General features: G+C 37.9%; 1 protein-coding gene across 2 annotated transcripts; it reads right to left on the reverse strand.

Annotated features, from left to right (window-relative positions):
* Window positions 1-8027: 8027 nt before the first annotated feature.
* Window positions 8028-39953, reverse strand: RLIM (ring finger protein, LIM domain interacting). Of its 2 annotated transcripts, XM_057538147.1 has the most exons (5): window positions 39717-39953; window positions 37820-37883; window positions 17301-17493; window positions 16303-16386; window positions 8028-14991 (listed from the first exon to the last, which is right to left on the reverse strand). In XM_057538147.1, exons 3-5 carry the CDS (start codon window positions 17467-17469, stop codon window positions 13373-13375), a joined length of 1872 nt encoding a protein of 623 aa, XP_057394130.1. In that variant the 5' UTR covers window positions 17470-17493; window positions 37820-37883; window positions 39717-39953; the 3' UTR covers window positions 8028-13372. The 2 variants fall into 2 exon arrangements, with proteins under 2 accessions (XP_057394130.1, XP_007188517.2); XM_007188455.2 differs by lacking the exon at window positions 37820-37883.
* Window positions 39954-53936: the final 13983 nt, after the last annotated feature.

A 53936-nucleotide genomic window follows, 5' to 3' on the forward strand; every position in this document is an offset into this window, starting at 1 on the left:
GGGACCCCTTTTCCCATGGTTAGGTTAGGGCCCTATATCCAATCAGTAAGTGGAATCTTTCAATCCAGAGTCTCCAGTCTTTCAGCTCTTGGGATGGTTTGAATGTAGACCTGCCTAGATGAAGGCAGCTGAACTGGGTGACTGTCAATCATAAAATACCAGGGCATAATAGCTAATCCATAAATGTATGTTAACTTTCTTAGATTCATCTGAGTTTGCTGAATTTAGCCTACACATCAGTAAAATCACTGACAAGTAAAGAAGTCACCAAGAGGCATCCGATGAAAAGGATCTGAACAGTCAGCTCTTTAAAAAATTAACCCTGTTGTCTCTTTGGTTCATTTTATGGACAACACTGCCCCCTACAGGTATTAGCAACGAAAAACAGAGCAATGCTGGCAGTTTTCAGTGAGAAGAGGTTGTTCCACTTCATTTGTGGCATTGGGTTCCATTACCTGAGGATTTCTCAGTGATGGCAGAAAAGGGTCATTCGAATCAGATTAGAATAAAATAACACAAAGAGCCAACTTGTTAGGAAAACAAGGAAAGATAAGTGAAAAGATTAGAGCACTGCAGAGCCATCTCCAGGGTACTGTGGACTCAGCTTCCCAGCACTTACACTTGGAAGGAGAGGGGCAGGGAAGAGTCTTCTGTGGTATCATGGAACTTGCAGCAGCCACCCTAGAGTCAGGTCTGTCTTCGATTTTGCCACTTAGGAGTTAAAGTCAGAGCACTTCACTCCCATGATCAAGACCCCAACAGCTTCTCATCTCGGAATAAAATCCTATCTCCCTTCCCTGGGCTATAAAACCCTCATGAACTGGCCCTTACTTATCTCTTACAGCTTCCCCCCTCCAACATTGCTCCTTTTCCTCCCTCTAAATAATGAGCAGAGCTCATTTTCTGGGACTGGAGTGTTCTGCTTCCTCTTCATTCAGTTCTCAGCTTGTGTCACCTCCTCTGAAAGGTCTTCTACAACCACCCTATTCCATCTCAGTCACAATCACATCACACCATTTTATTTTTTTTCCCCAGCATTTAGTCACTGTCTTCATTTATATTTACAAATGTATCTGCCTCTCCCTACTAGAATGTAAGCTCCATGAAGGCAAGGGCCTTTGTCTTGTTCACCATTGTATCCTCTACACCTGGAATGGTACTTGGGACATAGATTCCAATAAAAAAAATTTTTGATGACCAGTACTAGCAGTGGGACCTGGAGCATATCATTTAACCTCTGATTTTATTTCAGGGATAAAATGCAAATATCCAGTTGCCCCCCAATTGTTATGAGTATCAAATAAGAGGAAAAACGTGGGGAAAAAAAAGCCTAGTCCAGTGACCCATAAACAGATAGATATTCAAGACACCTATTGGTCTATTCATCAATCCATAGCCATCTCTCCTTCCCTCTTCCTTTCAGGGCCATGCTGACAGTTCACATTAACCTTTCAGTGCAATGAAAGTGTGTATACAGTACTGGTGATTGGAGGGTGGATGCTGTAAATCACAGCGTGCTTTCAAGTGGGTCCCACAGTACCTCCCTGAAACAGTTGTAAGTAGATATTTCAGTCATCTACAAAGATGTCAGGGTTAGGAATCTTGCCCACACGAGTTTCTAGGCTGATTTATAAACTGGCATTTAAACAGAAAATAAGGCCTAAGCCAGGCATAGTTAATATATACTGGACAGTTAACTTATAAGGAATTCAAAATCAAATGTACCAATAGCGTGAACTGAAGGGAACACTTTGGGGTGGGGTGGGGGAAAGAACAAGAATGGCTTCTGCAAATGACAGCCTCTTCAGTAAGTGGTGCTGGGAAAACTGGACAGCTACATGTAAAAGAATGAAATTAGAACACTCCCTAACACCATACACAAAAATAAACTCAAAATGGGTTAAAGACCTAAATGTAAGGCCAGACACTATAAAACTCTTAGAGGAAAACATAGGCACAACACTCTATGACATAAATCACAGCGAGATCCTTTTTGATCCATCTCCTAGAGAAATGGAAATAAAAACAAAAATAAACAAATGGGACCTAATGAAATGTAAAAGCTTTTGCACAGCAAAGGAAACCATAAACAAGATGAAAAGACAACCCTCAGAATGGGAGAAAATATTTGCAAATGAAGCAACTGACAAAGAATTAATCTCCAAAATACACAAGCAGCTCATGTAGCTCAATATCAGAAAAACAAACAACCCAATCCAAAAATGGGCAGAAGACCTAAATAGACATTTCTCCAAAGAAGATATACAGATTGCCAACAAACACATGAAAGGATGCTCAACATCACTTATCATTAGAGAAATGCAAATCAAAACAATGTGATACAATGTCGTATCACCTCACACTGGTCAGAATGGCCATCATCAAAAAATCTACAAACAATAAATGCTGGAGAGGGTGTGGAGAAAAGGGAACCCTCTTGCACTGCTGGTGGGAATGTAAATTGATACAGCCACTATGGAGAACAGTATGGAGGTTCCTTAAAAAACTAAAAATAGAACTACCATACGACCCAGCAATCCCACTACTGGGCATATACCCTGAGAAAATCATACTCCAAAAAGAGACAAAAAAAAAAAGAGAGAGACATAGGGACTTCCCTGGTGGCGCAGTGGTTAAGAATCTGCCTGCCAATGCAGGGGACCCAGGTTCGAGCCCTGGTCCAGGAAGATCCCACATGCCACAGAGCAACTAAGCCCATGTGCCACAACTACTGAGTCTGTGCTCTAGAGCCCGCGAGCCACAACTACTGAAGCCCACATGCCTAGAGCCCGTGCTCCGTAACAAGAGAAGCCACCACAAAAAGAGAAGCCACCGCAACAAGAGAAGCCTGCGCACCGCAGCGAAGAGTAGCGCCCACTCGCCACAACTAGAGAAAGCCACGCGCAGCAACGAAGACCCAATGAAGCCAAAAATAAATAATAAAATAAATTTAAAAAAAAAGAGACGTACCACAATGTTCATTGCAGCTCTATTTACAATAGCCAGGACATGGAAGCAACCTAAGTGTCCACTGACAGATGAATGGATAAAGAAGATGTGGCACATATATACAATGGAATATTACTCAGCCATAAAAAGGAACGAAATTGAGTTATTTGTAGTGTGGTGGATGGACCTAGAGTCTGTCACACAGAGTGAAGTAAGTCAGAAAGAGAAAAACAAATACCGTATGCTAACACATATATATGGAATGTAAAACAAAGAAAAAAGGTTCTGATGTACCTAGGGGCAGGACAGGAATAAAGGCGCAGACATAGAGAATGGACTTGAGGACATGGGGAGGGGGAAGGGTAAGCTGGGACAAAGAGAGTGGTAGTGTATATATGGACATATATACACTACCAAATGTAAAATAGATAGCTAGTGGGAAGCAGTCGCATAGCACAGGGAGATCAGCTCGGTGCTTTGTGACCACCTGGAGGGGTGGGATGGGGAGGGTGGGAGGGAGGGAGATGCAAGAGGGAAGATATATGGGAACATATGTATATGTATAACTGATTCACTTTGTTATAAAGCAGAAACTAACACACCATTGTAAAGCAATTATACTCCAGCAAAGATGTTATAAAAAAATACCGTATGCTAACACATATATATGGAATCTTAAAAAAAAAATGGTTGTGAAGAACCTAGGGGCAGGACAGGAATAAAGACACAGATGTAGAGAATGGACTTGAGGACACGGGGAGGGGGAAGAGTAAGCTGGGACGAAGTGAGAGAGTGGCATGGACATATATACACTACCAAATGTAAAATAGCTAGCTAGTGGGAAGCAGATACGTAGCACAGGCAGATCAGCTCTGTGCTTTGTGTCCACCTAGAGGGGTGGGATAGGGAGGGTGGGAGGGAGACACAAGAGGGAGGGAATATGGGGATATATGTATACGTATAGCTGATTCACTTTGTTATAAAGCAGAAACTAACACACCATTGTAAAGCAATTATACTCCAATAAAGATGTTAAAAAAAAAAAGAATGGCTTCTCCAGCTTTTTTTTTTTCCAAGTGATTTTGACTTCAGACTTAAAAAAATAAATAACGGAGAAAGGGCCCAGTCAGTGCCCATATCTGTACAAGGGCTGTTAGATAACATCACTAAAATGAAGTTTGGAATATATTTCTATTTAGTAGATTAGGCTGAATGATTTTCCTATTTAAAAATGTAGATGTTACTGGTCCGCACATGTGGAGAAAAGGGATTACCTTGGATGCCAGAGAACATAGTATTATTAAGGAAGTGTTCTTTTTAATTTGAGCAATAGGGCAGAATTTGGGCTTAGCTGCCAAGTTGGTCTCTCCTTAGGAACAATCCTGTATCTTCGTGTTAACAGAGCCTCAGACACTGTTCCATTCTTTTCCTTCTCCCAGGAAAGGGCAGGGCCAAGACAAAACAGAATGACTCTTCTGTAAGTTTCACCTTTAATCTAGAGGGGCTACACCCAAGATTCTGAAAGAAGCTGGGTGATGTGCTCCTCTGGCTTCTTCCAAGTAAGCAGTCTGATTCACATGCTAGAGATAGGTTTGTCACCCATGCTAGAAACCAACATCCATCCTGTACTACTAAGTGGGTTTTCAGATTCTTAAATAAAAAGGCCACAGAAAATATTACATTATATTCACACAGAAAATATAAGTAAAGCCAAGCCAAATGAATCAGCTTTTTCTAAAACCTCAACTCCAAAAGCTCTTTCTTCACAGGAGTTAATATTTCACTTCATGTTGCCAAACAAAACAAAACAAACTTTCAGCAATGGCATCAGAGAGACTTGGTGTTGGGAAATACTTTCACTGAGGCTGAAGTTTGATCTGGTAGCCTCTATTCTCATGTTAACTTCCCCCTTCCATTCCAAGAAACTCATTTAAACATATATATTATCGCTACAAAGTAGAAACAGATTGTAAATCCAGGTTAGCAGTTTCTAACCTATGCCAGGAGTATTCAAACGCAGCAATTTCAGATTATATAGCAACTGCTTGGAAATTATTTGTATTATTTTAACATAACTGAACTAAGAGAATCCACATTAAACTTTGGGTGCTTGTTCCTGCAATAAGTAAATGTAACAACTGCTATTTATTAGCTGCTACATAATGGTGGAGTTGTGATGGGCTTCCCTAACCTTTAATCCTAAGAGCCCTCAACCAGCTAAGTAAGGTTTTTTGCTATTGTTAATGGTTAGACTTCAAGCTTTGGTAGGGAGTGTATTCTTTTAACCTCAAAAGGGGAGGAGAAAGATGGTAGTTTTGTAAGCTTGGATAGACACTCTAAGCCACAGCTTTGACACGCAAGTAAAAGCATGATGCCTATTTAGTTCTAGGGCAGTGTGAGCAGATAAGGTATGCATATCTACAGGTGAAATTTTAAAACATATCACCATTTGCATCCCACCCACTTTAATCACTCTCTCCCATATTGTTCTAGAACTGTACTGTTCAATATGGTAGCCACTAGCCACTTGTTGCTACTGAGCATTTGGTGTCCAAAATGAGACATAGTATACGCGTAAAATAGATTTTGAAGACTCAATATGAAAAAAAAAACCAATGTAAATATCTAATAATTTTTATATTGATCACGTTAAAAGATTTTTACTTTATTGGGTTAAATAAACATGAATTGCAACTCTTATCTTTATTCCTTTTGTAATGTAGCTGCTAGAGATTTTTAAATTACACGTGACTTGCATTATATTCCCACTGGACAGCACTATTCTAGAACATCTGGTACAGATAGGGGAAATTGTGAATTTTTTTAAAAGTAGGTACATCACAGTCAGCAACACTGTCCACTGAGAAATTCAGCAATATTTTCAGAGGCTTCGGGTCCCCATCCTGCCAAATACAAGGGGAAGAGAAACCTCGGACCACCACAATGCCTAGTACATAGTGCAAGCACAATACGTATTTACCTCTTATTAGCTGAGGAAACAAACTCTAAATTCAAATGAGCCCTTGTTCATTCCGTTCCTCCTCGCTACTCCCATCAAATATCATTTGCATGGGGATGGATAATTACGCTATGTGTATCTTCTAAGGTTTTTGTAATACTTTACATGTCTCCCCACTGAAACGCCTGCTCCTTGTGAGTAGGGGTTCTATTTCTCCCTGTGTTTAAATGTTGAATGAGGCGTGATAATCTTTTTAAAGCACTCACCTAGGCAGCCATTTACTTTTCCTAAATCTATTACTTGAACTGCCTTGTTTGCGATTGCTTTCAGAACACACAGTATTTTTCTGAATATGCTTAAGGGTGGCAATCTCCATCCACTGAGAAAAAGATAATTCTTTGAAACAGTCAAGACTCATCTCAAGGATGACAACATGAACAAACTGAAGAGGGCTGCTTCTCTCAGTTGCTCACAAGTTCCAAGTATCTTCTGAGCAAGCATGACATTCTTGGAATGCCTATGGTTGCCCAAGGCAACTTTAAAGGGCATTAACTTGGATGCCAATAAAACTGGCTGGCATTCTAAGAAAAAAAGCTACTATTTTTTTCTAGTCATTTCATATTTCAAATCAAGTCATAACTGGGGCCAAGAGCACATTTAATGAGGCTGAGATGACCATTAACATTAAAGATTTCTACAACACATTCCAGCTTCCTTCCAAATTTTTGGAAGTGAAACACCTTGATACACATAACGCTAAGGTGTATTTAGTAATGCCCAAAGTGACTTACAGAATTTACAATATGATCTTTCATCCTTCTCAGACTTGCCCTTTGAGTTTTCCTTGGCAAACTACCCAAAACCAATGTTTATTCTAAGAAATCATACCTCATAAGTAATTAATTACTCTAGGACTTGAGATAAATATTTAAAAAAACAAATTAGGGCCCATATTATGGCAGCAGGATTAAGAGCACAATGAAAATAAGCTCTGGAATCAGAGATCAGACTTGGAAATACTCTGCCACTCATTACGTGACCTTGGGCAAATTACCAAATGCCAGTATCTCAGTCACAACATTTATAAAACAGGGTGGTAATAATAAACCTCAGAATAACTGAGGATTAACTTATAATACTTAATAAAACACCTGACCGCAACCAGAAAAAAAATTAGCTGTTTTTAATATAGCCATTAGTAATCCATTTGCAAGGTCTTAAATTTAAATATTGCCTGAATTCAAAGAAACTGGACCCTAGCTTTCATTTCCTGTTTTTTAAACGACCATTAAGAGTATAGCTATAATCCACTCTGATTTACCAAATTGTTCTAGGTAATGGTCCTTTTCTAAATTTCCCTCAACATGATGCCTGTGTATTGGCTTACTTTGTTGTCTAGAATGTGAACTATTCAGTGGTGTTGGTGTTCTTGAGTTTCAAAGAATAGAATCATGAATGACACTAAAAGTAAAAAACCCTGGGAAGGTCATGGGGAAAAGAAGAGCTGACCACGCCAAAAATCCCGAGGAACTGTGTTCCTATGCCAATGATAGGGCTCTGTAGGCACTAGAGGAAATGAAATGGTAATAAAATTCACCATCAGCTAAATGAATACCAGTACCAAAGGGAAGTCACATCCAGGTATCAGAATGTGATGACCTACTTAGAAACAAAGACTCTTAGTGGTTTAGGCAACATGTTTGAGACTGGAAGTAGGGATGGAAGACAAAAGCTGTGTGAGCACACATGCACACCTAGACAAGTTTTTGTATTTACAGAGATCAAGCAAGGGAGTGGGCAGGGCAATGGGGAGAATACAAGAAACAGCAAAGATGCACCTACTTAAAATGTCGTTTACATAAATCTTTCCCGGATTCTTATATAGGAATAGAGTTTAATCTTTTATTTTACCACTGAAAGATTAAGCCATTAAATTACATGATACGGAAGTTATATTCCATAAACCAGTACCTGCCCACACTGAGGGGAATCAAAATCAAGGTTGCACTGTAATTCTACTCGATTCTAAAAACCACATCTGACATTGGTGTGAGCAACAGAACCTTTATCAGATTCCCCTTTTAAAAGAAAAACCCAAGGAGAGATGATCAAGCACAAATGATCACTTCATGCATTTTATTGATAGTCTATATTTTAAATCTGCAGTATGACATCTTACATAGGGAAAAAGCTTCTTCCTAAAAGATAACTATTAATAATCAAACCAGCTTTAGTATGACTGACCCTTCAAGGTCTTGTTTTGCATTAAACAAGTTAACTTTTAGCAGATGTAAAGCACTGTACAAAAAAAAAAAAAAAAAGGAAACTGGGTACATTCTCAAAATTTAACACAGGGCTTCCCAACCAGGAGTCTGCTGGATAGATATTGGAGAAGGGTGTTGTGTTCAGGTTTAAATTGAAAGAAAATGAGAAACCAGATAAAGCAAACCAACCAAATTCACTTCACTTTGTGCTCCTTTCTGCTTTTTTGAAAGTCTCTCCCAGAGGTCAGGAAGCCCTGGTATAACAATCACTTTAGTCTTTACAGAACATACATTTATGTGCTTCATGTTCAAAGACATAAAGGCAGCCTTTGTTACTGTTCCCCCTCCAAATCCCCTCAGGTTCTTATAGGCTTCAGAAAGCTTTCCAAAATCGCTGCCCAGTTCTTTATCTGAATCTAAGTAAACATCTATACCAAAGCAGCTCTTCCTGGGAGAAGATAAAACAGGCACAGATACATAACCAGGCCAACTGCGTACCTACTCAACTTGATACCTGATCACATGGCCCTACACCTTTAAAAGCAGCACCAGGGACAAATGGAGCCATCAAGAGGTAAAATCCAAACATTGGACGGTTAAAACACAGATCACTCTCAGTTAAAAGAACGTTAGCAAAGGGGCACTCAAAAGAGTTAAGGCTGGACAGCTGGTTCAGCCATACCTTGGAATTAGGATAAATCTGCAAGATGAGGAACTGATAGAGGAACCCTGAAATAACTAGGCACAGTGGTATGATGGGGTTCACTTTCACTGCATGTCTTTAAGATATCACTCAATCTAAGTAACTATAAAGCAGCTTGGGGGTCTTTAGTAAACAAATCCTAATCAAAAATAAGTATCTCTGAGTGTTGAAGGGTGTGCCTATTTTCTTCAAATTTGAATTAAAATACCTATGTAGACATGAAAATAATTGTAAAACTGATACAAACTTGTTATTCCTTGAGAGTCCAACAGCTCAGTAACAGCTCAATTCTATACTGTATTTTAGATACAAAATGGAGTTACTTAAATCAAGTGAGATTGCTTACTTGTTGGGAATATTAGTATTTTAGAAATGTTCCAGTTAAGAACTCATTTCAGAATGCTAAAAATTGTAAAGGGCAGGTACGTAACTCACAGCTATTTCTTAGTTGCTTATTAAAAATCTGATTTAAAAATAACTGAAATACTAGTTACTTGGACCTTGCACTTTAATTTTCCAAATGAAGCATGTTATAAGTTGACTTACATTTTCAAATGTTTTTTCAAAAGCGCACAATTTACTCGTTAACTCAATGAATTACAACACTGTTACTGAATATTACACATACTGAAGAATTATACTAAGGGGGAAAAAACGCCTGACACTTTAACATGTGCCTTATCAGTCTCTTGCATTACTAAGGTACAGAATACTTTAGAAAGTAGCAATCAGCATAGTCTTATAAGACAATAAAAGTGCCCTGCAAACGTGGCTTCTATGTATTTAATATTGGTAATACATTTGACAGGGAAGCCAGTAAGGTAAAACTTAAAAACTCAAATAAGGCAGATTACAAGTATTTTTCATTCACAAAACAACAAAGAAATGGGGTGGAGTAAAGGGAGGAATAAAAATATCCTCCATCTTTAAAAGTATCAACAACCACCACAAGGTGCCACTGTATTCTAGCAAGCTGTAAAAATGGCCATTCACCTCCTTATCACACGGGTATTTTGCAAACTGCCAAAAGTTATGGCTGATGCTTGACCCATTTTATGTCGTGGACATCTGGGAAGCAGGTGATTAAATACAAAGTATATTAAGTGATAACCCTTCATAAATATAATTTGAGACACGGACACTAGGAGAGAATACTTGGCACGGAATGAACATGTTTTCCCAGGGAAAAAAAATTACTTGAGGTAACACTTATAGATAATAGTTTCCTAATCTTAAAGTTTGGATGAACTCCAACAATCATGTTTTTAGAGATTTTATACATATATATATATACACACACATACATATATATATAAAATCCTGGTGCTAAACGTTTTTTGTCATTGTTAACTGTACAACTGATTACCTATACTCCAACACTAATGTGAACACTTTTCTCAATCCCCACCTCCATCAACACCACTGAGGTATAACTAATGTGTTCTTTTTAGAGCAAATATTCCAAATTAAGAATATGGCTCATCTTCTAGTGTTGCTACAGATAAAAGTCTGCAAACTTTAAAGCTAACTTGTTCAATTTTGTTTTTAGTACTAATCTCAATCATGTCAACTGCTTGGAGTTAAACATAACACCTCAAATGTTTCAGACTAGTAAGTGAATTTTAAAAAATAATCTGAAATATTCAAGGAAATTCCATTTTTAGTACTTTTCCCTATGCCTTGAACAATGTAATCCCAACATTGATTTTCTTGTTCCTATTACTGCATGAAGTTCAAACTAGGTCCTCAAGACAGAACCTTCCTGTAATAAAGAAAAAGTGCAAAGATACAAAATGAAATGTAAAGTCTTTTGCAAGAAAATGCTTCCTCAAGAGAACAGGTGTTTGGATGCTGGTGGGAAAAAAGATTTTTGTTCTCCAATGTACATCTGACACCTACAAATGACCTTGTCTTCAATGTCCATACTAGTAAGTACATATTGGTCATGGACCTTGCAAAAAAAAAATCAAGTAGCAAATTCCACTAAAATATTTGCATCCATTCTACACAATCCAATGGAAATTAATGAGTGCTACTGAAAAAGGTTTCCACATGCACATGTCCAATATGTGCATCCTACTGAAGGCTAAAAACTTAAAATTCTATTTCCAGTGTTTATGAATAGCTTCAATATCTACATTCATAACCAGCATTCTGCATGAGTTACCTCTTTAATACTTCACAAATGAGTAAAATACATCTTGGGAGGTTAGGAAGGTACCTGTTAATAACTTTCTTTTATGCTTAGAATGTGATGCAGTTGTTTTTAAACTATTTAAAATGAACACCCCTATATAAGAATGGGACATTTTATACCAAGAGGAAACTGGGTTTGTTTTTAGCCAATCAGAAATACCCTGCAGATCTGAAAACCAAAGAATACACCCTTAGGAAAGGAGACATGGCTCACAAATATAAAGGAATCCTGACTTTTACATGGACAATTTTTTTAAAAAGATAAAATGTATTACATAAGCGCCATAAACAGTGAAATCTGCTTATATTAAAAAAAAAATAAGTGAAGCTTTGTTTGGACATTATTTCCTTGCAAGAGCAGTACATATCCTTAGTAAACAACTACCATATTTACAATTTCCTTGATACTTAGGTAGGATTGAAAGCCAGAGGAAAATATGAAAGAATGAGCTTTGAAATAATCTTTACAGCTGAGTTGATAACAGTTAAGGTGGCCAGATAATTTCTAAAGCAGACTTGTTTATTTTGTAGAGTATCTGACTAGGCCTGGGTAATTAGCTCACTTTGTTAAAGGCCAAGGATGTGTTCAATCCCTCTTTGGGCCCATTAGCTTTTCCCAGAAAAACAAAGACAGTCCTCCACAGTCAGACTAATCCTAACCCCAACGAGCCTCAAGAGAAAGCTGGCAAGAGTACTGGGGTTCTTCACAAAGCTTACTAAGGAAACAACATAAAGTGCATATCCCATAGATTTGTGAGTCAGCATTCTCAACTTCAAATATGGGCAGCACATTTAAAATTTCAATTTCAAATAACCCAACACGACTCACTTTCCACAAAGAATAAAAATCCCTTAATTCTTCACCTTGTCTTTAAATGTGAGATGTTAGGTCTGTGTTAGAGAGATAGTAACAAAACATTAAACAAGTGGGCACCGGTACCTTGAATGACAAATCTCGAAAACAATGCAAATTTGAGACTTTCCTATTAGTACATACATCTGCACCAACTTCAATTCCTATGCTAAAGTGGTTTGTAGTCTCTTTCCTCCATCTTTTGCTTTTTGGGTTTTTTTTTTTTTTTGAGGAGCAGTCTTGTAAAAAACATCAGTGTAACTTGTGCTAAGGGCTAGTGGTTTGTTTTCCTTAAACCAAAGCTCTGCCAAATTTGCGTCATCTGCTCAAGTAGAATACTGTGTCCAGGATCTCACCATATGAAACCAGTTCACTCACATCTGTATGACTACTGTCTTCATGAAAAGTTTAAGTTCTTCCAAGCAGTTTTCTTTACTCCTCCTGTCTTTCATTTCCTGCCTAAATCCAAGTTAAAATAAACAATTTCCACTGATCTTCAATGCAGTTCAATTCTGCACTCTGTCCTTTCCTTTGCATGTCACAGTAGCTGTTCACATACATTAAATATCATAGATATGTTCTGCTCTTACATCTACACACTTACAAAAGCAGCTTTGTACTTTGTTTGGTGTGTTTTTTACTATGTTGGCTCACAAAAAGCAGTTTTTTCATTTCTAAGCATGGTACTTTACAATTTTTAACGCATTAATACAACAGTGCATTGGAAAAGTACTGAGCCTCTACAAAATAGCTTTACATTTTTAAACAAATGAATGTGATTTTTTTTCACTTACACAAGCATAGGCTTTTTTTTAATATTTCCACAAGATAAATATCTCAATTAAACTATAAGCTCACTCTACAGTGTGCCACAGTGATGGGCTTAGGAGACAGTTATACACTTAGAAGATCCTAACCTTAGTGTTATTTACACTGACATGTCCAATATCACCTTGTCTGAAAGGTGAACAAATGATATTCAGAATGTAGGTGAATTTGTGCCAACTAATAACTGGGAACAGTATAGCTTTAAGCAATCACTTAGGAAACATGTACTGTAACTTAGTCTAAACTGGGAATTTCCTTCGCCCCTCTTTCCTATGGCATAGGAAACTTTAAAGATCAACATGAAACAGATAAAAGCCATTGCTAAGGCAGATCTTTTAAGATAACAAAGGAGAAACTGACAACTATATATGATAAATCATCAGTAATAACAATTACTGATACTGAAATCAGATTTTTATGTCCTAAAACGTTGCTTTTTAAATATTTCCTTTTATTCTGGAACAGAAATTAGAGAAAGGACAATAATTCATTCAGAAAGCAATGACTCAATTCAGGTTGCTACTTTACATTTAAGCACCACTCAAAAAGTGGACATAAAGCAAGTGATTCCTGTTTGCCCATCACTATACCAGCTACATAGCTGAGAGTTCAGACCTTAATCACACAACGCTTTCTCTGTTGCCTGAAGCTAAGACTGCTCTGCGACATATAGGACAAGTAGAATTCTCAGATAACCAGCGATCGATGCAGTGGACATGGTACTCATGGGAACAAGGTAGTTTACGAAGTTTGTTGCCTTCTGTGTATTCTGTAATGCAAACACTACAGGTTTTTAATGCATCGTTTTCACCAAAACTTCTCATTGCCAAGTTGTCAATCTGTTCTTTGGTGAGTCCTCTAGGTTGGTCATCATCATCCTCATTTAAGAGGAAAAACTGAGCCAGACTAAGGAAGGGCAAAGAGCCACTTTCATCAAATGTTACTGGGGCCCTGTGTCGACCCTCTCGCCTGGCACCTGATGAGCCTGATGATGAGCTTCCTTCATTACTGCCTTCAAATACCTCTGAGCTAGTCTCTGAACTTTCACCACTGGAACTGGAACTAGGACTGGAACTGGAACTAGAACTGGAACTAGAACTGGAACTTGAACTGGAACTCGAACCAGAACTGCTACTACCACCAGAACCCCCTCTTCCATTCCGTGACTCTGACCTTTCCATATTTCGACTCGAGACTGAGCCACTAGGCTCTGAATCACTATCACTGTACATAAAGTAGCTTAACTCACCAAAACCTGTCATTATCTGCCTTAACATGGTCTGAATTGCAACAGATGTAGTCTCACTTAAACCAGTATTTAAGATTCTACGAATTGGAATTCTGATGGTACTGACATAGGTTCTCACACCTGCTCGCTCAGAACGTGAAAACGTACGCCTAAAACCTCCTCGTTCACTTTCGTAAGTGACGGTGTTGTTTGGCGTCTGAGACCTTGACCGAGTTCTGCTAGCTATGCTATCTCTCTGCCGATATTCTCCAGGACGAACTCTTCTTACTTGAAGATCAAGGACTATGGTTGGAGGTCTCTGGCCTGATCCTGTAGATTCACCATTGCCAGTTGTATCTGAAGACCCTGCTCCTTGTGAGGCATTTCTGGTTCCAGAAGCTGCAAAGAGACCTCTACTTAGCAAGTCAGGTCCACTTATTTGCTGTCTCAATGTCACGTGGTGCCGGGTTCTAGAACTTCCCTCAGTCTCATTTACCAAAGGATGCTCAAAAGTCTGAGATGAGATACTATGATGAGATCTTCGTGGAATTTCACTCATTGGATGCAGAGGTGATCTACTTCTTTCAGCTCTTGCTCGGGTTCTCCGATGGTCTGGGCTCCTACTTCTTGCCCTTCTCTGACCTCTGGTAGGTGGGGCTTCTCCTGTTAATGATTCAGTTGAATTTCGTTCTGATCTGGGTGGCCTTGCAGATGTTGATTCAGATCGTGGATTTTCCACTTGCCTTTGGCTGTTGTTGTCCATACTTTCTCCACTAGAACGTCTTGCAGATAGCTCATTTTCATTCTCTGGATTTTGGCTCCCATTATTACGGTTAACATTGATCTCTAAACTGAATCTGAAATCACCGCTGTTTGGATTAGTCCGGCTCACTGCTCTCCAAGATTGGTTTCCTCTTTGCCCACTTCTTGTCGTATTTCCAGTTTGTCTGACGGAGTTAAGCCAGTCTATTATAGAGTCACCATTAGACACATCATCTGAAGAGTCTCCACCTGTTTTTAAAAAAGGGAGGGAAGAGAGGAAGAAAAAGGAACTATTAAAATTAGGAAATCATGTAAGAGTACTCAGAAACTTCGTATTAGAAAAAAAGAACAAAGATTCTGAACAGATTTCACATTTACAGATTTTTGTAAACCATACTGCATTGATTTGCAGTAAAAGCAGGAAAGTTTCAATTCCATTTTAAAAGAGCAAGCTAATCGTAGAGAAATTTAGGGATTTTTTTTTTAAAAAAGGGAATTGGGAAGAACTCTATTTTTAGCACTTCATCATATACAGAGCCTAACATACCACTGTGGACTGTCAGATGACAACATTTTTTCAGTCCACTGTCAACACTAATGTAATCAACCAAGTTAAACACCAGTTAAGGTACAGGGCTAATATTTTAGTTCAAATTACATTTTTTTGTCAAATTTTCATTAGTCTACATTTCTTTAGGCTCTTGACTTAAGTGCCTTTGATAATATGGGACATTTAAAAATACAAGACTGCTTTAGTCACTGCAAAAATATAAACAAGATTTACAGGTTTAAAAGTATTTGAATACTTCTTCACGTTACCAAGATTTTAAATTAACATGAAATTGGAGATCAGACCAAGTAAATAGTCTGAAGTTAGCACAGTACATATAATGGCACATTCGAGAACCTAACTGTTATCATGGCTTCTTATGTTAGTCAAATTCCCTATTTCACATTGAGGGAGAAACACCAGACCTGAGGTAAGAGCAAGATTTCTCAACAGTGGGACTATTTATATTTTGAGCCAGATAATTCTTTGTTGTGGGGGCTGTGCTGTGCATTTTAGGATGTTTAGCAGCATCCCTGACCTCCACCCACTAGATACCAATAGCAAACCCCCAGTCATGACAACCAAAAATGTCTCCAGGCATTGCCAATGTCCCCTAGGGGGCAAAATTATACCCCACTGAGAACCATCAGATTAGAGAATGCAACATGTCTTTCTGCTGGTGAGGAACTCATGTTTATAAGGAAGGAATAATACAGTAGGTAGGGGGAAATTTCAATGGAGGTGGAAAATCAAGAAAAAAAAATCACATTTAAAATAGGCCATTCCTCACTATGTTCCAATTAACACAAAAAACCCAAAGGTGAAGCAGAAAAAAAAGAGTTAACATTCTCACCAAATATCAAGAAAATGCCAGTTGTTTTTATGAGCAGTTACTTAGCACCAAATTAATTTGTGCCATTGCTAGATTATCTTTGGCTGACATTTATCATTAGGAAGCTCCTTATCCATTCCATCCTCCACCCCTCCCCCCATCCCCAAGCAAAATTTACCTCTATTTTCATCTGAGTTTTGTGGTGGTGGGCCCTCTTTAATTTGTTGTAGTCTTCTCAGCAACTCTTCCTCAGTACTTTCACCTAAAATAGTTTAAAATGTTTGCCAAATTATGAATAAAAAACAATGACTTATCCATCTGAGATGACAACCAGAGAGTGAGTAGGAAACCTGGGTAAAATTCAACTATTTGAGAGCATGATATTACAACTTATATTTATTCACATTTCTTTCCAGTTTACAAAATGCTTTTGCATACAGTATCTCATCGCTTAAAACTGCAACTCTGGGAGGCAGATATTATCTGCATTTTAAAACAATGAAACTCAGACTGAGTGAGAGACTGACGTGTTAATTAATATATGGCAGGGCGAGAATGCCAACTTTGGCATTCTGACTCAAATCTGGTACTGTTGCCTCAAAATGCACTCCCTCTTATAAGAGCCATGCTAACTAACACCTTACCTTTTAAAATGTAAGGAATCACTCAAAGGTTAATAGAATTAAAGAGAAACAAGGAGGAAGGGAGATAATGAATTTTAACTAGAATCAAATGGGACCTAATCAAGCAAAGGAGAATAACCAAGCACAAAGTTCTGAATAATTGACTATTTTACCCAAGGCTAGCTCTGGTTGATTATGACAGAGTATGTCTGTCCTAAGAACTGAAGTTCCCATTAGCTCCTCAAGACTACTAATGTCTAGTAAGTTATATAAAGAGAAGTAACAAAAAGATTGTTCAGGTCCACTCTCTTGAATTTAGCTCATTATAAATTCATAATATAATTCCTAACTAAAGAACCTGACATAGGATAATTCCAAATATGAGTGAACAAAATCATGTAATAAGTACAGCAGTTAATGTCACTCTACATCCCTTGTATTAAAATCATACTTCATAATGGCTAAAGAAACATTTTTTTAAAATACAGGTTTCCTTTTTTTTTTTAAGACCAGCAATTTACATATATAAATCCTTAAACTACACATTGCATACCTGGGGTGCCTAGCAAATTGTTATCCCTCATAAGCCTATAATCTTCTTCACTGAGGTTATTTACAAATTGATAGAAAGCTTCTTCCCGATCCAATCGGTCCATCTGACTTCTGCGCTGTGCTGCAGACTGATCACCGCTTCCTTTATCGTTAGAATCTGAGCTTTCCATCTTGATGAACAAGTGGAAAATTATCTAAAAGGAGAAAGGAGATCAATCTTGAAAACAGAAGTCAGTATGTATTCTATAGAACAGTTTTAGTTATGCGAAAATCCAGAATGCAGGTCCAGACGTGGATTTTAAGACCTCATATGAATGAAATTTCATAACAGAAAAACTCCTGAAAAGCACTGTTATACTACGAAAAGACTAGGTCAGGGGTTGGCAAACTATGGCCCATGGGCCAAATTTAGCCCTGGTGCCTATTTTTTTCTCCTTGAGATCTAAGAATGATTTTTACACCTTTAAATGTTTTTTTAAGAGAATATTCTGTGATGTGTGAAAATCATATGAAATCCAAATTTCAGTGTTCAAGTTTTATTGGAATACAGCCATACACATTCACTTACATATTTTCTATGGCTGCTTCATGCTATAATGGCAGAGCTGAATAGTTGTGACCAAGACTGTATGTGGCACTCTCACTACTTTGCACTGGCGATCTGTGCACTGTAAGTTGCAGCGATGCAATTATAACTTGACAGCATTTCAAGTGCCATGCTTATCACCACACTGTGACATTTTTTAAATTACCAATGCATACTCATCATATTAAATGAAGAGAAAATGGACTTCAAATGCCTAAAGGTGCAGTGGCATATGGATTATTTTGTTATTAGATGGCAAAGGTAATATTTATAATGCAACAGCGCTAAAACTGTGCTAAAATAAAATATACATTAATATTATCAGACTAAGCACTCATCACAATATTCCCAATTCACAGGAAAGCTACAGTCTGAAAAATTAAAAAATTTAAAACAAAGTATCTCATCACAAAATATTTCCTCACAAACATAAAAAATGAGGCTTCAACCAAAGTTAAGTTTCCAAGTGGCTCATTTGTTGGCTAAGCAAGCAAAGCCATTTGTCGATGATGTGTTAGTTAAACTGTGTTTGACTGCAGAAGCTAAAGAAACGTGTCCACAGAAAATAAACTTGTTTAAGATTATTAGCCTTTTGATGAGAACAGTTGCTCAGAAAGTTGAGAATACTGGGATATGTCAATAATCAAGTGAAAAACAAGGGAGCAAATGATTTCCAGTGGTTTTCCTTGGTTCTTGATGAGCTGACAAATATAACTGATACTATTCAGCTGTTTATTCAAGGAGTCAAGCATTGATTATTTGAGGAGTTTGAAGTAACTACAGAAGTGGCCTCTATGAAGAGTTTGCATGGAACAACTACAGGTGATAATATTTTCAAAGAAGCTGAGAAACACTAATTCAGCACAACATGAAGTGGAATCTGCTAAGATGTGTTACAACTGAAACAGTGGTTAAAAAAAAAGTGTAGACCTACTTGGACAAATTTACAAAGCCTATGAAAATGTAAGGTGTTTGAAGTCTATGGTTATTCATTATATAGCAGTTATAGGTAGTTTGTAAAAAATATTTGTATCTATCATTATTGAACCAGTAATGTCAACGGTGAACTTCACTACAGTGGACTTAAACATAGTGAGTTCCATGAATTTTTGTCAGAAATAGAAGCTGAATATCCTGACTTGCTCTACCAGGTGCTCATTTTGATGGCTTAGCACTGGTAAAGTTTTACTGTGATTTGTTGTACCCAGGTCCAAGATTAGATTTGTTTCTGAATGAAAGGAACTACTCTCAGTTACTATTACCAAACAAGGAATGGCTTGGGAAATTAGCTTTTTCTGAAGACTTCATAATGTTTCTGAATGAACTCAGCCTAAAATTACAGTGCTTAGATAATATGTAAATCTTATACTACAGTAAAGTCATTTCAACAATAACTAACACTGGAATCACAATGTCAAGCTGCTTTATGCACTTCTTGTGCTATCAAAGAAATGAGAGCTCCATTCCTATAGAAATTGTAGCAGATATATTTTCTAAGCACAAACTACAATTCCAGAAGTGTTTTTTGGACCTCAATGCAAGTACAAAGGAAATTTCCGTTTCAAAATCCACTTAACTGTGTAACTGAGGAGCTTCCACCTAGCCTTCAACTGAAAGTGATGACTCTGCAGTCTAATGATATGCTTGCTAAAAAGTAAATATCTACAGAAGAATCTAATGAAAAATTCGATAAACACCTTTCTAAGGGGTGAATATACTTCATTAAAATTCTATGCTTGTGTACTGATTAGAGAGCAAGACCTACCTATATCTGTGAATAGACATTTTCAAAGATGAAATATGTAAAATCTCACTTCAAGTCAGAAAACACTAAATGAACATCTGCAAATGATTTTGAAAAGGAGTACGTTTAGAACCAATTAAGCAAAATGTTACCCCTCCGCCAGCAAAAGAATACCATTCTTCTCATTAGTAGACCTATATTACAAAACACTGTACTCAATTATTATTACATTGTGAGTTTTATCAAGAAAAACTTTGTGGAAATTTGGTTTCTCTGTTTTTAAATAAATAACTATGTAATATGCTCAATTTTGATTAGCAAAGTGAAAAAAAATTTACTATCTGGACTTCTACAGAAAGTTTGCCAACCCCCGCTCTGGGATAGTACATGAAACTAGCCAACACTTTTTTTTTTTTTAAACATCTTTATTGGAGTATAATTGTTATACAATGGTGTGTTAGTTTCTGCTGTATAACAAAGTGAATCAGCTATATGTATACATATATCCCCATATCCCCTCCCTCTTGCGTCTCCCTCCCACCCTCCCTATCCCACCCCTCTAGGTGGTCACAAAGCACCGAGCTGATCTCCCTGTGCTATGTGGCTGCTTCCCACTTAAAAGAAAAAAACAATATATTTGATGAGCTCAGTAGTAGACTGGACATGGCTGAGGAAATAATCAGTGAGTATGAGGATATGTCAATAGAAATTTCTAAAACTGAAAACAAAATTAAAAAGAAAGAACATATATCCAAAAACTAAACTAAGAGAAGAATCCAAACAAAAAATTTCATTCTCTAATTCTTTTCCTTCCAACCTCAGATTGACCTTATTGAAGTTCACATTGACAAAATAAAAGTTAATTCCATAAACATATGAAAATCTGATCTGTAGAAAAGAGGTAATCTATATTGGTACTAGGATTTAATCCCACACACAACACATGAAGTATCTGGATGTTTACAAGTCAATACTAGAGAAAAATAAAAACAAACCATCTTTCAGATATAAAAACAAAGAAGCCTCTCTACCTGTCTGATGAGTCTAAACAAATTTTAGGCTGTACATGGGCACACCTAGCTCTCCCCATTGTCTCTCTTAGATCATTATTTTTAGAACTACTCTATCATTGTTTAAACAAATAAGATAAATATGTCAAAGAAGGAGAGGGAGATGCAATATTTTTGGAGTTTCCTAACCTCATAACTAAGATTCCTTACTTTTGGTAAGAATAAACTATATAAATTTCTGAAAGATACTGTTTTCATAATAACTTGAAACTTTAAGAAGACTAGAAGTCAAGAGCTTAAATAAAACACTCATAAAAGTTATATGGGCCAGGCAATCAAAGAAACAAACAAAAGGAAGCCAAAATGTCCCATATGTACCTAAGTAACAACTTAGTATTGGTAATAGCACACAGCTAATTTTTAAAAATACAGAAAAGCACAAAGGAAAAAGTTCAGCCATAATTTCTCAAACCAAAGAAAACCACATTTGGCTAATATTAAGCAGTTAATATTCTGAACACTAACAACATGACAAAGTCCACTTGTGAAGGATCAATAAATAGTCCTGAAAATAATTTATAAAAAATACAACTCAGGAGCAGAAGCAAAAAGAACTACAGTCCTGCAGCCTGTGGAACAAAAAACACATTCACAGAAAGATAGACAGGATGAAAAGGCAGAGGGCTATGTACCAGATGAAGGAACAAGATAAAACCCCAGAAAAACAATTAAAAGAAGTGGACATAGATAACCTTCCAGAAAAAGAATTCAGAATAATGACAGTGAAGATGATCCAGGACCTCAGAAAAAGAATGGAGGCAAAGAATGAGAAGATACAAGAAATGCTTTAAAAAGACCCAGAAGAATTAAAGAACAAACAAACAGAGATGAACAATACAATAACTGAAATGAAAAATACACTAGAAGGAATCAATAGCAGAATAACTGAGGCAAAAGAATGGATAAGTGACCTGGAAGACAGAATGGTGGAATTCACTGGTGCGGAACATAATAAAGAAAAAAGAATGAAAAGAAATGAAGACAGCCTAACAGACCTCTGGGACAACATTAAACACAAGAACATTTGCATTATAGGGGTCCCAGAAGGAGAAGAGAGAGAGAAAGGACCTGAGAAAATATTTGAAGAGATTACAGTTGAAAACTTCCCTAACATGGGAAAGGAAATAGCCACCCAAGTCCAGGAAGCGCAGAGAGTCCCATACAGGATAAACCCAAGGAGAAACACACCGAGACACATAGTAATCAAATTGGCAAAAATTAAAGACAAAGAAAAATTATTGAAAGCAACAAAGGAAAAATGACAAAAAACATACAAGGGAACTTCCACAAGGTTAACAGCTGCTTTCTCAGCAGAAACTCTACAAGCCACAAGGGAGTGGCATGATATATTTAATGTGATGAAAGGGAAGAACCTACAACCAAGATTACTCTACCCAGCAAGGATCTCATTCAGATTCGATGGAGAAATCAAAAGCTTTACAGACAAACAAAAGCTAAGAGAATTCAGCACCACCAAACCAGCTCTATGACAAATGCTAAAGGAACTTCTCTAAGTGGGAAACACATGAGAAGAAAAGGACCTACAAAAACAAACCCATAACAATTAAGAAAATGGAGCCAGATCCCAGGAGCACAGTGATTAAGGATGCCTGAGTCAATGAAGCTGTTTTCAGCACACACACACAAAAGACACTAAAGAGCATAGCATCTCTGGGTAGGAAGGGTCATTAGAGGTCTAGTCCAACCTCCTAAACAGAGAAAGAAGCTATAAGCTTAGCCTGGGAGGTCAAGGAAAGACTCAAGTCAGGGAAAAAAGAGGAGGGAGGGAAGGGAGGGATAACATATCGATAATTACCTTAAATGTGAATGGATTAAATGCTCCAACCAAAAGACACAGGCTCACTGAATGGATACAAAAACAAGACCCATATATACGCTGTCTACAAGAGACCCACTTCAGACCTGGGACATATATGGACTGAAAGTGAGGGGAGGGAAAAAGATATCCCATGCAACTGGAAATCAAAAGAAAGCTGGAGTAGCAATACTCATATCAGATAAAATAGACTTTAAAATAAAGAATGTTACAAGAGACAAGGAAGGACACTACATAATGATCAAGGGATCAATCCAAGAGGAAGATATAACAATTATACATATATATGCACCCAACAAAGGAGCACCTCAATACATAAGGCAACTGCTAACAGCTCTAAAAGAGGAAATCGACAGTAACACAAAAATAGTGGGGGACTTTAACACCTCACTTACACCAATGGACAGATCATCCAAAATGAAAATAAATAAGGAAACACAAGGTCTAAATGACACAACAGACGAGATAGATTAAATTAACATTTATAGGACATTCCATCCAAAAACAGGAGATTACAACACTTTCTTCTCAAGTGCACACGGAACATTCCCCAGGATAGACCACATCTAGGATCACAAATCAAGCCTCAGTAAATTTAAGAAAACTGAAATCATATCAAGCATCTTTTCTGACCACAACGCTTTAAGATTAGAAATCAATTACAGGGAAAAAAACGTAAAAAACACAAATACATGGAGGCTAAACAATACGTTACTAAATAACCAAGAGCTCACTGAAGCTACCAAAGAGGAAATCAAAAAATACCTAGAGACAAAGGACAATGAAAACACGATGATCCAAAACCTATGGGATGCAGCAAAAGCAATTCTAAGAGGGAAGTTTACAGCAATACAAGCCTACCTCAAGAAACAAGAAAAATCTCAAATAAACAATCTAACCTTACACCTAAAGGAACTAGAGGAAGAAGAACAAACAAAACCCAAAATTAGCAGAAGGAAAGAAATCATAAAGATCAGAGCAAAAATAAATGAAGAAGAAATGAAGGAAACAATAGCAAAGATCAATAAAACTGAAAGCTGGTTTTTGAGAAGATAAACAAAATTGAGAAACCATTAGCCAGACTCATCAAGAAAAAGAGGGAGAGGACTCAAATCAATAAAATTAGAAATGAAAAAGGAGAAGTTACAACAGACACCACAGAAATACAAAGCAACCTAAGAGACTACTACAAGCAACTCTATGCCAATAAAATGGACAACCTGGAAGAAATGAACAAGTTCTTAGAAAGATATAACCTTCCAAGACTGAACCAGGAAGAAATAGAAAATATGAACAGACCAATCACAAGTAATGAAATTGAAACTGTGATTAAAAACCTTCCAACAAACAAAAGTCCAGGACCAGATGGCTTCACAGGTGAATTCTATCAAACATTTAGAGAAGAGCTAACATCCATCCTTCTCAAACTCTTGCAAAAAATTGCAGAGGAAGGAACACTCCCAAACTCATTCTATGAGGCCACCATCACCCTGATACCAAAACCAGACAAAGAAACTACAAAAAAAGAAAATTACAGACCAATATCACTGATGAATATAGATGCAAAAATCCTCAACAAAATACTAGCAAACAGAATCCAACAACACAATAAAAGGATCATACACCAGGATCAAGTGGGATTTATCCCAGGGATGCAAGGATTCTTCAATATACGCAAATCAATCAATGTGATACACCATATTAACAAACTGAAGAATAAAAACCATATGATCATCTCAATAGATGCAGAAAAAGCTTTTGACAAAATTCAACACCCATTTCTGATAAAAACTCTCCAGAAAGTGGGCACAGAGGGAACCTACCTCAACAAAATAAAGGCCATACATGACAAACCCACAGCAAACATCATTCTCAATGATGAAAAACTGAAAGCATTTCCTCTAAGGTCAGGAACAAGACAAGGATGTCCACTCTCACCGCTATTATTCAACATAGTTTTGGAAGTCTGAGCAATGGCAATCAGAGAAGAAAAAGAAATAAAATGAATACAAATTGGAAAAGAAGAAGTAAAACTGTCACTGTTTGCAGATGACGTGATACGATACATAGAGAATCCTCAAGACGCCACCAGAAAACTACTAGAGCTAATCAATGAATTTGGTAAAGTGGCAGGATACAAAATTAATGCACAGAAATATCTTGCATTCCTGTACACTGATAATGAAAAATCTGGAAGAGAAATTAAGGAAACACCCCCATTTACCACTGCAAGAAAAAGAACAAAATACCTAGGAATAAACCTACCTAAGGAGACAAAAGACCTGAATGCAGAAAACTATAAGACACTGATGAAAGAAATTAAAGATGATACAAACAGATGGAGAGATATACCATGTTCTTGGATTGAAAGAAACAACATTGTGAAAATGAATATACTACCCAAAGCAATCTACAGATTCAATGCAATCCCTATCAAATTACCAATGACATTTTTTACAGAACTAGAACAAAAAATCTTAAAATTTGTATGGAAACACAAAAAACCCCAAATAGCCAAAGCAATCTTGAGGGGAAAAAACGGAGCTGGAGGAATCAGACTCCCTGACTTCAGACTATACTACAAAGCTACAGTAATCAAGACAATATGGTACTGGCACAAAAACAGAAATATGGATCAATGGAACAGGATAGAAAGACCAGAGAAAAACCCACGCACCTATGATCAACTAATCTATGACAAAGGAGGCAAGAATATACAATGGAGAAAAGACAGCCTCTTCAATAAGTGGTGCTGGGAAAACTGGACAGCTACATGTAAAAGAATGATATTAGAACACTCCTTAACACCATACACAAAAATAAACTCAAAATGGATTAGAGACCTAAGTGTAAGACCGGACACTATAAAACTCTTAGAGGAAAACAGGAAGAACACTCTGACATAAATCACAGCAAGATCTTTATTGACCCACCTCCTAGAGTAATGGAAATAAAAACAAAAACAACCAAATGGGACCTAATGAAACTTAAAACCTTTTGCACAGCAAACTACAAACAAGATGAAAAGACAACCCTCAGAATAGGGGAAAATATTTGCCAACGAATCAACGGACAAAGGGTTAATCTCCAAAATACATAAACAGCTCATGCAGCTCAATATTAAAGAAACAAACAACCCAATCAAAAAAAAAGGGGAGAGGGGCTTCCCTGGTGGCACAGTGGTTGAGAGTCTGCCTGCCAATGCAGGGGACATGGGCTCGAGCCCTGGTCTGGGAAGATCCCACATGCCGCGGAGCAACTGGCTCCGTGAGCCACAACTACTACTGAGCCTGCACGTCTGGAGCCCGTGCTCCGCAACAAGAGGCCACGACAGTGAGAGGCCCGCGCACCGCGATGAGGAGTGGCCCCTGCTCGCTGCAACGGGAGAAAGCCCTCGCACAGAAACGAAGACCCAAAACACAGCCAAAAAAAAAAGATTATAAAAAAAGGGGAGAAGACCTAAATAGACATTTCTGCAAGGAAGATATACATATGGCCAAGAAGCACATGAAAAGGTGCTCAACATCACTAGTTATTAGAGAAATGCAAGCCAAAACTACAATGAGGTATCACCTCACACCAGTCAGAATGGGCATCATCAGAAAATCTACAAACAACAAATGTTGGAGAGGGTGTGGAGAAAAGGGAACCCTCTTGCACTGTTGGTGGGAATGTAAATTGATACAGCCACTATGGAGAACAGTATGGAGGTTCCTTAAAAAGCTAAAAATAGTATTACCATATGACCCAACAATCCCACTGTTGGGCATATACCCAGCAAAAACCATAATTCTAAAAGATACATGCACCCCAATGTTCACTGCAGCACTATTTACAATAGCCAGGTCATGGAAGCAACCTAAATGCCCATCGACAGACGAATGGATAAAGAAAATGTGGTACATATATACAATGCAACATTACTCAGCCCTAAAAAGGAACGAAATTGGGTCATTTGTAGAGACGTGAATGGATCTAGAGACTGTCACACAGAGCGAAATCAGAAAGAGAAAAACAAATATCGTATATTAATGCATATATGTGGAACCTAGAAAAATGGTACAGGATGAACCGGTTTGCAGGGCAGAAATAGAGACACAGATGCAGAGAACAAACGTATGGACACCAAGGGGGGAAAGTAGCGTGGGGTGGTGGTGGTGTGATGAACTGGGAGATTGGGATTGATATATATACAGTAATATGTATAAAATGGATAACTAATAAGAACCTGCTGTATAAAAAAATAAAATTCAAAAAAAAAATACAACTCAGTAGAGCTGAAAGGCTTTAAAAATGTAAAGCTTTCAAAGAAGGCAAAAACATCTGATAAGTTTTGACATTTGAAGGACATGAACCAAAGATAACAGAAAACTCACATACCAAGGACTGTTACAAGAATGGCACAAAGTCTTAAGAATAGTGCCAGGGAGGTTAAAGCCCACCAGGAACAGAAACTTTCAAAAGTATGGGAAAGATTTTTTAAAATGGCTTTGAAAAACAAAATCTGAAAGAAGAATGGAGTCTTGTACTAAGCATGTGAGGGGGTTGGTATATTAACAGAAGATGGTAGGTAGAGGCACTCAACTTCTATTTTATTCAACACGGAGAATCATCTTCCAACTGGAAGTAGTGGAAAAAACCAAATTTCTCAGAGAGAATCAAGAGCCAAAACTGCAATATTTCCAATGATAATCTCTGAGAAATCACAGAGAACAGGAAAGATGCTAGATGATGTAATCTTCAAAGAAAGTGACGTCTGTAAGCTATAGCACAGCAAAATCTGCGAAACCTAGGGGGAAATTCTGCAATAGACTATCAGATATATTGCAAACACGTAGAAGAAATATGTTCACCAGAAGTGGAATTCACTGCCAAATTAACCTCATTTGCTTTACATAGTTTTCTTTCACATACAACTTGCTTTACAAGATTCTCACATTAAAATCACCTGGGGAGCTTTCTCTGGGGCGAACCAGACAGTGATATTTTAAAAATTCCACAGGTAATTCCATTGTGCAGTCAGGGTTGAGAAACTCTTTGATAGGGGCATCAGGATAATACTGCCGACTAGTCTAGCTTGGTTTCTGTACAGAGTCTGAAAAGGTTTTGCATCCTATCGTTATGGAGAAATGTGGACTAGATCAGTGCTTCTCAAACTTCAGCGTACAAACAAATCATATGGAAATCTTGTAAAAATACAGATTCTGATTCAGTAGGTTGGGGGTGAGGCCTGAGAGCGTGCATTTTAAATAAGCCTCCAAGCGATGCTGATGCTGCTGATCAGTCTGAGTAGCAAGGAGCTTGATGACAATAATTTAACAGATTCACAGTTGTTAAATACCACTCTCAAAGATTATGGAGCAATGTTAACCTGCAAACAGCCCTGTCTTTAGCATTTCTAAAAGAACCATGTCGAAATGCTAAACAAATCTACAGACAACTCAAAGCTGGGAGTTAGTAATGAAGATGTATATAATAAAAAATATTCTGAATTCTCTGGGCTGTGAAGATGAGCTGAAATCAACAAAATGATGATAAATGTGCTACCTTAAACACTTTAAGGGTTAGCAAGCTGAAGTAATCCATAGTAAGAGTACAGAATAGGGGGGGCTTCCCTGGTGGCGCAGTGGTTAAGAATCCGCCTGCCAATGCAGGGGATACAGGTTCAATCCCTGGTCCGGGAAGATCCCACATGCCGCAGGGCAACTAAGCCCGTGTGCCACAACTACCGAGCCCGCGTGATGCAACTACTGAAGCCCGTGCACCTACAGCCCGTGCTCCACAACAAGAGAAGCCACCACAATGAGAAGCCCGCGCACCGCAACGAAGAGTAGCCCCCTGCCCCGTTCGCCACAACTAGAGAAAGACTGCATGCAGCAACGAAGACCCAACACAGCCAAAAATAAATAAATTAAAAAAAAAAAAAAGAGTACAGAATAGGGGAAAAAAACCTGTCTTGGTGAGTTCACATGAAGACCTGAAGTTTTTAGTCAACAAAAGCTCAATAAAAAGACCATTTGACCTGGCTGCTAAGAAACCTAAGAGTCACATGTTGTTTTCCCAGGCCATAGTGTTCAGATAAAAGTAGGTAACAGTGCCAATGCAACTTGCTCTTCAGACTATATGTGGAGTATTTGAAACATTTAAAATACCTCCAAAAGGACACTGACAAACACAAGAAAGTATCTAGAGTGACCAAGATGGTGAGAAGCCAGGGAATGCCATAAAAGAAACGGTTGAGGGACTTCCCTGGTGGTCCAGTGGTAAAGAATCCGCCTTCCAATGCAGGGAAAGTGGGTTCAATCCCTGGCCAGGGAACTAAGATCCCACATGCCGCAGGGCAACTAAGCCCACATGCCACGACTACTGAGCTTGCGTGCCTCAGCAAGAGAGCCCACGTGCTGCAAACTACAAAGCCCACGTGCTCTGGAACCCGCATACCACAATGAAGAGCCCGCACCGCAAGGAAGATCCTGCACGCTGTGACGAAGACCCTGCGTGCTGCAACTAAGACCTGACGCAGCCAAAGAAAATAAATTAAAAAAAAAAAAAAAAGAAAAGAGGGCTTCCCTGGTGGCACAGTGGTTGAGAATCTGCCTGCTAATGCAGGGGACACGGGTTCGAGCCCTGGTCTGGGAAGATCCCACATGCCGCGGAGCAACTGGGCCCGTGAGCCACAACTACTGAGCCTGCGCGTCTGGAGCCTGTGCTCCGCAAGAAGTAGAGGCCGCGATAGTGAGAGGCCCGCGCACCGCAATGAAGAGTGGCCCCCACTTGCCACAACTAGAGAAAGCCCTCTCACAGAAACGAAGACCCAACACAGCCATAAATAAATAAATAAAAATAAATTTAAAAAATTAAAAAAAACGCAGTTCAAGTACTTTCTTAAAAAAAAAAAAGAAATGGTTGAATTACTTGGAGATGTCTAGCCTGAAGACAAGACTAAAAATGGACATGATTACCATCTTCAAATATTTGGAGTTATAACATGAAAGAAAGCAGAACCATAGGGTCAAACTAGGGCCAAGAATTGAAGAAATATGGAAGCAGATAATTCTGTCTTTTAATAGTCTAACAAATAAGATTGTCTAAAAGTGGAGATGTAACCAGTCTCTTGAAGCAAGCTATTACCAATCTCTGGAAATATTCAAGCAGAGGCTAGATATTAGGTGGGAGTTTGTCCTTATTAGGTGGGAGTTTGAACAGACTGATTTCAAAAGACCCTTTGGACTAAAATGTCATTAAGGATGGATAGCCCCTTGGTTTTCTATTCTGGGCCTAGGGTCATACTAAGCCACATATTCCCAGTGGCACGATTCTGTTATAACATTTTCTTGGTAAGACCAATCCACTTATATTGCCCCATCCCCTCCCTCCAACACACTTTGTGCTTTACTACCTTCACACTTCTACTAATGCTGTTCCTTCAGCCCCCGCTTAGTCTTTCCCCATTTCCCTCACGCCTCAAGGTTTAATGAAATCTTACCACCTAAGAAGCTATTACTATCTCAGCTATCAATTTTTTCATCCATCTCTGCACACAGCATTTGTCTGTACCACTAGTGTCACTTCCTGCCTTACATGGTCTTTTATATTTTTGAAATATTAATTTTATTAATATCTTATTTACCCAACATAACCAAAATATCATCATTTCAACATGTTATCAATATAAAAATTAGTGAGATGTTTTATATTCTTTTTTTAAATTCTAAGTCTCAGAAATCTGGTGTGTAATTTACACTTACAGCACATCTCAAGTTGGATGCTAAATCTTCATTAAAGTGAAATGTAGTCCTAATGAAACAACAAAGTTGTGTTTAATGGAAAAATTTTACACTGCTTCAGTTTTTTATTTAGCTTAATTAAAATTAAAGCAACTTAAAAGTTCAGTTCCAGTTAATTAGTGACATTCCAAGTGTCCAGTAGCCACATGTGCTTAGAGGTTACCATATTGGGCAGTGCAGCTTTAAAGAATCTGTAAGACAGAGAAACCCCACATATGGAAAGAGCTTTAAAGTGTTCTCAATGTATAGTTTATGCTCTATAAACCCACTATTTATGCATCTCCTTTACAGTTTTCGAAAATAATAATGAATACTCTACAAAAACACATGGGATAGATGATTCTTTCCTACACTCACCAATCTTCAAGTTCACTCTTGACATTCTAGAATTTCTAACATTTCCTACATGGAAACTAGAGACAAAAAAATCATACCTCCATTCAAAACCCTCCCAACACTGTGATTTTAGAGACTGTTAAATCCTAAATAGCTCCCACCTGATGAATTTAGAGGTTGCTTTATTCTATTCAAGAGGGATTTTTTTTTTATAAATTTATTTATTTATTTACTTTTGACTGCGGTGGGTTTTCGTTGCTGGGCGAGGGCTTCCTCCAGTTGCGGCACGCGGGCTTCTTACTCTGGTGGCTTATCTTGCTGCAGAGCACGGGCTCTAAGCGTGCGGGCTTCAGTAGTTGGGGCACGCGGGCTCAGTAGTTGTGGCTCGCGGGCTTTAGAGCACAGGCTCAGTACCTGTGGCACACGGGCCCAGTTGCTCCGCGGCACGTGGGATCCTCCCGGACCAGGGCTCTAACTCCCGTCCCCTGCACTGGCAGGCGGACTGTCAACCACTGCGCCACCAGGGGAGTCCCTCAAGAGGGATTTTTACTTTGGTTTTACTTTTTAATTCAAAATTTTAACAACGAGACACTCACAAAGCAACACGTGAACAAATCCAAATTACTATTACTTCCATCATAACACGCTGCTCTCCTTTCCCCCTGCCTACACCAGAGAAAATAAAGGAAAATATTTTTCCCACATGGCATCCCTGCAACGCACTCATTTATTTCAAAACTGCAACCAAACTGGCAAGGCTTCATTAAACAGAACACAATGTTTTTGCTAAGATAAAGGTTTCCATTTAAAATGCAGTTTGTTTCTTGTAGTTGATTAGGGCACAGGGAGAGAAAAAGCCAATTTGCTCCCCTTTTGCCCAAAGCCTTCATTCTTTCTGCCTCATTCTGCATTTCCCCTAGGTTGGGAGTGGTGGTCAAGAGATTCCAGCACTGGCAAGACATCTCTACCCTGTATGGACATTTAAGTGGTGAGTTACGGCTGTAACACCTGCCGAGGTCCCCTGGACTAGAAGTAATTATCAATACATCTTCAAAGAAAAGGAAATCCTGAATGTAAGCAATGCCCTCAAAAGCCTTGTAAAATCATCTTACTAACATACACCCAAATGAACCTGGTCTCATTTTAAGCAGTCCCTTCACTGCCTAAGTGGTATAAAAATGAAAAAAATGTAATAATTCTAAACCACAAGTTCAGTTCAGCCCCTGACAGATGTAATGTCACTATTGTTTGGTAAGTGAAAACTAACATTTTAAAGGTTAAAGTGTGCCAAAGATGTCAGGAGACTGCAGTCCAAATGATGAAATACAGATCTCTCTCCATTCTGGTGTGAAAAGATCAGGGAAGAATTATGTTAATAAAATGGGTCTCTAGACTCTACTCTGTGGTGAAAAACATTGTGGTACACTTCCAGTTTAACTTACATAAGAGAAAAAAAGAATCCCCACCGTCCCCCTCCCTCAAGCTCCTTCTATCATCATAAAAGAGAAGATTGTAAATCTTTTTATTTAGTTACCTTATACTCAGTTATAATATTCATGTGCACAAGTCAGAAATTTTGGATTGAGTATACAGTTAGCATCACCCATTTTTTAAAAAAATTATTTATTTATTTATGGCTGTGTTGGGTCTTCATTTCTGTGCCAGGGTTTTCTCTAGTTGCGGCAAGTCCACTCTTCATCGCGGTGCGCGGGCCTCTCACTATTGCGGACTCTCTTGTTGCTGAGCACAGGCTCCAGACGCGCAGGCTCAGTAATTGTGGCTCACGGGGCTAGTTGCTCCACGGCATGTGGGATCTTCCCAGACCAGGGCTCAAACCCGTGTCCCCTGCATTGGCAGGCAGATTCTCAACCACTGCGCCACCAGGGAAGCCACAGCCATTTTTAAACTTAAATATTTCTAGGGAAAGCTTACCAATAAAACAATTAAGAGAACAAATGTGTAATTGTTCTTAAATCACTTAGGTCTCTTCCTAGTTATAAGCAATACCTACCACCCTATTCATACAGCCCTTTCACCTATATTTCATTGAAGCCTTACAACAATCCTATGAAGCAGGAATCACCAAATCTATTTTACAGATAAAAAACAGAAGCACAGACAGAGGAAGTGATTTACCAAAGGCCATGTGCTTACTAAGTGGAAAGAGCCAGTAATTAAATCCAGGCCTCCTGATTCCAAATCCAGTCAACTTTTCACTAAATGGACAACTGCCTCCCAATATATGCCAAGACTATATACTTTAAATAAATACATTCCTTCAGTCCCAATAGGCATGCCCAATGTATTCAACCTCACTATGAGCTTTTTAGACCATGTTCATTTCCGGTATGAAAACTTCCAAAATGACAAAACACCTTTTATAAGCAGTCTGAACCCAGCAGGACTTATTTTTAAATAAGTCAACTTTTAGTATTTTTGTTTTAAATAGAGTTGCCCCTCAGATAAATAACGTATTTTATTAACCTTATTTCTTTCAGAGTACTGTGTGCCAATATATCCAAATCCATTCCTGGAACACAAGCAGCCAAATTAGAAAATTTGCCCAGTCATTTCAAAAACTACTCATTTGGTCAATAAATGTATGACTGTGTCAGGTAAATTTAATTCCGGGGAGGAAAAGCCAGCAAGAAAACCAAACCTGAGATTTATTCTGTAACTAGGGAGTTTAAAGCAGATTTTATTCACCTTGAGAATTTTAAAGCATTTTTAGAGATCTCCAATTCTCCTATAGGCATTATCATATATTAATATAAGTTATGCAGATTACTATGTTTCTAACCACTGCTAAAAGTATTTCATTTAATTCTCCTAATCCATGTATGCCTATCTTTAAAAAATGTAATTTTGTTATAATGTTAAGGCAAAAAGTTACTTAAAACATACTGTTCAGTACTAATGGGTCAGAAGACCTGGTGCTAAGTATAAGCACACGCATACTATATTCAATGGACATACTGCATCAATTAAGAAGATTTAAGGCACTAAAATATATGGTCAACAAAACAACACTTAAAAAACTGAATTCTGAAATTCAAATGCTTGTGTGAATATCAGTTTTAAAATAAGCCACATCTATTAAGTCTGGAAGAAATAACCTCTTTTTAAAAACAAAAAGGTATGGTGGGAGGGAGGAATCAAGGTAACCTAATATCAACCAACTACTGAAGTATTATACCTTGAGCATCATCACCTTTTGGATGTGTTCATACAAGCTCCAAAACTCGATAGTGTTCTAAAGCACAACATGCCAATTAAAAAAATCGTATGTACCAATGTAAAAATGTGTCATGCTGAAAAGAGAAGGGCAAACATTATTCTGTGTGCAACAGAGCTTCTTCATTAAGAACCTCATAGAGTAGATGAGAATTAATGACATGCAAGCCTTGTGAATAACGAAAATGTCAGCTCAATAATACCATCACCAAAATGAAAAATAATATAGTTAAAAACAAAAAAAGGTCAAATCACACAGAACTGCTGAATTTGAGGTCATGAAAATAAAATACCATCGTATATGTAGTTATATACAAAAGTGTTGGGAATTCTTCCTATATAGAATGTTTCATTAAAATTTTACAGCATTTGTAGCAGACAAATCAAAGGTTGATCACCAGATAGCTTTTTTATTCTATGAGTAGCAGGGTGGAATTCAGCTCTGTGAAAATGGAAAAAGAGAGGATACTAGGTTCTAGTGTTGGCTGTAACAGTAACTAACTGTGTAAATTTGGCCAATTTATTTAACCTTTTGTGTCTCAGGATCTCCATCAATATTAGAGTACTGGATTAAGCTATCTACAAGATACCTTTCCAATTCTATGAATCTGTGACTATGAATAAGATATAACCTGCATCACATTACAATACTAAGTCAGAAAAATAAAGCTTAAGAAACAACATGAATAACCAGGATGTAAGCTTAGAAGCTGTGCTTTTCTTACTGCTATTTCACTCATACACTTCTATCTCTTTTTATGACTATCTTATTTTTTTTAAAGAAATATAAAGCATTCCTCTTTAAAAAACAGGGCAGGGTTTATGTTTCACTGCCTTTACTTATTGCACAGTACCTCTCACCACACAAACAATTTGTTGATCATTTCCATTACTGGCCTATCAGAGGATGCTACTAAGGCCTCCACCACTGCTGATACTACTAGAGCAAAATGGGATTATAAAATATCTGCATGGCAATGTTAGCTTAGCCTGGTTTATATTCTTCTATCTTTACCACTTGAAAAGGACAGCAGGAAAAAAAGGATTCAGCATGTGTCTAATCTCTTGGCAGGAAGTCTGCAGCTCACCAACAATTCTGACTTACAACAACCCTCTAAAACAGTTAAACCGAAAGAATATTAAGAATGTCAACAAATCAAAGGATGGAGACCAAGCCAAATGCTGCCAATTCACAGGATCAAGTTAGTTAAAAAAAGAAACCATTATAATGGCATTTCAATTCACTCAAGTACTTTAGACAGTGAATTTAATCTTCAATTACCCAGTTCAACCCAGTTCATGCTCTTTTATTATCAAGCTATGCCACTAAATTAGAATTTGGTCTTATTCACACTAACTCAATTCTGACTTCTCATTATTTTCAAGAAGTCAAAAAATGACTCAAAAACCCAAAAGATTCATGTGTTTATTTTTAAGTTATTAATGTAAAAGTCACTGATTACTGGCAATTTTGGTGTTAATTGGTAAAGTACTATTTTTTAAGAAATAAGTTTTCCACCAAAAATGAACTATATTTAAAAGAGTGAAGTCAATTTTTAAAATTAAAATCACTTGACCAAAAAAGAAAATATTACCTACACAAATACAAATGACTGCTATATTGTTTGAGGAAAACAATATTGTGTTACAGAACCAAACACACTGACAACTGTGATCCCTGAACCAGTGCTCCTACACAGAAATGGTGACAAAGGTGACCATATATCCCCGGTTTATCCAGAAGAGTAGCAGTCTACAACTGTTTTCCTGTAATAATTATTAATATGGCCCTCATTCACGCCTAAGTGTCCCAGTTTGGATAAATTATATGGTCACCTTAGATGTAATTGACACTAACAGGAACTTTGGTCAATAAAAAATGAAAATTGTAATTAAGAGTTAAATCCTTTCTTCATACACTCAAGTGAAGAACAGGAGGAAAGAGACCATTTTTCATTCCAGAAAAAACTGAAAACACTGAACACAAATATCTCCTCTCCCCCACAGAAAGTATCATGTTCATCACCATGCAAACGCTGTAACAGCAGCCCAACCTGTAGTAGTGAAATTATTGCAAGAGGTCCACAAATCTACATATATACCGTGCACTGTCTACAGATATTTGTCTCCCACATATGTCGGTGATATTATGACTAATGAAATTAAAACCTTGGGTTGAAGCACTAAACTACAAGAATATCTACAGCAAAAATATCAAGTATATATTTCAAGAGCAAAACCACAAGTTCACAAATATATTCCCAAATTGTTCAAGATTGTCAAGAATTTTACATCTAAAATGAACTGTTTGATTATCTGGGAAACTTCCACATTCCAGGTTGGAAAAAAAAATAACAAAGAAAAAATAGGCACAGAAGTGTTATTGCTTTCTTACACTGGGTATCAAAATGTCAAAGGATCATGTAAGCTGGATACTTTTTAAAATCAATGGGCCATAAGTTTTGGAAATGTCTGTGTTATACAGAAATGTTAAGGAATTAGACTTACAAAAGAAAAACATGTCCCAGTCCTAGTCAGTGGCCCAAAATTCTAGCACCTAATTGGTCTGGGTTTGACAGAGGACTTTTTACTTTCTAATTTGTTATCTACTTTACGGTAAATCAAGGGAACAGGAGGTTGGTGAGTGGTTTACTCTATTTCCCAATCCGCTAGAGCTTTGGGAAAAGTAATATACACATTATAATTCCATAAATGCAGATGTCTCATTTGATCTACTGTATTATTTAAGGCCTCACTACATGTTCACTAACCTGAAAGAATATATCCAACCAGCTTTACATTTCTAGATATGACTTCATTATTAAGCTATTTCTTAAAGCCATTTCTGATTTTAAATTAAGTTTATCAAACTTTATCACAAGCAGTAACAGCTGAAACAGGAACCTTGACAGACCAAAAGAGGGTGTAATTGCTAAATAAGTCTCACGTGCTTCATAAAGCAAATTTCCTTTAACAAAAGCTTTTGATGCAAATAACCTATAGATTCTAAAAATTACAACCTTTCATTTTCTTTGCATTTCCAATCTTATTAGATAGCAATTAAGTCTAAAGACACAAAAGTTTAGTGACTTTGGCATCAGACAGACCTGAGTTAAAATGGGGGCTCTACCACTTATTAGCTATGTAATTGAGGACAAATTACCTAATCTCTCCTTTGAGTCTCAGTTACCTCTGTAAAATAGGTAACATCCTCATGAAGCTTTGCTGTAAGGAGTACAAAATGATGCATGTGAAGCACAGGACCTAGCACATAGTATTCAATACAAATTAGTTATGAATTTAGGCTAACTACCCATCGCAGTTTGCCTGGGACAATGCAGGTTTGCACCCGGATGCATTATTAATAATGTCCCTTTTGCTCTTAAAAGCATCCTGGCTAGGGCAATAAATTATGTGGCTACCTTAACAATGATGATGAAAGGAGTTAATACCAATTACAGTATTATATATCATTTATGACTTTTTGGACCTTGAAGGAAAAAAATCGAATGTCACACAAAATAATGAGATTATATTCCTGTAATACAGTCTACTGATAATTCATTTTGTTATTCAATAAACATTTAAACACTATTTATTTATACCCATCTCATTCCAACAGTAATTTAAGGCAGCAAATTTCTGTGTTGTTTTTTCTGTTCCATACAGGTACTGGTAAATTTCAAACGTTATTTTTTAAAGGAAAAAAATTGACAGATACAGCACTAATGAGGTTCCAGCTACTCAGGAACACTACCTTTTGAATTCCCAGTGAAAAACACCCATTCTGATCATTAAGAATGCCCAAGACCAACTAACATATCAAATAAGCCCATCCAATTACAGGGCCTGCAAAACAGAATAAATATTTTTAAACATGCATTCTACACATAAATCATCAGGAGACGCAACAAAAAATAAATTACCTGACTGTTATGACATAGTATTGTAATACAATAAACTGGATTTTAGTTTTCTTCACACTCTGCTCTAGAAAAAAAAAGAATCCATTATTCTTCCTCTTTTATAAGATAGACATTTTCTTTGAATCAGACACATCCTAAAAAAATAATATCCTATATATTTTAGATACAGATACACACACATACACACACACACACACTCACCACAACCCAACGTAACTCAACATTAGTATTAGGATATTTGGGGAGACTGAGAAGGTCAGAGGGAACCAGGAATCTTATATGTTGTATATAAGATAGCCTTTAAAGGCCGAGAGCCAATCTACCTTTTAATATAAAGTTACTTAAAATAGGCCTTTTCTCATCAGACCAGTAATTATTTTCAGATTCTCAGTTACTTCCAAAAACTTATTTGGCACATTACACTAGCCTAAGGCAGTAACTAAAGTATGAAAGATCATCAGGACATCTTAGGCTAAAGAAAAACATTTTTTCAGTAAGAGTATCCTAAAATCCAACTAAAAAATATTTAGATTGGTCTTCCTGGGTACTTTATCTTTACAACTTAGAAAACCGATTTTGGGGGAGCGATAACTGTGCCTGCCTGCTCTCAAATCATCCAGGACGGACATAATGTACCTGACGAGGTGATATAAGTATTCTGTCTTTAATAAGGAGAAGAATCAAAAAAATGATTAGTAATAGTATGTCTATTTCTTCCTCCCTTCAATCATCCAAAGCCACTGCAGTTAATTCTGATTCAGGAAATGCGGGTTCCTTATTTCCAGCAAAAAATTATTCTGGGGCCTTGCAAACAGTGGATGACAACCTGATATAAATGCTTCCTCTTGCCCCAAAACTAAAGAATGACCTAAATAACAAGCCTGCTAGTCCTCAGAATCCCGGACTAACCTGTGGAATAAGTATGGTGAAACTGTCTAGGGAAGGAACGTGGCTGTCTCCTCCATCTTGAAATTAATCAGCATAAGGGAAAAAGGGACTGAGTATTCAGGAAGCAGAAGCCCAACCGGTTAATACTAGTTACTAAAGCTATGGCGTACGTGGCAGGTACCGCCCGCAGAAGCCGAGACCCTTAGGCATTTTTTTGAGGGGGGAGGGGTTGGGTTGCTCACGGATTGAACGGAAATTAACTTCAAAATCATTTGGCCCAATTCCCACCCTCACCCAGGGAAAAACAACAAACACGCAACGGCTTTCCCTCCCTTTTGGGGGGATCCTTGCAGTGATATCTGCCAAAGGATATGCCAGGGTTATTCGAGCAAGGGAGTAAACCACATTTGCCTCAGATCCTCAGGGAAGATGTCATCGTGGCCCCAGGGGGCGCCTAATTGATAGTACCCTGCAGAAGGGCTCAAAATGGGGTTTTGCAAATCCTGGGAAATATAAAGGCCCACGAGTTCTCAGCATCTAACTTAGAGCAGCCTGATTTTTCCCCCATTTCCTAAACCCAAGCCCGCCATGTAAAAGGGAGGGGGGGGAGGAGGACGCGAGGGAAGTCTCCAGAGAACCGAGGAGAGAAAAACCTGAGACGATCAAAGATTCTCACGCCTGAAGCCAACACTCGAAAATCGCCTCCCCAAAATTCTTAAGGTTCTGGAGGGCCCCGGCCGCGGCTCGAGCGACCACGGAGAGGAAGTACTTTCCACCTCCTTCCCCTTCTTCAAAGAGCCTGTCGGCCATACACCCAACTAAAATGGCAGCGGCGACTACGCCACGGAGCCCCCCGCAGCAACCTGCGCCTGGGGTCCGGAGGCGGCGCTGAGCCTCCGCCACGATGCGCCACTCAGGCCATTTTGAGAGAACGCAGTAACCGCGCGGCTCCGCTGTCTTCCTCTCGCTCTCCATCCATTTCTCAGAGGATTCCCAAGGCTTCACTTACTCGGTTTTAGTGTCGGGATCCGACTCGGTCGGTCCGGCCGCCGCCGCCGCCGCCGCCGCCGGGGCTCCTGCGCGCCTCCCCTACCGCCGCTCTCAAGCCCGCCTCCGATGAGTCGCTGGTTGAGACCCGCCTCTAGCCCAGCGCCTGCTCGGAGACGTTGCTCAGGCAGCCATTATCTTCCCCATTGTTACCAAGCAGCGACAGGAAACGCTTGCGCACAACAGGAAGTGATGATGCCGCGTCCGGGCCCCGCAGCCCGACTCCCAGCCGAGTAGCCAATCCCAGGCGACTCCTCGAAAAGGCTCGGTGGGAGGAGAAGGCTGCCGGCTGACGACGCGGCAAGGCGGGCCGCGGCCTGGAAAAGGAAAACCGCTGTGACGCCCACCATGTGACAGGCCCCACCCTCCTCCGCCATTTTGAATTGTGGCGAGAAATTTCGCGTTCTGAGAATTGTGGGAACGTTGGCTTTCCCGTTTTGAAAACTGGAGGACGTCACCGTCTGACTGCTGGAAGCCCTTTTCAGAGTGAGAAATGCGATACTAGTCTAACCTGACGTCGATTCACACAGTTAGTCCGGACCGGTTAATACAGCATCCTACCTTTATTCGACATTTATCGAGCGCCAGCTGTAGTGTCAAGCACTATTATAGATGTTGGGGATACAGCGGAAATTAAAGCAGACCAAAATCCCAGTTCTCATGGGTCTTTATATTCTACTTGGAGGGACAATAATTACTATATATATATGTGTATATATATGTATAACATATATACAGTTGATGATAAATGCTAGGGAGAAAAGTAAAACGGGGGGAGGTGGGCGGGAGAACGCCCGGTGGGGGCAAACGGGAATTGCAGTTTTAAAAAGAGTGGTCAGAGGTGGCCTCTCTGAGATGGTAATTCTGAAATCCTTGGAAGAGGGCGGTGACTGTAAAACGGTGGGAAAATCTGATAAGGTTGGAATTTAAGGGTGGTTAAGGAAGGCCTTTCTTAGATGGTAATGCGTGAAGGAAGGTAGAGAATGAGCTACCCAGCATCCAACTCCCGTTTTCACAGTGAAAGAAAAACAACCACGGTTTTAGGGTGTGTCCCTGTTTCCCCCCCACCCCATTTTTCTGTTTTCTGTGTTTTCAGGTAACACTCCAGCTACACTGGCTTTCTTAGTATTATTCCAGCGAACTAAACTTGTTCCCACCTCTACAACTTTACCTTTTCTCAATGTCACCTCCCCAGAGAACACCTCCCTAACCACCCTATCTGAAATAACAACTTACCCGTCCCCTTACCTGCTTAATTTTCTTTAGAGCACTTCATCTGAAAATATATTATTTATTTGTTTACCCCACCCCCTTAAGAACAGTAAACCTTTTTGTTTTGTTCACTGTTATATCCGCAGCGAGCTCATAGTAGGCCCTCAAATATTTTTTGAGAGAGTGCCGGCCTCGGCATGACGGCCATTTCATCAGCCAGAAATATATTTCACTCCAAGCAGTTACAACAATATCCTTCATACTTCCCTGCTCAACGTTCCAACAGGCTTGATATTGTCATTTTTGACAGTATGGGAATATGAGTTTGGTATTGTGTCTCTACTCAGCTTTTGTCTTATATTACATGTCATATACTAGAACTTTTACCTAGAATGTGTAAAATGAGTTCTTCAGTGGCCTGCAATTGCTATTAAGCCTGATATTGAGATTATGGCAATAACATTAGCCACTCCTTGACATATTCTTGAGGCAAACGTGGCTTAATGTAAAATATAAAGTCATAAAAGAAGTGGAAAATGTAAGTGAATATGTCCATAGCCTTGGGGAGGTGGAAGGACTTTCTAAACATGACACAAAGTCCATAAAAGGAATTACTGTTAAATACAACTTCATAAATGAAAGTAAAGCTTCTGAATGTCAAAACATAAGGTTAATAAAGTTAAAAGACAAATGACAAACTGAGAAAAATAATTTCCATATGACAGCTAAGGGGTAGTACTGGTTTATAATAAAATTAAAAGAGAAATGAGAAATTGACAAAAATGCTGCATATGATAAACATGTATGGCTAGTATCACTACAGAGAGTCCCCAATTTACGTGGTTCGACTTACGATTTTTTGACTTTACTATGGTGCAAAAGCGATACTCATTCAGTAGAAACTGTACTTCAGATTTGAATTTTGATCTTTCTCTGGGCTAGCGATATGCAGTACGATACTTTCTGGTGATGCTGGGCAGCAGCAGCAAGCTGCAGTTCCCAGTCTGCCACATCATGAGGGTAAACAACCCAGACACTGATAGCAATTCTGTACCCACACAACCATTCTGTATTTCAGTACAGTATTCAATAAATTACGAGATATTCATCACTTTATTATAAAATAGGCTTTGTGTTAGATGATTTTGCTCAACTGTAGGCTAATTTAAGTCTTCTGAGCATGTTTAAGGTAGGCTAGGCTAAACTATGATGTTTGGTATGTTATGTGTATTAAATGCATTTTCCACTTAGGATATTTTCAACTTAGGATGGATTTCTTGGGACACATCCCAAGAAATTTACCCCATCCCAATTTACCCCATCGTAAATTGAGGAAGATCTGTAGTCTATAAAGTGCTATTATAAATTTTTTTTAAGGATAAATACCCCAATTAAAAAACGTGCAAAGGGCATGAATAGACAATTCAAAGAAGGAGAAAATATTTGGCTGATAAGCATATGATAATATTAATCAGAGTAATCAACCTCACTCATAATGAGAAATAAAAATAAAAACAGTGATATCTCTTTTTTTCCTATCAGAATGTCAAAGATTAAAAGTTTTATAATATTAAGTGTTGATGAAGATACTATGAAATGGGCACACTTATATGCTACTGGTACAAACTGATATAACCTTTTTTAGGTAATTTGGCAACACGTATCAAAAGCCTAAATATCCATATTGTTTGACCAACAAGTCCACAAACAAATTTATTTTAAGGAAAATAAATGGACAAGTTTTCAAAAATATACGTAATAAATGTACAAAGATGTTAATCATAGGTGTATAATATTGAAATACTGAAAAATCAGAAAAAAGAACATTCAACAATAATTAAAATACAGTGCATCCACATAATGGACTCCTACATAGCCATTAGAAATGAGTAGCTAGATCTGGAAATATGTTTTTAAATAAAAAGACAATTTATAAAATAGCATATATTATTCTATTTTTATATTAAAAAGATATGTGTAAATATACATAGGAAAAAAAGTCTAAATGAATATACATGCAAATAAAATGTGAAAGGATTATTAGTCATTTTTAATTCTTTACCTCTTTCTGTATTGTCTTGAATATTTACAATATGCATGTATTTCTTGGTATTGGGAGGAGGGGCCATTTTTATTTTAAAAGAAAAGTCTGTCTGAATCTGAAAATAAAAAGAAAGAGCATCTCCCCATCTGCTTATTCCTTCCATGCTTCAACAAGTCTACTCTTCCTTCTTCCTTCCTCCCTTCCTTCCTTCCTCCCTCCCCCTCTGCCTCCCTTCTTTCTTCTCTCTCTCTCTCTCTCTCCCTCCCATGTACTCTTCCATGCTCTTTTATAACCAAGGGGCTGCTTACTTCCAACACCTAGGATATGACTTCTCAAAACAGTTTATCCCATGATGGCATTCAGTGCCACCCTAGAACCCAGGGAAGCAACCCACTGAATAATTCTCATTGAGTTTCTCCTCAGCCTAATTGCATTTCTCTCCCATGTGCTTTTTACATATGTGTGATGTTCACATATTTTTATCCCTTCCTTAACAGGAAAATAATAAAAGAATTTTCTAATTTTCCTTCTGTTCATTTACTCAACAAAATGTATTGATCACCTATTATATGATGATCATCTACTGTAGATTGATCATCTACTTTATTTCCCAGCTGGTGGCTGGGAATAGATCAGTAGACCACAGACAAGAAGACCCTGCCCTTGTGGCAAGACAGACATTGACCAAATACTCGTAAATGTAATGAACATTACAAAGGAGACAACATATTGGTACATTGGGACGGGTATATAAAAGGAATATTTAACCCATAGAGTTGCCATTTTTAGCTGAGACTTGAACTGAAGGAAGAATGATGGTTAGGGAAAGAAGGAAGATAAGGGAGGAGCCCTGAGGGAATAACCTGCACAGATTTCCTGGGGTGAGAAAATGGAGCCTGGGAAACTGAAAGAGTAGCTCATTTTCTCTAGAAAATCATTCTATTTTATTTTCTTCATAGCACTCATCACATTGGAATTTATCTTGTCTATTTGTTTGCGATGTTTATTGATTGTATTTCTCTGTTTATAGTCTGTCAGTCTTCCCACTGGCCCGCTCCCAGTGTAAAGTTTTGTGGGACTGAGGCTTTGCCCCCGTGCTTCACCACTGTATTTTCCAAGCCTAAAATACTAATAGACACTCATCAATATTTCTGGAATGAATCAATGAGTTAGCTTATAGTTCAAATTAGAGATTTTGGATCTTATCCTAAAAGCAATGGGAAGTTGTTCAAGAGGTTTAAAAAGGGATCCTTTAAAAATGATCTGATGAAGGGGCTTCCCTGGTGGCGCTGTGGTTGAGAGTCTGCCTGCCAATGCAGGGGACACCGGTTCGAGCCCTGGTCTGGTCTGGGAAGATCCCACGTGCCGCGGAGCGATTAGGCCCGTGAGCCACAACTACTGAGCCTGCGCGTCTGGAGCCTGTGCTCCGCAACAAGAGAGGCCACGATAGTGAGAGGCCCGCGCACCGCGATGAAGAGTGGCCCCCGCTTGCCGCAACTAGAGAAAGCCCTCACACAGAAACGAAGACCCAACGCAGCCAAAAATAAATAAATAAAGAAGCTTTCATTTAAAAAAAAAATGATCTGATGAAGGTTTTTTTTGTTTGTTTTTTTAAAGATCTTTATGGCTGCTATGTGTTTGTGACTGCATTTTCTTTATGGTGGATTTATTTACTATTTTAAGGGTCCAAATTCCTTTATCTTTAAGAAATTAAACTGGTTTTGTTTTTAAAAATTGACACCACCCAAATATATATTTATTTAGTCTAGATGCTGCCTCTAATGTCTTTATTAAAATTTTTTGCATAAGAATTACTGATCAAAATCAATTAACTAGAAAACCAGTATCTGCCTCTTAGCACTTCCATTTTGCTTAAGGTCATTCCTTTAGGAGTTCATAATAATATTCAAGATATGAATGGATTTTAAATGTTTTCTTCAGTTTGCCCTGAGGAAGGGGATAGCAGGATGAGAAGAGACAACTGAAAGGTAATCAGTAATCCATTCATTCCTTTATTCATTCAGTTGTCATTCATTCAACAATATTTATTGTGTACCATGGCACTGTGCTAGGTCTTGGGGTTACAGATATAAAAGATATAGTCTCTGTCCTGAGGAAGTTCACAGTCTAGAAGGGAGGCATCCTGAGGATGTAATTTCATCTACAATCAATCATTTTGTGAGATATGTGGAAGCTAAAGCTGATATGTTGGTTCCATTGTAGGGGCCCAGGCAACACTTTTTAGGAAGTCAGCCACAAGTTTATATTTATAAAATGTTTGAGGTCAGCCATAAAAAGAAACGAAATTAGTTATTCGTAGTGAGGTGGATGGACCTAGAGTCTGTCATACAAAGTGAAGTAAGAAAGAGAAAAACAAATACCGTATGCTAACACGTATATATGGAATCTAAAAAAAAAAAAATGGTTCTGATGAACCTAGGGGCAGGACAGGAATAAAGACAGACATAGAGAATGGACTTGAGGACACAGAGAGGGAGAAGGGTAAGCTGGGACGAAGTGAGAGAGTAGCACTGACATATATACACTACCAAATGTAAAATAGATAGCTAGTGGGAAACAGCTGCATGGCACAGGGAGATCAGCTCGGTGATCTGCAACCACCTAGAGCGGTGGGATAAGGAGGATATACATATGCATATAACTGACTCACTTTGTTATACATCAGAAACTAACACAACACTGTAAAGCAATTATACTCCAATAAAGGTGTTAAAAAAATAAATGAAAGATTAGGGAGTGAAGCACACAAAGCATAAGAGTAAATCCCTTTTATTCCTTACCATCTGCGGAAGATATTTTTAACCTAAAAGCCTTAAGAACATCTTGTATATTTACCTTAGATTAGTAGAAAAGATTACAATTGCTTTCATTCCTAGCAGCACAATGCCATGTTTATACTAGCATTGTTATTGAAGACCTAGTTGCTCTAGAACTCAGTTCATCTTTTTGAAAATGTATATAGTGATGTATATCATTCCTCCCACAAATGCCCTGTAAGTTAATTAACTGGGGTTGTTCTCCTCCAGTAAAATATACTCTAGAAATAAGAAGTATTATGTTGCAAATATCCAAATATAGTAGAAATAAAATATGTACTGATGCCTGGTTAATTACATTAGTAGTAGGGGAACTCAGTAGATTCACTGTCATGTCTTTTTTTCCAGCTATTACAGCAGCAATGAAATATCTCTCTTTCCATTCTATGCTTTTGGGAGATATATGGGAGATATAAAAATGACTGCTTAAGGAAGCAGTATCAAGCACCTTATGTATCCAAACATGAAGGTTTCAGATGCTCTGGTTTAGATAGCACAGGGCAGTTTTTCAACTCACGCCAAAAACAACCAGAAAGTGATCTTCCTGTAACAAATTAAGTGCAGTATACCAAGGAGAAGACAGAAGACTTGGATTTAGAGAAGAAACACCCATCTTATCTCCAATTATTAATCTATTTTAATAAATACTTTGTCATTTATATAAACTGTGAATAATAAAATGTTTAAAATAGATTCAGTTGACTATGCACTTTCTCTGGCATCAAACAACTTTATACCAAGTTTCTGTTTAGAGAGAGGATGACTCTGTCCCTGCTTCTTATCTCCATCCTCTTCAGTTGTCATGAAAGCTTCAAGCTCATCTGGTCCCGCACCCATCTAAACTCTCATTTCCATAGAGGTCAGCTGTAAATCCACTTCCATCATGATCTGCACTGTTTTGCACTCTCTCAACACTTCCCATCGAGCCCTCTGGGACTGCGCACTCAATACTAACGCACACCTCTGCTTTCTTAGTCTCTTCATAGAAAGGTCTGTCCTTCTCAGCACTTTGAAAAGTGCCAACTTCCAAAAGACCTCTTCTCCCCACAGACTCACCGAGAAATAAAAAACCAAGTGCAGACTTTTTTCCTCACAAAGCCTTTATATCTCAAACCCAGAAGGAGAGATGGGAGGGGCATTTACTTAAAATATAGATTCCTAGGCTTCATCCTAAGAATCTGATTCAGACATCTTAGGGTAGAACTCAGGAATATTCGTTTTAAATAAACTCTCTACAAGATTCAGATGCGGGTTATCTGCAGAGAAATGTTTGGATGATGGACTTTAGTTAAAATGATACTAATAGTGCTTCCCTGGTGGCGCAGTGGTTAAGAATCCTCCTGCCAATGCAGGGGACACGGGTTCGAGCCCTGGTCCGGGAAGATCCCACATGCCGCGGAGCAACTAAGCCCATGTGCCACAACTACTGAGCCTGTGCTCTACAGCCTGTGAGCCACAACTACTGAGCCCACGTGCCACAACTACTGAAGCCCATGCGCCTAGGGCCTGTGCTCTGCAACAAGAGAAGCCACCGCAATGAGAAGCCCATGCACTGCAACGAAGAGTAGCCCCCGCTCTCTGCAACTAGAGAAAAGCTGTCGTGCAGCAATGAAGACCCAGCGCAGCTAAAAATAAATAAATAAATAAAATTTAAAAAAACCCGATACTAATAGTTACCCTCCATTGTGTCCCTAGTATGTGCCAAGAACATAATGCACATTATCTCATTTAACTTTTACCAAAAAAACCTTGAGAGATGTTATGAACATTTTATAGTCGAGGAAAATGAAGCTTAAAGCAGCAAAACCAAATTTTGCATGAGATCACACAAGTAGTAAATAATGGAGAGATCTGTACTATAATTGTATGCTGCTTCTAACAATCCAGATCTCCAAGCTCCTAAACCAAGGGCTCAAGTGAATAATACATTAAGAAATGTTTTCTTAAAGATGATTGAAAAGATAGAAAACCTGGCTTTGCTGGAAATTTTGTTCCTCAAAATTTCTATATATCTTACAATACTAAAGATCTTGAATGGGCATGGTCTTTTCAAATAAAAGTTCTCTCTCCCCTCCCCCCCACCCCCATTATGCAAATCAGCTAAAGTCTCTTATTTCTTTGGCTTAGGTTAATTCCTTGTTTTCTTGTTTTGTTTTTGTTTTTGGGTTTGTTTTGGCAGGACAAAAGCACTTGGAAATACCTACAGAAATGGTGCAGTCTCTGACTTCCGGAAAGCCTGGGCAGTGGTCACCTGCTTCTTTGGTCCAGAACGTGATTGAGCAAGAAGCCTAAAGTCTTAAATGGAATATCAGACTTAGGCAGCAGTGTAGCTGGACAGGTCACTTTCCATTAGGGTAAAGTTGAAATTGTACAGTTTGACTGATTCATGCTGCCAGTTGAATAAATGTAGTAAAAGACAGCACAAGATGAGGTGAGGAACATAAGAGACACCAATGTAGTTGGTATTAGCTCTAACCCTGAGCAAAGCTGCCAGATAGACAAAGCTCATTTTAGTTGTCCCTTTGGCATTCTTCCCCAAACTAGACTTCCAAGCATCTACCCCAGGAATCTCATTGTCAGTGTTTAGCCAACTTCAGTTATTTCTAATTATATTCAAAAGTTTGTTATATCCTCTTGCTATCAGTGATTTTTTTTCCTTTAAATTGACTCACCTTTTAAAACGTAAATATGTTTATTTAAAAGGATATTTTATATCACTATTATAAATGGGAAACCAGTATCACTTGTCATAAATGGAGGAAAATCAATACATAATTAGTAAAATAGAGACTGTTCACCTGAATATCACCTAAGATCATGCTGATTACACTTAACATGCTGACAAACATAAGGAAGAGAAACTTTGTTTATGGATTGGTATTCCCAGCCTGGAACCCAATGCTGTCCAGATATTATTACTGCATTATGTTCCTTCCTTCCCTTCCAAATTAAGCCAGTTCTGTACTTTTCCTCTTAGGGCTCAAGCCTCCTTGGTGGCCTATTCCAAAGTGATAATTAGCTCAAATTGAATAAACCAATTTCCAGCTTAGGAGGAGGATTGGGAGAGATTCTCTCCAGATAATATATATGGGTTTTAACTCTTGCTTTCTTGAGATAACTGTTATCTTTTTGCTAGAATCCAATGATTGCCAAACCTCAAAATCACTGGTGCCAGAGCCTGCCCTGGTGAGTCTGATTCCAGTAGGACTGATATCTGTACTTAAAAACAAACAAACAAACAAACAAACCTCCCCAAGTAATTTGAATGTGCAACCTGTTTGGGAACTTTGGTATAACCAAAAGAGACGTCTCTTGAGGGAGCCATAACAGATTGGTGGGGAAGATATTTTCAAGTGGGAGTGCTTGATGGCATTTTAAATCACACTGTAGGCAGTTACTACAGACAAGGTTAATTCTGCAGACTTGAGTACCTAAAGAAGAATTTAATTGGGAGCAAATGACGTTGTTTATTATTATTATTATTATTATTATTATTATTATTATTATTATTATTATTATTATTTTAAGAGAATTTCAAAGAAGTAGTGCCAGATACCAGTTTTGGGAGGGGGGCAATAGAAAACCTGAATGATATGCAAATATTCCAAGTAAATATCTGATAAAGATGGAATTCCAAATCAACTGAATGATAGATTACTTTTTAATCAGTGATGTTGAGACAATTAATTAACTTTGAACAAAAAAGTACAAAAATAACATCTGTATGGATGAAACCATTTTATAGATAAAAAATGAAACTCCTAAAAAAATGAAACTCCTGTAATCAGTGAAAGTATACATTGGTCCATCCTTTCTGAAGTAAAATTTGACATTATATCCCAAAAACCTTATAAATATTTTACTTAGCAATTCTGCATTTAGAAATTTATCCTGAGGAAATAATTACATAAGTGCTCAGAAAATGTTGTTAATAATGCAAAACTAGAAACAAAATATTCAGAAATATGGTATTGCTTACAAAACTTACGGTACACTTGTTCAGTGAAATGTATTTAAGAAATGAAATATAATTATGCCTGCCTATATTTATTGGTATGGAAAGACATTTATGATATGAAAATCCAGGTTACCAAATACAGTATGCTCCTTTTAAGATATGTATAATAATATATACATATTTGTATATAAGAAAAAAAGTCTGATAGTTACCAAAATATTAATAGTGTTTAATCTCTGGATAGTGGGGTTAAAAGTAAGTTTTGTATTTTCTTTTACATTTTTTTGACATTTTCTGAAAAAATTTACAAGCACAAATTATTTTTAAAATAAGGAAAAACAGTAAAGATATTTCTGTTTTTGCTCATACCCTTGCTCATAATTGGGAGCTTAGCAGTCCCAATTCTAGGAATTTTACCTATAGAAAGTATCAGAGATATGCACATGCACAAAAATATCACTCAAAGATTGCTCATTATGGAATTATTTATAATAGCAAAAAATTAAAATACCCTCTCTTCAATAATTAGGGAGTTTTTGGTTTGTTTTGAAAGTTATTTTTAACCATCTTAACCATTTTTAAGTGTACAGTTTAGTAGTGTTAAGTATATTCACATTGTTGTGAATTATGATATTTGTTAATAAATTATTGCATACTTTATGATGAGATATTATTGATGTGGAAAACTTTGTGGCATATTGTCAGGTAAGAAAAAACAGTTCATAACTTTGTATGCATAGTATGATTCTAATTTTGTTTTAAAGCCATTTAAAACAATATTTTTATTGAAGTATAGTTGATTTACAATGTGTTAATTACTGCTGTACAGCAAAGTGATTCAATTATACATATCTATACATTCTTTTTAAAAAAAATATTTTCCATTATGGTTTATCATAGGATATTGAACATAGTTCTCTATGCCATACAGTAAGACCTTGCTGCTTATCCATTCCATATATAAAAGCCTATATCTGCTAACACCAAACTCCCACTCCATCCCTCCCCCAACCCTCTCCCCCTTGGCAACCACCAGTCTGTTCTCTATGTCCGTGATTCTGTTTCTGTAAAACAACTTTTTAAAAAAGAGTTTGCTTTTTGGAGAAGTTTTAGTTTCACAGCAAAATTAGAGGAAGATATAGAGCTTTCCCCTTTACCCCCTGCCTGCACGCATGGCTAGCCTTTCCCACTATCAACATCACTCACCAGAGTGGTACCCTTGTTATTACAATTGATGAACCGACATTGACACATCATTATCACCCAAAGTCCATAGTTTACATTAGGGTTCACTCTTCATGTTGTACAGTCTGTGGTTTTGGACAAATGTATAATGACATGTATCCATTGTTATAGTATCATACAAAGCGTTTTCACTCCCTAAAGTTCTCTGTTCTTTGACTCCTCTGTGCTCTATTCATCCCTCCATCCTTCTCCCTCAACCTCTGGAAACCACCGATCCTGTTATTATCTCCACAGTTTTTCCTTTTCTAGAATGTAATATAGTTGGAATCATACCGTTTGTAGCCTTTAAAGACATTTTATAAGCATAGGAAAAACAAGTCTGGAAGGATATGTATTTAAATATATACATATATTTCTGGGTACTGGCATTATAGGTGATTATTTCCCAAAGTTTTTGCAAGAAACATGTATTACTTTTGTACTCAGAAGAAAAAAAAAAGCAAATGTTATGGAAGAGAAAGAGGTTTTTATCTCTAGAGTAATCAATTTTTGCTCATCTTCCTGCGCATCTCAATTGTCCATTAGACTATAACTATCATGTGGGCAGAGATTAGGCATTTTTAAAAAATTTCCCCTGGTACTTCCTGCCACATAGAGTTCTGCATTCAATAAATGTTGACTAACTGCATTCGTGCATGTGCATACATATAAGCCTATGTACCTATGTGGGCATGCATATTTAGATATGCCAACTTCTTTCTCATCAGTAATGAGAAAAAAGTGACAGGGTTTTTTTTTAATAGTGCTATAGTTCTACAGGCTTTTTGCCATATATTGGGAAAGGGAAGTACTTGCCAAGGCTAAGAGTACAAATGACCATTAAAGATTTGGGGGGCATACCAGTCAAGCTTGTCAACTTTAGCCCAAACAATTATTTTCTTGTGCTATCTCTGTTTGGATGATATTGGGTCTAGTCCCAATCTTCTATGACTCTACTAATTAGCTTCTCTGGGCATTTTATTGGTAATATTTAAATAAAAATCCACATACCAGGGCAACTGGTAAATGGGCTATCTGTACCCACTCTGGGCTCCTTGTTATAAGCCAGTGTTAAATCAGCTGAAGTGATAAGGGCTTTGTGCTTTTGGGAGGCTGGTAAGCAGGACAGGTTTACACGCCTTTAGTCATATTTCATTTCTCATCTTCAGAACTCCATACTCCACATCAAAACTGAGATGAGAGTACAAAGTTTGTACTTCAGTATATCAGCAGGTGCCCAAGAGAGAATAAGTGTTAAAACCCCTAAAACCACTAAATTATTTTAAAAGGTTTCTAACAAGCTCTTCAGAATCAGATAGCAGAGCTCAAGGATTTATACATTTGATCTCAGAAATAGGAGGACAGGATAAAGACCAGATTTGAGCCCTTGATGATTTGATTTTTTAAAATAGTTATGGCTGTGCAAGGAAGGCATGGAACGTGGAGGACATTTTAAAGGCAGATTATGGCTTATCCTTAATTATAGCTGCAGCTGAGCTGAGGACATGGGTTGGAGCCTAATCATCCCTCAGAGACACAGCAGGTAACTGGGTAGTACTTTTGCTTCCTCAAAGCCTCTGATAGAGAATTATTGATTCTGAAATCTCCTGTAGTTATGTTTTTACACAGGGAAGTGGTGACTGTAGAGGTGGGAGTTTAGAAATATGGGCAGATTGACCAACTGTGAATTTATAATGGGTTAAGATAATGAGGCAGTATAAATTCTGGGGGACACACTAATGCCACTGTCTTCTTACATATTTATTGGGCTGTCAAGGTATAAATGTCACTATGAAAATCCAAAGTGCTATGCAGCAGGCCTTGGCTTAATATTCCTTCTGCTCATCAGCAAGCCCTATAAGTCTCCCACACCCAAATCCTGGCAGCAGGATCCCTACACTCAGTAAAGATTTAATAGCAGAGAGCACTAGTGAGGTCTCATGTGACCCAGGTGTACTCCTTTTTCAAATTAGCCTGGAAGTGTTCATTTGTGAATAATTAAAACTCTAACCCACTTTGAGGCCCCTCAACCACATCAGATCCTACACTGGGAATGATATCTGCTAACAATCCTATAATTTGCATTTTGTGGGGAGATGCAGGGATTACCTTTGTGATGAAGAAAACATGGGAACTGGCACAGGAGTCAGTGAGAATTATAGGTTTCTAAGCAATACATTCCTAGTCCAGGAGCTTATGGCCCCACTCAAACCCTTGTCCTGTGAAACTTCTATACCACTGGCAAAGTCTGTACCCTTATAGTATATACTCCCAGCTTCTAATCTAGTGACTACATCCTTAGTCTCACCCTTGCATACTAGGCGCTAAATAAATATTTGTTAGATGAATAAATAAATGAATCTAGAGAAATGGTATTTTTAAAGTGCCTGCTAGTGTTAAATTGCATAGAAGTGAGCTTTCAAAATATAGTCCATCTTAAAATGTGTGATCAACTGTAGGGAGTGGACCCTTGGAAAGAGAGGTTGTCTAAAAGTGACATCTGAGAATGAGTTCTAGATATTTTTCTTTAGCAGTTCAGCTTCTAGGCTGAGCCACTCGATTTGCCTTTTTGTTACTTATCCTACAGATTTTAGAAGAGTCAGAAATCTGGCCTTTGTAGCTCTTTGTAGAAATCTGCACACTGGCTACTTTTATTGCCTCCTGGCTGAATGATTTTATACTCTGGTATTTTATTTCCACATTGTCATTGGTCTGGCCAATGCCTGCTCCTTGTTTATATATTCCTTTTCATCCTCATATGAGACTCCCGTTTCACTTCCTCACTCTCCATATACAACTATTCTAAAGTGTTTAGTGGGTATCTTTTCATTTATAGGTATTCTTGCAAAACATGTATATGCATATTTTTTTCAATAGATGCTAATGGCATTATGTTGTATATCTTAC

This window comes from Balaenoptera acutorostrata, chromosome X (genome assembly GCF_949987535.1).
Source record: "Balaenoptera acutorostrata chromosome X, mBalAcu1.1, whole genome shotgun sequence".
Lineage (NCBI taxonomy): Eukaryota > Metazoa > Chordata > Mammalia > Artiodactyla > Balaenopteridae > Balaenoptera > Balaenoptera acutorostrata.

Coding starts and splice junctions, on each gene's coding strand:
- RLIM (XM_007188455.2), bottom strand. CDS start 17,469: ATGGAAAGCTCAGATTCTAACGATAAAGGAAGCGGTGATCAGTCTGCA. Junction 16,387..17,300: donor CAATTTGCTAGGCACCCCAG/GTATGCAATGTG, acceptor AAACTATTTTAG/GTGAAAGTACTGAGGAAGAG. Junction 14,992..16,302: donor AAACTCAGATGAAAATAGAG/GTAAATTTTGCT, acceptor TTTTAAAAACAG/GTGGAGACTCTTCAGATGAT.